The sequence below is a fragment of the Panicum virgatum genome, chromosome 5N (genome assembly GCF_016808335.1).
Source record: "Panicum virgatum strain AP13 chromosome 5N, P.virgatum_v5, whole genome shotgun sequence".
Taxonomy (NCBI): Eukaryota; Viridiplantae; Streptophyta; class Magnoliopsida; order Poales; family Poaceae; genus Panicum; species Panicum virgatum.
Genome location: NC_053149.1, coordinates 34,094,647 through 34,165,785, shown reverse-complemented (window position 1 = coordinate 34,165,785; position 71,139 = coordinate 34,094,647). Strand labels below are relative to the sequence as shown.

At 46.6% G+C, this 71,139-nt stretch overlaps 4 protein-coding genes, 1 long non-coding RNA gene and 1 other non-coding gene across 6 annotated transcripts; 4 read left to right on the top strand and 2 right to left on the bottom strand.

Moving 5' to 3' along the window:
* Window positions 1-2,692: 2,692 nt before the first annotated feature.
* LOC120677058 lies at window positions 2,693-2,801 on the bottom strand. Its single transcript, XR_005676125.1, has one exon. It is a non-coding gene; the product is annotated as a small nucleolar RNA R71 (small nucleolar RNA).
* Window positions 2,802-24,914: 22,113 nt separating this feature from the next.
* LOC120674751 (uncharacterized mitochondrial protein AtMg00810-like) lies at window positions 24,915-25,385 on the top strand. The gene has a single exon (XM_039955883.1). It carries the CDS (start codon window positions 24,915-24,917, stop codon window positions 25,383-25,385), a length of 471 nt encoding a protein of 156 aa, XP_039811817.1.
* Window positions 25,386-27,130: 1,745 nt separating this feature from the next.
* LOC120676794 (probable RNA-dependent RNA polymerase SHL2) lies at window positions 27,131-28,457 on the top strand. The gene is made up of 2 exons (XM_039958121.1): window positions 27,131-27,165; window positions 27,552-28,457. Exons 1-2 carry the CDS (start codon window positions 27,163-27,165, stop codon window positions 28,419-28,421), a joined length of 873 nt encoding a protein of 290 aa, XP_039814055.1. The 5' UTR covers window positions 27,131-27,162; the 3' UTR covers window positions 28,422-28,457.
* Window positions 28,458-38,734: 10,277 nt separating this feature from the next.
* Window positions 38,735-39,885, top strand: LOC120672045. The gene is made up of 3 exons (XM_039952338.1): window positions 38,735-39,087; window positions 39,163-39,386; window positions 39,472-39,885. The coding sequence occupies exons 1-3, from the start codon at window positions 38,846-38,848 to the stop codon at window positions 39,567-39,569; spliced, it is 564 nt and encodes a 187-aa protein (XP_039808272.1). The 5' UTR covers window positions 38,735-38,845; the 3' UTR covers window positions 39,570-39,885.
* Window positions 39,886-41,034: 1,149 nt separating this feature from the next.
* Window positions 41,035-45,906, top strand: LOC120675634. Its single transcript, XR_005675407.1, has 5 exons — window positions 41,035-41,347; window positions 42,533-42,587; window positions 43,137-43,269; window positions 43,808-43,919; window positions 45,673-45,906. It is a non-coding gene; the product is annotated as an uncharacterized LOC120675634 (long non-coding RNA).
* Window positions 45,907-49,555: 3,649 nt separating this feature from the next.
* LOC120672867 lies at window positions 49,556-62,956 on the bottom strand. Its single transcript, XM_039953472.1, has 8 exons — window positions 62,359-62,956; window positions 62,173-62,235; window positions 60,682-61,392; window positions 54,203-54,337; window positions 52,932-53,015; window positions 51,910-51,966; window positions 51,689-51,775; window positions 49,556-50,171 (listed from the first exon to the last, which is right to left on the bottom strand). The coding sequence occupies exons 1-8, from the start codon at window positions 62,839-62,841 to the stop codon at window positions 49,884-49,886; spliced, it is 1,908 nt and encodes a 635-aa protein (XP_039809406.1). The 5' UTR covers window positions 62,842-62,956; the 3' UTR covers window positions 49,556-49,883.
* Between the last annotated feature and the right edge of the window lie 8,183 nt (window positions 62,957-71,139).

The window sequence follows — 71,139 nt, the reverse complement described above, 5'->3', positions numbered from 1 at the left end:
TACCTGGTCGTCCGGCCAAGCCCGTGGGCCCCACCGCCTCAACCAAGGCACGTGGCGCTTCCCTGTTGGCTCACAATGTCGGTTTGGGGTGCTGCGGATGGTGGCTCCCTGCTATAAATAGAAGAGGGGTGGTAGAGAATAGAACACAAACACACACACACACACCTCTTCCTCTCTTGCATTCCTTGCATAGTCTTTAGGCTTAGTGGAGTTTACGAGAAGTCTAGGAGTCATCAAGTCGCCGGAGTTTCTCGAGAGTCTGGTATGGGTTCACCTCTTGCTCTCTCTTGTAATATTCGGTCGTTTGTAATAGAATTAGACTATGGTTACTGATATCTTCTTGAAGTATATTCTGAGTTATCGAGTATATGCTTCTTGTCATGGTTGTGTTATTATTCAATGCCTGCATTGCATGATCGCCCTGTTGTTAATGGTGCTTAAGTGTCATTTTCACCCGTCAACTATACTCAATAATAATGGAAAACTGCATGCCTTACTCGCATATTTGTATCACTAACCTTGCTCCACAGTTGTTTTCGAGTTTTGTACATTTCAGATGAGCAGGAGCGGAATAAGACGAAAACACGCATCAGACGGCATACAACTACGCAGAATATTGCGTCCAGCGGCACCCACTTACAAGGAGGGCCCATCTGGCAGAGCAAACGGGCACGCCACGCATAATGCATATAAGGAAAGATATCATGGCCCAAATGTCAGCCTGCTAGAGAAGGATAAGGACGAGGGGCGGCCAGGTGGGGCCGGCCTCCCGTCCAGGTGCATTTCGAGGAGGAGTCGGCCCCAAGTCTCCTGATTACATTCCATACGTGCATTTGGCGGGAAACGACCTCCACTAGTATAAATAGGGCCCCCTCTCACCCCTCACACACACACACACACACACACACACTTCATTCCATTCTCTCCAAGAAGGCTCTCATCTCTCTTGCTCTCTTAGCTAGGTAGTGGAGCTAGGCTAGTTCTCTTTAGCGAGCAAGTCGTCCTCAGGGTCGTTGAGCAATCCACGGCTCCTGGTATGGCTTTGTATCCGACATGTCAGACTTCTATTCATAATATAGATTTTTGCCATGGTTGCTTTACTATCTTGATAGTTTATCAATCCATGCTTAGTGCGTTCATAAGTTGTGCTACGGTCTTGGTTAGGCCAGATGATCCGGGTACGGATAGTGGTTCGTTGTGCTTTCGGGCTTGCTCTAGTGTTTTACTCGTCCATCCGAAGGGTGGGAGACCTGGGGGCACTAGAGTAGTGACTTCATACACGAGCATGGTGCTTGGGTATGCGGGATCCTTTGGATATGACCGCGCTCCATGGTGTGATTGGGGTAGACGGCAGGTGGTGACAGCCCTATCCGTCCGGTGTAACAGCGTTGTTACGTTTAGCATACTCCCCGACGTTCGGGTTCGGTGTAGGAGTTCATGCAAAGAGGTAACGAGACTGGATGTACTCTGGTGCGGGACCTTCTCCCTGCTATCCCATTTTCCTGGCACTTGCAGTCCTAACCATGATCTAACATGACCCCAGCTTTGGATAGAAGCACTAGGACACCTAACCAAGCCTAACCTCCAGCTGACTTGACGTAGGATAGAGTAGTTCTTTGTTTTATTCTCTCCTTTTTTCCTTCCTCTTGGAGTGTGGATGTGTGCTGTGTCACATTACCCTTGCTTATTCTTTATCTGTACTTACCCCTGTTAGAATATTGCCTATTGCTTGAGGTACAATGTCGTGGTTAATGTTGAGTACAATACCTTTGTTGCTGCCGTCCTTTGGGACACAAATAAATGACGATACCCTTACTCTCCGGGTGAAATGCTACAATGGTATATCCGTGCGCTTGCGGATCCATCTGTAATCGTATTGATTATACCACGATAGTGGCACCCCTTGGGTGCAGTTGCTAGGATGGGTTCGGCGCCCTCATTTCTATTGATTGCACTAAGGACTGCCAACAAGCATTTCTGGCACTGTTGCTAAGGATTAACCATTCCTAGTGATTGCGCTACGAAATGTCAACAAGCATTTCTGGCGCCGTTGCCGTGACGGCATGTGAACAAAGCTATTGTGCTAATATTAACTTAGACCTTGTACTCAGGATATAGTCTTTACTCTTTTAGGCTAATGTCACTTTATGTCTTCTTTTATTTTTGATTTGAAAGAAGACAGGGATAGTGTATGACCAGTTTCTCCCTGCTGGAAAACTACACAGACAATCCAGAGAGGCTCGTGAGAAGGGCACGACCTCGCGTTGTTCCTCCTCTCGCTATCCTCCCAGCACAGAAACTCATTTCGGAAGCACCACTCATTCTTGAGGCTATGGCTGAAAAGACTCTCCGCGAGTTCTCCGTCCCCTCCACAGACAATGTGGCCACTGGTCCCAACATCAATATCGGGGACGTGAACTTCGAGCTCAAATCAAGCCTCATCAACATGGTGCAGGCTAGCCCACTCTGTGGCAAGCCAAATGAGGACGCAAATGCACAATTGCAGAATTTTCTGGAGCTCTGCGACACATTGTCATACGGGGTGTCGCCGTCGACGTTGTCAAGGTTCATCTGCTTCCCTTTTCCCTTCTAGGGAAGGCGAAACAATGGTTTTATAAGGAAAAGGACATCAACACCTTGGCCAAATGCTCCAAGGCGTTCCTCGCAAAATTCTTCCCGCTGGGCAAAACAAATGCCCTGCGCGGGAAAATATCAAGTTTCCAGCAGACGGGGATGGAATCCATCCCAGAAGGCTGGGAAAGGCTGCAGGAATACATCCTGTCCTGTCCTCATCATGGCATGGATGAGTGGCTCATCCTGCAAAGCTTCTACAATGGGCTCACAATGACATCTCGAGCCAACATTGATGCTACTACTGGAGGAGCCTTCCTCGACCTGACTATCGCCAAAGCAAAAGCATTGGTCGAGAAGATGGTCTCCAATCAGGGGTGGAGCGATGAACGACTCCAACCCCGCACCAAGGGCACGCATACCGTCAAGGAGACGGATATGATCGTTGCCAAACTGGACCTCCTACTGAAGCATCTCGGCGAAAGGGTCGAATTCAAGGAGCATAGTGAAAACTATGCTCGTGCCATGGAATCGCACTTCACGTGCGAAGTCTGTGGTAATGATGGACACTCGGGGAATGACTGCCTCGAAACCCGTGAAGACTGCGCCTACCTCAACAACAACAACAACAGGTACCGTCCACAACAAGGAAGCCAGGGGTGGAACCAGCCACGTCCACCTTTTCAAGGAGGTAATAACTACAATCCTTCTTATAATTCGAATTTCAACTCAAACCAATCTCCCTAAAGAGAACTTGTTCTTGGCCAAGTTAAAATCAATGAAAATATAAATAAAAAGCTTTTGGCCAATGACAAATCCCTGGAAAGTTTAAATGTTAAGCTTAAAACTTTGTCTTCTACTCTTAAAACCAGTTAAGTTTTAACAAAATGATCGAAACCTAGCTTGCACAAATTGCTGCTTCGTTACCTGTTGTTGAGAGCGGGAAGATCCTGGGGCAACCCGAGTCTCCCGTTGAAAATGTCAGCATGGTGTCTACCGGACGGGGTAACTCGTCCCTATTATCGCCATAAATTAACAGAAGACTAAAGAAGACTTGTAAATCGGCTCTTGCGTGAGCATTTGGGCCACATGGGCCATGTATCTTTAGATTTAGTTCAAGGTTAGAGATAGAGTCCGATCGGGACAAGATTAGTTTAGATTGTTTCCCAAGTCTCCGGACTATAAATATGTATCCTTTGTTATTCGTAAAGAGAGCATCATCACGACTCGCAAACAACAACTCTCGGTGCATCGCCACCCCTAATCCTAGGGTTTCATCCAAGTAAGTGCCATGCTGCACTGATCGCTTCTTGCGATCAGGGCAGTATTGTTCTTGCTTTTACCTTGGTATTACTCGTACTGAAGCATTTTTTATGGCGAGTAATACTAGTTATCATGATGTTCGTAGCATGGATTTTAGTAGATCTGTTGTGCTTCGTTGCTTATCATCTGCGAATATCATGTTGTCTCTGTGCAATCACGTTTCAATCTCATGCTAGTTCTTGTCGCATAGAACTAGTTGCACAGAGGCAACACCCTGCTTCTCTTATGTCTAGTAGATCCGATCTATTATGGTTTGCTCTTATCTTAAGAGTTGGCGTAATATCTGCTAGGTTAGGCCTTGCAAACGGATTGGATGATCCGGTGGTGTAATAGATGCTTTATCTTAGCCCAGATAGGGATTGTTCCGGGAATCGGCTCTTGCTAGTTCTTAGGCCTCTGTTTTGGGTTGTGGTTTAGTTATCTGTTATGTTCATTAGGCCTAGTCACATGTAGGATGTTCCGATCTAGCAGTGAAGTTGTTACTATCGTGGATTAGATCAATTAGATTTATTTGAAGCAGTTTCATAGTTATTTGCTTTATTTATCATATCTGGATACAATCAGATCCCATCTGACACCGGGACTCGATCGGCTCTTTAAAGCCGATGCAAGAGTCGTCCCAGGGAGCCGACCACGGCTCGAACTTATGTTTACATGTGTCTTTGTATGCAGGAAACTGTTCGAAGGACGACTGCACCCTCCTGATCGGGTATAGGTCAGGTGGCACGCCCGGTTTTCACACATCCTCCGGGCGCGTGACGGAATTGCGGGCCGTCGACGAGGGAGCAGTGCCTGCCAGCGCCCCAGCAACCTCCCGGGCTCTTCGTGTTGCCCGTCGCTGCTCACCGGTGGGTTTCGACTGACAACACATTCTGGCACGCCCAGTGGGACCCTTCTCGGCAACAACATCCATTGAAACAATGACTGGGGCTCAAGATCAAGAGCCTGCTCCCATGCCCGTCACGTATGAAGAGCTTCCTCCTGAACACAAGAAGAAGTATGATGAGATCAAAGCTCTGCTGGAAGCCAATCTCATCGGCTCTTTTGAGAAGACTCGCAACCATGGCATCAGGTGGAAGGGGTTCTCACCAGAAGGCGCTCTTGACAATGTAGATCTGTCTGTACCATCTGAAGAGCGCACCTGAGCCCTGCGTCAGGAGATGAACTACATGGTGGCCCATGCGCTTCATCGGCACTCTCAGAGCCTGATGAACGAACTCGAGCGCATGGCGCATCGCGTCATCCAGGAGATAATCAAGAACCAGTACACTCCATCGGGGCCAATCATGGGGAGTCACACAGAGGAAGCTGCACTGCATTCTAGGCCGCAACTGCCATTCTCATTTGCAGGTCCCAGACCTCAGAGCTCGCCGATCTACATCGTCCACAAGGTCGGCGATGATCCTGGAGAAGGCCAGTTCCTCACCGAGCCACCCAAGGAGATTCCGCACGGCTACACGTGCGCCTACATCCCTGACAGCGTCAGTCCAGCACGCTCGGTGCAGATGGTGAACCCAGGAGCTTCTGGAGCAGACGCAGAAAAACAAGCATGGCTGGCAAAGTACGCTACTGGGCCGAGTGCTGAGCCATCGGCCCCAGGAGTTCTTAGTGTGGAGCAGGTCAGTGCGATACTCAGAGGCCAGTTCGGCATCCTGCCCAAGAGGAAAGCGATCGGCTATTCCAAGCCGTATCCAAGCGACTATGACTTGATCCCACTGCCACCCAAGTATCGGCTCCCTGAGTTCACCAAGTTCAACGGGTCAGAGGGAGCCAGCTCCATCGAGCATGTGAGCCGATACTTAACGCAGCTTGGGATGATCTCAGTGTCAGATCCGTTGAGGGTCCGTTTCTTCGGCCAATCCCTTACAGGCCCAGCTTTTGGATGGTATGCATCACTGGCTCCAGATTCGATTCGGACTTGGAGGCAGCTTGAAGATCAATTCCATACCTAGTACCATTCGGAGGCTGCTGAAGCTGGAATTGCCGACCTCGCCCAAGTCAGGCAGAAGCGGGGAGAGACTGTGTCAGAATACATACAGCGCTTCAGGGAGGTCAAGAACCGATGCTACTCGTCGCGCATCACAGAGAAGGAGGCAGTCGATCTGGCTGTCCTGGGACTCGCTAAGCCGATCAAGGATGCGGCTTTTCAGTTGGAATTCACATCTCTGGCGCACTTGGTGCAGAAGCTTACAGCATATGAGCATTACCATCCTGAGTTGTACTAGGACAAGTTCAAGCGCCATGTAAACATGGCCCAAGTGGATGAATCTGATGACTCTGGTGAAGAGCAAGAAGTGGCCGTGGCAGAGTGGACCCGGGGGGCAAACCCTGTCCCGTGCAAGTGAGTCAAACAGCAGGGACTTGTGAAGGGCTTCGACTTTGCCGTGACCAAGGTAGAGCAGATATTTGATCTGCTTCTCAAAGAAAAACAGCTGAAGCTCCCAGAGAATCACAAGTTGCCGACGGCCCAAGAGCTGCAGGGAAGACTGTACTGCAAATGGCACCACTTGTTCACTCATTCCACGGGTGAGTGCAAGGAGCTACGTCATCAGATACAATCGGCTATCGAGCAAGGCCGATTAATCCTGGCTCAACACACGATGAAGGTTGACACCAAGCCCTTCCCGCAAGCTAATGTGGTGGAGCTGTCAGCTTTCGGATCCGAGGGCCAGGACTTGGCATTCCAGATCAACATGGTGGGACCCATGCGCCGCCATGATAAGCAGAGGAGAGAGGCCGCTTCTGGCAAACGGCCGCAAGATGAACGTGAGCTGGAACACCGGCATGTGACTGAAGAGCAGGTGCGCCACACCCACAATCAGCTTCCAGCTTCTAATCGGCTTCTAGAAAAATACCAGTACCAGTACCAGCTACGCCGCCGATATGAATCGGAAGAAGACGAGTACGAGCACCGCTCAGGAAGGACATTGGGGGGGCGCCAGGCTATACACGACCACTGGCATTGCCCGTTCTTCAGGTACTGTTGGAATTCCGGCATGAGCCGATTACCTACTATAGATGATTGCTTGGAGTGCAGGCCTCGAGGACACCAACAGGACAAGACATCAGTGTTCCGGCGCTTGGGGCCCGGAACACGTCAGGATGACCACGTGAGGCACCCATCCAGGGGTGATTCCGAGGCAGAGGAAGAAGACAGGTACCATCGCCCACGGTGGTGTCCTGACGGGCTTAATCGGTCGCAGAAGCGCAGAGTACAGCGCTTGTGCAATCTGGAAGAGGCAGAAGCAAAGTACCTCGACGTGCTGAGGAAGGCGCGTCCGGATCTCACGGAGCAAGTCAGGCGACCGCAAAGGGAGGAGAGGCGCCCTCCAAGAAAAGAGTGGCGCCCCAAGCAGACAAAAGTCCGATGAAAAGCCATCGGCTGATGTGAACATGGTGTTCGTGCTCCCGTCAGAGTTTCGAGCACCCCAACCGGAAGAATCGGCCATCGCACAGTTGGATCTGGGCCCACAGCCGGTCATCTTCGAGAAGCCCAAGGAGAAAAGCTACAAGCACCTGAAGGGGTTATATCTCAAGGGTTTCATCAACGGCAAGCCTATGAATAGGATGTTGGTCGACACTGGTGCCGCAGTCAACCTGATGCCATACTATGTGCTACGCCGATTGGGTCGTTCTTCTGCCGATCTGATCAAGACCAATGTGATGCTTAATGACTTCAATGGACATCCATCAGAGGCGATGGGGGTCCTAAATGTGGAGCTGAAAGTGGGCCGCAAGACTGTACCAACATCGTTCTTCATCGTCAACAGCAAGAGTACGTACACAGTGCTGCTTGGAAGGGACTGGATTCATGCCAACTGTTGTATCCCCTCCACAATGCATCAGTACCTTGCCCAATGGGATGGTGATGAAGTAGAAGTGGTCCCTGCAGATGATTCCAGTGAGGTCTCGGTCGCAGATATGAACGCCTGGGATGCGGAAGGACAAGAGCCGATCTCAGGGATCGCCCTGGAAGACTGTGACCGGATCGAGGCGACAAAAAACGGACTGAGGCTGGTCTTATCCACTGGCCTCACAGAATAGATGCATCCTGGCTAGCCACGGGGTGTAATAGAAATAGAGAGGCCGGTCCCAGCGATCGGCCCCAAAAAATAGAAAAATTCTGTTTGTGGTCAGAATTGTTACACCATGTACACATGATGGCCTGCTCTGGCAGTTGGCCACTCATTGATTATTGGGTTTCGAATGATACTGAAAGTGTAGAAGCGGCCAGCCCACGCGGTTGACCAAATAATTTTTCTTGTCATCTCCCTGTGTTTGCCGCTGATCTTGTGGAAAATGAAGACTCGCTTGTGTTCGCAGCTGATTTTTCAGACAACGGCAAACTCGGATACGGGTTCACATCAGCTGATGATTTGGAAGAGATTGACATCGGTCTTGGGGATAAGCCACGGCCGACATTTATCAGCAAGAAGTTGGATCCGGCTTTGCGAGAGAGGAGATGATTGCACTGCTAAAAGAATACCGGGATTGCTTCGCATGGGACTACACCGAGATGCCCGGACTGGATAGGAGCATAGTCGAGCATCGGCTCCCGCTCAAGAAAGGGTTTCGGCCATTTCAGCAACGAGCATGTCAGATGAAGGCCGAAGTCCTAGAAGAAGTTAAGAAAGAGGTGGAGAAGATGCTGGATGCCAGGTTCATCAAGCCGTGCTGATATGCAGAATGGATCTCTAGCGTGGTACTGGTACAAAAGAAGGATGGCCGATGGCGTGTTTGCGTCGATTTTAGAGATCTCAACAGAGCAACACCAAAGAACGAATACCCGATGCCTGTTGCAGAAACATTGATCAACGCAGCTGCTGGCGACAAAATGATGAGTTTAATGGATGGCAATGCTGGTTACAACCAGATCTTCATGGCCCCAGAGGACGTGAACAAGACTGCGTTCATAGTACCAGGTGCAGTTGGTTTGTTCGAGTACTTGGTTATGACCTTCGGGCTGAAAAATGCCGGTGCAACGTATCAACATGCTATGAATTACATTTTACATGATCTCATCGGCAAGCTGGTAGAGATTTATATTGATGATGTCATGGTCAAGTCCAAATCAGCTGGGGGGCATTTAGAAGATCTGCGTCAAGTTTTGGAGCAGACTCGGAGGTTTGGGCTCAAAATGAACCCAAAGAAGTGCGCTTTCGGTGTGTCGGCCGGTCAATTTCTGGGATTCCTGGTGCATGAACGGGGAATCAAGATCGGCCTAAAGAGTCAAGAAGCTGTAAAGACGATGAAGCCACCTACTACAAAGGAGTTGCAGAAACTTATCAGTAAAATTAATTTTGTCAGGCGATTTATTTTTAATCTGTCTGGACGCATTGAGCCGTTTATGGGGTTAGTAAAGATCAAATCCGATGATGAGTTTCGCTGGGGGGCAGAACAGCAACATGCTTTCGATGAAATCAAGGAATATTTGTCAAAGCCCCAAGTATTGGTTCCTCCTCAGCAAGATAGGCCGTTCTATGTGTACCTATCCGTGGGTGACACTTCCATTGCTTCGGTGCTAGTACAGAAGCATGACGGCCAAGAGAGGGTGGTTTTCTACCTCAGCAGATGCATGTTAGATGCCGAGACCAGGTATCCTGAAATCGAGAAGCTTTGTCTTTGTTTATACTTTACATGTACGAAGCTTCGCCATATTTTGCTCTCGGCGGAAACAATTGTCATATGCAAATCGGATGTCATAAAACATATGCTGTCGGCCCCTGTCCTTAAAGGCCGACTTGGAAAATGGATGTTTGCATTGTCAGAATTCGATATCCAGTACCAGCCTGCAAAAGCAGTTAAAGGACAAGCACTGGCGGATCTTGTTGCGGACAGGATCAGCACAGATATTGCTGCATTGTTTATTCGTGCTTGGGCTATGTTCTTTGACGGATCGGCTTGTGATGATGGATGCGGTGTGGGAATTCTGTTGGTGTCACCTCGTGGGGCGACTTACTCCTTCTCCATCAGAATGACTGCCCCGTGCACCAATAATTTGGTGGAATATGAAGCCGTTCGCAAAGGGATGGAATTGCTTCTTGAAGCCGGTGCAGAAGCGGTGGAAATTTTTGGAGATTCGAAGCAGCTGATTTCTCAGCTCACGAAAGAATATAGGTGTGAGAGCGAGGCTCTTTTCCCGATATGGATGAAGTGCCGTGAGTTGATGTCACGATTCAGGTACATCAATTTCCACTGGATACGTAGGACTCTGAACAATGAAGCCAATGATTTGGCACAGATGACTTCTGGCTACAAGGAGACAGTCGATGGAGTCGAGGTGGAGGTTCAGTTTCTAGAACCCGGAGACTGGAGAGCCGATATCTTCAATTACTTGAAGGATTCGGCTCGGGGGGCACCCAGAAGGATAAGACTCAAGGCCATGAAGAATGTTTTGATAGGGGATGACATGTTCTACAGGACCTTGGAAGGACTGCTACTTAAATGACTGGGACCTTCAGAGTCAAATCGGCTCTTGCATGAGGTTCATGAAGGAGCCTGCGGTACTCACCAATCGGCTCATAAGATGAAATGGCTGATTAGGCGATCGGGTTATTACTGGCCCAGTATGCTGGAAGATTGTTTTAAATATTACAAGGGATGTCAAGTATGTCAGAGGTTTGGCAAAATTCAGATAGTGCCAGCATCAGTGATGAATCCTATCATCAAACCCTGGCCATTCAGAGGTTGGGGCATGGACATGATTGGACAGATCAACCCGTTGTCTAACAAGGGTCACCAATGGGTCTTAGCTGCCATAGATTATTTCACAAAGTGGGTAGAGGCAATACCCATGAGGTCAGTGGCGTCAAGAGATGTGATCAGCTTTGTCAAAGAGCACATCATTCACAGATTTGGGATCCCTCAGACCATTACGACCGATGGAGGATCGGTCTTTATATCGGAGGAGTTCAGAAAGTTTGCCGATGACATGGGGATTAAGCTGATCAGATCATCTCCATATTATTCTCAAGCTAATGGACAGGCTGAAGCATCCAACCAGAGCCTCATCAAGCTCATAAAAAGAAAGATCGATGAATATCCTAGGCGCTGGCATGAGGTGTTGTCAGAAGCTTTGTGGGCATATCGTATTTCGTGTCATGGGTCCACCAAGACGTCGCCGTACCATCTAGTTTACGGCCAGGATGCTGTGCTACCATGGGAGATCACGGCCGGATCAAGGCGTATGGAGTTTCAGAATGGTCTATCCGCTGAAGAGTATACAGCCTTGATGAATGACAATGTGGAGGACCTAACGGAACTAAGACTTTGGTCGTTGGAAAAGATCAAAGAAAATAAGGCTAAAGTCGCCCGTACATACAACAAGAAGGTCAAGCCTAAGGATTTCCAGGTAGGAGACTTGGTTTAGGAGGCAGAATTGCCGTTGGGAACTAAAGATAAAAAGTTCGGTAAATGGTCTCCAACTTGGCATGGGCCGTACAAGGTAGATCAAGTTTTGCCTGGGAATGCGTACATGCTCGAGGAATTGGACGGCGTCAAGTTTCCTGTTGCTGTCAATGGACAGCATCTGAAGAAGTATTTCCCGAGCATGTGGAAAGGCGAGTAACGAAAAGCCGATGAGATCCATCTGGCTGTAGTGTAATAGGCCAACACGTTGAGTTGGCCGAAAAAAAATCATGATAGGCCAACACGTTGAGTTGGCCAGTAAAAAAAAGAGATAGGCCAACACGTTGAGTTGGCCGGTAAAAAAAAGATATATGAGGAACGAAACAGCCGATGTGTGACCATCGACTTAGGATGTTTTTAAAACAGTTACAAGTTTCAGGTTAACAGGCAGTTCTAATTGTATCTTGAGCCTATTTACAGGTTCAGGAATTCTTCTATGACATGGATGGCTTCTATACGAACGGCGTCTGCTCGTGCTATGATTGCTTCATCATCCTTGTCATCGCCTGTTACTATCTGCCGACTCAAGGTGCTTATCTCTGCAAACTCTGCTTGTATCTACTCGGTTATTTCCTGGGTCTCTTGTTCGGAGTTTGCAATGGAAGTTTCTTCGGCCTGGATGAGCTTCTTGGTGGTACGAACCTTTTTTCGAGTTCTGCTAGTTCTTTCTTCAGGAGGTCGAGTCGCTTCTTGTTGATAGACACATTAGCTTTGGTATCTAGAGTTGCCTTCTTCTGGTTGAGGGCCTTGCACTTTTGGGTAATGTCAGCTTTCAGAGAAGCTTGAGAGCGACGTGCTTCCATCCATTGTTGTGCTTTATTTACTTCCATCCGAAAGAATGAAAGGTTGCTGGCTGGCCAGAGCTTGATTTGCAACGGCTCCGGAAGTTGGATTTCTATTTGCTCGAAGATGTTCTTTATCTTGCTGGAATCATCGACCAGAGTAGTGATCGGAGCAGATAGTAGATCCTTGATGAGTTGAAGCTGATGTGCTAAGCTAGACGATTGCTGTAAAGATGATGTTTCTGCTCCAGGGAGAGTCAGACCCATTGATGCCGGGTCAAAGGAAAGTAAACCTGAAATGTCAAAATCCTATGGACATATCTAAAGTTAGAGCAAGATGCATTTATGGGGCTATCGGCTGATTCAGAATTGGTTTTGTAATGTTACCTGTTCTGGAGAAGTGTTGGGCAATTCAGGAGCAATCGTCCTGTTAGAGCTGGTGTTGACGTCAAGAGCATCTACTGCATTGGCTTGTTCCTCGCTTGCATTCGACAGTGCATCAGGAGTTGCAGCTAGCTCATGTTGATCCAGGTTTTCTGCATTGGGGATTTCTTCAGCTGCATCCTGAACATAGAACTACAGTCAACCAGAGTACACATGTATGAGATAAAGAAGAAGTTTCAGATAAATAAGTTACCTGGTTGGTATTAGACTCTGATGGACTCGAAGAAGCTGGTGCTGGCTTCTTGATCACTCGCCTCGTGATCATCTTCCTTTTCTTGGTCAAGACTCGGGGGGCAATGCTTGCAGAAGTTTGTCTTCGCTTGGAAGCCGACTGAAGTAAGTCTGGCTGAACAGACATTATCACTTTCTTCATTGGTGGTGATCCTTTGCAGAAGAGTACATCAGGAGCAGTTGGAAGAAAGTGGAATGGCTTCCCAGTGCTGGTCGTAGGTTCTGGACCATCTTGTTGCTGCTAACAGGATGAGTAGGATTAGCCAAGAGAAAGAGATAGAGGACTCAGGAGGAATAAAGTACATAAATTCAGTACCTCTTCCTCGGGGATTACATATTCAGGATCGATTTGCTGCAGTCGAGGACCTAGAGCTTTTCTGAAGACATGAGTTTTCCACATGTTCCACCAAGTATCAAAGCCGATTGATGAAGAGGTAAAGGACAGATCGGCTGGTATTGGGATGTGGAGGTCATCAAACATGCTGTAGCATCTTGAACTGGTAAGACCGTCAGGCAGATCGGCTCTGCTCTCCACCAAGTGGTGAATATGGAAGTGGGGAGGGACCTATCCTAGGCCAAATTGCCGAGCTGCTATAGCTGGTTGGTAAGATTCATAACCTGGCTTGATAATTCTGTTAGAAGTGCTAATGCCAACGGGGAGGAAGCCAGGTCGAATCATCAGAGAATATAGATGCCGAGTGCTGTCGTCATCGGCAAAGTTATCTAATCTAAAGGCAGTGGGGTTCTCAAAGGATTCAGATTCAGTAAACGGGAAGTAGGGAGGATTGTCTAGTCCTTTGTAGAAGATTCTAAACCAGTTTGCTGGATCTGTTGAATTCAGTTTACTGCCAGGGAGACTGAACAAAGCTTGGCCGTAACTAGTACATCTGATTGGTTTGCCACTTTCATCGGGGAAAGAGTTCTTGGTCAGGCCTTGGAAGTTTGGGATATGGTGCTGAAAGTACAGTTGTGCCCACAACTGAATGAACCACCAAGGGCCTCCAGTTCTCAGTTTCTTTTTATTGAGCAAGTTAGATGTCATCAAATGGAGATATCTATAAATTTCTCCAAGGAAGAGTTTGCCTAGGCCGGTGTGATTACCATGGGCCAGGTGGTAGGCCAAGGGGAGATAGTTCTTAGTTGGAGCTAAGGAAGGGCCACAGAAGATGAAGTGCTCTAGCCAAAGATTTAAGAAGGTTGTGTGTTCCTTCTCAGTCACTGGACCATTTGTTTTCATGTGCTGAATCATGTAAGTACCCCAATTCGTGCAGTTGACTTTGGAAGAAAGTTTAAAGGGGACTTCTGCCATTTTGTGAGCAGCAGGATTAGGAGAGCTAATGTCTAGTCCAGTGATCATGACAACATCTAGCAGAGTAGGGGTTATGGGTCCATGACCAAAAAGGAAACAATTCAGAGCATCAGACCAGAAATAGTCGATGGTTTTCAGAAGATTTTCATCTTTGTCAAGGGGTGACAGTGATAGGCTAAGTGCATCGGCTATGTTCAAATCTTGCCACAAGGGCATGTGAGCTTTTGCTACTCTGTTGTACCATGTAATCCAACTCTCAGGGGGATTAGGTCAGGCTCTTAAGCAGTCGGCCCAGAGGTTCAGATCGATGTTTTGACTCACAAAAGGGATCCTATTTGCTTCACAAGAGATCAAATCTGTGGGATTTTCATGGGTTTGTGGGCCAAGACAGAAAGATTTTGGGTTGAAGGGATGCGGCAGAAGGATGTCTGACACCTGAAGTTCAGAAGTTCAGAAGTATGCGTATGGTGCCAAGTTTAAAGTTTTAGTTTCAGAAGCTTGTTAAGCTGAAGAAAACTAAAAGATTAGGCCGAATATTACCTTCAGGCCGTGGATTGCCGCATCGTGGATTGCAGAGCTTGTCATTTGAGCTGTAGAATCTGCCATGGTCAGATCTGTTGACTTAGGGTTTGATTGCTGGAGATTCTGATTCGAATTTCGGCTGCTTGGGGAGTTATTGCTCGGATTTGTAGAGCTGGGTTTTCGAATTTTGCTCGGATTCGAGGGTTTGGTTCAGGCTGAAAGTATTACCCTATTCTTCTGCGGGTTGCTTCTAGTTTGAATTCTGTCGGCTCTTGGATATTTATAGAAGCTTGATGCGTTGCCATCGGCTTTTTTGGAAGGTAATTGAACACACAAAATTTAAAGGAACTCGATTTCATTAAAGGGAAGTTCATTACAAGGAAAGCCGATTTTACAAAGGAATCAATCCTTCGGCTTTGAGGTCATATTCCTACGATGCTACCTACTACTACTGCTCGTAGGTACCTAGTACCTACGGCGCTTGGGGCTTTGGGCCGGCACATCCCAGCTGCTGCCCTCATTGCTGCCATTGTCGCTATCGTCGTCGCTGCTGAAGGTGCTGCTGCCGCCTTCGGACCCGAAGTCGCTCCAGCCCTCGTCGTCGCCGCCACTTTTCTCTTCCTCGCTGTCCTCCTCGGAGGACCCGAGGAACCGGAAGGGCTTTCCGCCCATCGGCTCGTCGTCATCGGAGGGGGAGTCAATCTCCTCTTCCGAAGAGGAGTCGACTCCGTCCGAAGAAGGAGGGTCTTCTTCCTCGCCGTTCTCCGACTCCTCTTGGAACAAGAGCCGGAGGTCTTCTCCTTCAGTCATGGGCTCGTCCTCCTCGGAGGCGACCCCGAAGTCGAACTCCTCTGCATCCCAGTGCAGAGGAGCCAGCGCCTCATAGGCTGCTGTCGGGTCCCACTCGGGGGTCGGCTCTCGGCTCTCTGGGATAGAGTCGATGGAGGAGGCCGAGAGGGAGGAAGAAGAAGGAGGAGAGGAGGAGGTAGAAGAGGAATCTTCAAAAGAGTTGGAGCCGGAAGAAGAGGAGATGGCCATGGCTGGTGGAGAGATGGGGTTTCTGCGCTACTGGCTCTAGGAGGAAGAAGGAGTTTGCTGTGGAAAAGAGCCGATTCGGGTGAGATTAAATAGTGAAAAGATGGAAGACGGATCGGCAGTTTCGCATTCTACGAGGAGCCAGTTGCAGGGACATTGCGTCTTCCTTGGTGGTTACAGTGTGTTTAATGAGCATTAACGAGAAGATGAAGCGACGGATTGGTTTTGGAACTATCATTGCCAAAACCAGGGGGGCATGTGTTATCGCCATAAATTAACAGGGTTAATTTATGGACCGAAATCAAGATGGGCTCAAAGCAGAAGACTAAAGAAGACTTGTAAATCGGCTCCTGCGTGAGCATTTGGGCCACATGGGTCATGTATCTTTAGATTTAGTTGACTATAAATATGTATCCTTTGTTATTCGTAAAGAGAGCGTCATCACGACTCGCAAACAACAACTCTCGGCGCATCGCCACCCCTAATCCTAGGGTTTCATCCAAGTAAGTGCCATGCTGCCCTGATCGCTTCTTGCGATCAGGGCAGTATTGTTCTTGCTTTTACATTGGTATTACTCGTACTGAAGCATTTTTTATTGCGAGTAATACTAGTTATCATGATGTTCGTAGCATGGCTTTTAGTAGATATATTGTGCTTCGTTGCTTATCATCTGCGAATATCATGTTGTCTCTGTGCAATCACGTTTCAATCTCATGCTAGTTCTTGTCGCATAGAACTAATTGCACAGAGGCAACACCCTGCTTCTCTTATGTCTAGTAGATCTGATCTATTATGGTTTGCTCTTATCTTAAGAGTTGGCGTAATATCTGCTAGGTTAGGCCTTGCAAACGGATTGGATGATCCGGTGGTGTAATAGATGCTTTATCTTAGCCCAGATAGGGATTGTTCCGGGAATCGGCTCTTGCTAGTTCTTAGGCCTCTGTTTTGGGTTGTGGTTTAGTTATCTGTTATGTTCATTAGGCCTAGTCACGTGTAGGATGTTCCGATCTAGCAGTGAAGCTGTTACTATCGTGGATTAGATCAATTAGATTTATTTGAAGCAGTTTCACAGTTATTTGCTTTATTTATCATATCTGGATACAATCAGATCCCATCTGACACCGGGACTCGATCGGCTCTTTAAAGCCGATGCAAGAGTCGTCCCGGGGAGCCGACTATGGCTCGGACTTTTGTTTACACGTGTCTTTGTATGCAGGAAACTGTTCGAAGGACGACTGCACCCTCCTGATCGGGTATAGGTCAGGTGGCACGCCCGGTTTTCACACATCCTCCGGGCGCGTGATGGAATTGCGGGCCGTCGACGAGGGAGCAGTGCCTGCCAGCGCCCCAGCAACCTCCCAGCTCTTCGTGTTGCCCGTCGCTGCTCGCCGGTGGGTTTCGACTGACAACAGTCCCGGAGGCCACCACGCAATAACCATGCAGGCAGGTACACTCCCCCAAGGAACGACGTCTGGGATGGCATGGTGGAAGCGGTGCAAGAGGATCCAGGGGTCCCCATGATCAACTGCTCGATCTACATCAAACACTTCGAGTGATGCCTATGCGATCTGGGGGCAAGCGTGAATATAATGCCCAAGGTAATATATGAAGCACTTGAATACCCTACTCTTTCCCCTACAACTATGCTCGTACAGCTTGCAGATTCAACCATTCGATATCCCGAAGGGATAGCCGAACACGTTTTCGTACGAGTACGAGACCCCTTCGTCCTTGCTGACTTTGTGGTAATGGATATGGAGGGGGACCTCGGAGTCGACCTCATACTTGGGCGACCTTTTCTAAGGTCTGCCAAGGCAAGGATCGATGTCGGAAAGGGAGAAATCCATTTCCGTGTCGGAAGGGAGGATATATTTTTTAGGTTCAAGAAGAAGGAAGAGCAGCGCTTCATGATCCAACAAGACAGTGAAGGGCAAGCACTCTGGGGTGCACCAGAACCCCAGCCAGAACAACGACCCTCTGCACCTAAAAGAAAGAAGAAGGAAAAGAAGGTGTGGCGGAAGGTCGAGAGTTTGGCCTCATCCAGTTCTCCAGGACGAGCCGACGAATGGTAAGAATGATGGAGAAAAGTCGTGCACATCGGACTTTAAACGACGCGCCCTTGCCAAAGGTAAATTGGTATTTATCTCATATTTGCTTTCTCCGCTTTTCAATATTTTCTTTGCACCTTATTTGTTTTTCTCCACTGCATGTTTGAAATTTTCAAAAAAAAAATCTGCATGCTGGAATTTTTTCTAGCACTTTTCCCTTTTTACAAAAAAATACCAAAAATATTTTCTGAGTTTTTAATCCTTTGGGAAAAATAAAGTGGACATCTTTTCGTGCAAACTTTTGGACATGCACCATATTTTCAAAGAACTTAACCATTGAGGAAGCACCAGGTCGAAGGGGGGCACCAGGGGGCCCACCCTGGGCCTGGCTGACCCCACAGGTCAGCCGACCCAGGGCCAACGGCTCCTGGGCCCCACCTTCTCCAACGGCTCTATAGCCGTTGTGGCTTGCCTCTCCTCTGGTGCACACGCCATCTTCTCTTTAAATAGGGGCCGAGAGGGGTGTTGAGCTCTCTCATACTCACACACTCACTCACACTCCCTCTCACACATTCTTGCTCAGGTTCCATTGGATTTTGGCTCAAGTTTGGTTTCAAGAAATCTCTCTCTCTCTCTCATTTCTTTGCTGCAAGATTGATCACATATTTGGAGGAATAACTTTAGGGTAAGAGTTTCATTTTCATTTCACTAACGTAACCTGAATCGAGTTGTTCTCGTTTGTTCTTGTTCGTTCTTGTTGCAAGCATGAGAGGTGCAGGGCAGAAAATTTCCGGAGCTCTCAAGAGGATGACGAGGTTGTGCTCATCCCATTCGCAGGGCGAGTCGAGCTCTCATCATTCCCCCGAACCTGCACCAACACTGACTACAATGGATTATGAGCAAGATGAACAAGAAGAACAGTTCGAGGAGCAAGCTGCAGAACCGCAAGCCGAGGACATGGAGATATATGAAGATGATGCACCATACCTCGACTTGCAAGATGACCGCGAGCGTCAAGCCTACGCCATGATCAAGAATTGAAGCTTTGGTCATACCAGAGCCTTCGATCCGGACCTTCTCGAAAAAAACAGGTATGGACGTTGGCTTCGCTCGTGTTTGGCATGCGGTTGGATGGGATGGTTTTGTGCCCGTTGAGGAGAATGGTTCTCGTCTCCTCACCATCCAGTTTCTTTGCACTCTTCAGAAGGTGGACGATGGTGTTTCTTTCTGACTTTTTGGAGTTGAACGCTATTTTAATTGGAGAAATTTCAGTCACCTCCTTAGTTTTAGCGCGCTCTTGCCGATTTCCCTTGCAAAAGCTTGCCGCGGTTTTGATCGACATGAGTTTTGGGGTTTGATTTCGGGTCAAGTTGTTCATGGCAAGTTTCACCTCAGTGCAATGACATTCAAAATCCGACTCTTCGTTTGATGCACAAGTGGGTGGCTATCACTTTCCAAGAGATGATCCACGACCAATGCGGAATGATGAGTTGATGATATTATACGCCATGGTCACCAAAATCTGAATCTCTCCCGCACAAGCAATGGTTAAGCAATGGCTCACAATTTTTCGGATGACTGGTCCTATTGAATGCACTTCTTTGGTTACCTGCATCGCATCAAACATGGGAACCTTAGACGGGAACCCCGTTCCCTTCATTGAGGAGCCCCGTGTTATGATCGATGAGGCGTACTTGGTTCAAGGCCACACGATCAAGAAAGGCCCGAATGACTCCTTGATTTTCTTTTCGCTTGGTTATGCAAATGAAATCCCGTTGCCAAACGCGGGGTATCATTTGTATAACTGCCGTTCGCTAACCATCCCTCTTGTTCCACAAGAGGGGAGCTTCCGGCATAGTGTTTCTGGTCTTCCTGGCAGGGTTACATGAAGCAGGGCCAGAAGGGAGGAATTCATGCAGCAGCAACCTCAGCCTCAACCACAGCAATATGAGGCTGGAGGTTCGTCATGGCAGAGTGTCAGCTCCACTGAGTGGGCACGGCAGTCCTCAGAGCACCGGTCCACCAGTTCCAGCTCTAGCGGACCCCCGCGACATACAGCTTCATCCAGAAGTTTTGCCACTCTGACTCGGCAGATGGGCGAACTGAACATGCGCACCACCAACATCGATGAGTCGCTGGGCCAGCACATCGAGTCAACTCAAAACTAGCAGCGATACACAGGCGAGAGGATCCGCAACCTGGAGCAGCAACAGCAGCAATCCCAGGAGGAGTGGAGGGCCTACTACTGTTGGGCTGGATTTAATCCCAACCAACAGTAGTGAGCCTGAAGCTTGGGGGAGGACCCCCATGAAAGGTACCTTGTATCAAACTCTACCTTTACTGCTTTTCAAAACCTTGCATGAAACTAAATAAAAATTTGCAAAATTTCGAAAATCCATAAAAATTTGCATAACTAAAATCAAATAAAAATTAGCAAAACCCATAAAAACCCAAAAATATTTACTTGCTTTCCAGTATGTGTAGTAAGCATGTGTAGTTTTTCCTTGTTGAGATGATGAATAGTTGCTCTGTTAGTTCCTTTCATATGCCTAGTTACAACCTTGTGCTCTCCCTAAGTTCTGAGTTTGGTGGCTAGATACTCAAACCTTAACCTTGAAACTTGTGGGTAGCAAAAAGCAGAATTCGAATCTAGATTGTTGTGGGTTATGATATGGCTGAAAAGAGTTGCTACGATCTTCTCCTACGTGATGCTTGATATCCGGAGTATTCCTTTTCAAAAATACAAAAATAAAATAAAGTTCCTCGGTGATATGCAATTCCTATCCAGAGTCATATGAGTTACAAGTTTGAAAAGCCTTTTCTACATATGCAACTTGTCTTCTCATTGAGCTTTGTCAAATTATTGTGACCCTTTGAGAGAATCACTTCATACGCCCATGATCTAGATCACGTACATGTCCACTCACATGCTATACTTCTACACCTGGAAGATAGCAAGTACATCCCACAAATAAAACTCCAAGATGTGCCATGTTTATCTCTCTCCAAAGTTATCATCATAATGTATGGGCTATACAAAAAGAAATAAAAGATGCATGCCCAAAAAAGGTATGCCACATGCCCACAAGGCATGTCAAAAATAAAAAGAGAAAAGATGCATACCCAAAGAAGGTATGCCACACACCCACAAGGTGTGTCAAAAAAAAGAGAGAGAGAAAAAGAAAATATAGCCCATACCAAAAACATTACAAGGGAAAGAGAATTCATATAAAGAAGTTCTCATCCATCGTCCACCAAAAATATTCACACACTTGTATATCTTGATCAAGGCTTATGACTTGTTTCTCCTTTGGATCCGGTCTATGACTTAGCGAAATATGAGAAGCAAGGTTGCCATCATATCCTCCATACCTACAGATCCACCAAAAAGAAGCCATTAGAAGTAGGGTGGAAAAAGAAAGGCACATAAAAAAAGGCCTTGGTAAGGAATGAATCACATTTGAGCGATCCGACAGATCACCCGAGGAAATTACAAATTTCTTTTCAAAAACTTTATAAAAACCTCCGGATTGACGGTTGAACAAAGGAGTGATAAGTGGTACTCTATAAGCCCCACAGGAGTAAGGTAAAAGGTGCGAACAAGGACAACTTATTCAGAATAAAGGTAAGAACACTCGGTTGTGCCTTGGGCATAAGTCAGGAATGCGACATTGTAGCAACTCCTGATCAACAACCTAAGTCTAAAACTTTGCTCAGGACGAGCAAAGCTTGGGGGAGTTGTTGACGGTGCTTAAGTGCCATTTTCACCTGTCAACTATACTCAATAATAAAGGAAAACAGCATGCCTTACTCGCATATTTGTATCACTAACCTTGCTCCACAGTTTTTTCGATTTTTGTACATTTCAGATGAGCAGGAGCAGAATAAGATGAAAACACGCAACAGACGCCATACAACTACGCAAAATATCGCGTCCGGCATCACCCACTTACAAGGAGGGCCCATCTGGCAGAGCAAACGGGCGCGCCACGCATAATACATATAAGGAAAGATATCAGGGCCCACATGTCAGCCTGCCAGAGAAGGATAAGGACGAGAGGCGGCCAGGTGGGGCCGGCCTCCCATCCAGGTGCATTTCGAGGAGGAGTCGGCCCCAAGTCTCCTGATTACCTTCCATACGTGCATTTGGTGGGAACCGACCTCCACTAGTATAAATAGGGCCCCCTCTCACCCCTCACACACACACACACACTTCATTCCATTCTCTCCAAGAAGGCCCTCCTCTCTCTTGCTCTCTTAGCTAGGTAGTGGAGCTAGGCTAGTTCTCTTTAGCGAGCAAGTCGTCCTCGGGGTCGTTGAACAATCCTCGGCTCCTGGTATGGCTTTGTATCCAGCTTGTCAGACTTCTATTCATAATATAGATTTTTGCCATGGTTGCTTTACTATCTTGATAGTTTATCAATCCATGCTTAGTTCGTTCATAAGTTATGCTACGGTCTTGGTTAGGCTAGATGATCCGGGTAAGTATAGAGGTTCGTTGTAATTTCGGGCTTGCTCTAGTGTTTTACTCGTCCATCCGAAGGGTGGGAGACCTGGGGGCACTAGAGTAGTGACTTCATACACAAGCGTGGTGCTCGGGTATGCAGGATCCTTCGGATATGACCATGCTCCGCGGTGTGACTGGGGTAGACGGCAGGTGGTGACAGCCCTGTCCGTCCGACGTAATAGTGGTGTTGTGTTTAGCGTACTCCCCGACGTTTGGGTTCGGTGTAGGAGTTGATGCAAAGAGATAACGGGACTGGATGTACTCCAGTGCGGGACCTTCTCCCCGCTATACCATTTTTCTGGCACCTGCAGTCCTAACCTTGATCTAACCTGACCCCAGCTTTGGATAGAAGCACTAGGACACCTAACCTAGCCTAAGCTCCAGCTGACTTGACATAGGATAGAGTAGTTCTTTGTTTTATAGTCTCTCCTTTTTCCCTTCCTCTTGGAGTGTGGATGTGTGCTGTGTCACATTACCCTTGCTTATTCTTTATCTGTACTTACCCCTGTTAGAGTATTGCCTATTGCTTGAGGTACAATGTCGTGGTTAATGTTGAGTACAATATCTTTGTTGCTGCCATCCTTTGGGACACAAATAAATGACGATACCCTTACTCTCCGGGTGAAATGCTACAACGGTATATCCGTGTGCTTGCGGATCCATCTGTAATCATACTGATTATACCACGAGAGTGGCACCCCTTGGGTGCAGTTGCTAGAATGGGTTCGGCGCCCTCATTTCTAGTGATTGCACTAAGGATTGCCAATAGGCATTTCTGGCACTGTTGCTAAGGATTAACCATTCCTAGTGATTGCGCTAAGAAATGTCAACACCTGTACTGGAGATGGTTAGTCTTTTGTTCTTAGAACTCTATCAACTGCTCCAGTATTCATATGATTGCTCTAGTGTGATGTCTGTCCATCCGGAGGGTGGGGGCTCCGCGCGGGACACTAGAGTATCCCTTACTAGTGTAGACATGGTGTCTATATTAGCTAAGAGTTGTTGGATGTCAACTATACCCAAGGTTTGTAGAGGTAGCCGGTAGGTGGTGATAGCCCTGTCCGTGCCTTTTAGTAATCCTCCACATTCGGTATGGGGGGTAGGAGGTACATAAAGTCGCCGGGGTGTACGGGCTCCTCCTGTTACTTTGATAGCGATCTCCATGTTGTATAGTTTAATATCTGACGAGCTAACTAATGAGAAAGTGTAGATATTGCTAGCCAAGCACAGCTGACTCGAGCTCTGACTTTTACCTTGCTCACGGCCTAAAGTAACCTTTATTCTTTTATCCAAGAGAGTAGTTTGTGTGTGTGTCACACTACCTCCTACCATGTTATTATCTTACCCTTGTTTATGCATGAGAATATCCAATCTAAATAGAGCTCACCAACTAATCTATATATTCTCTCGTTCATCGCCTTCCCTGCGGAAATATAAATGACACCCCGATATACTCCCGGATAAAATGCTACAGCGGTACTCCGTGCGCTTGCGGATTTATTCGTGACCCATGATTTACCTGCCACCCAAATAAACTGACTACACAGGGGTAAGTGATAAATAATGGATAATCAGGGGTAATGTGACACACACAGAACAACCAACTCTCATGAATAAAGAATAAACAAGCACACCTAAGGTTAGTGGGAGCATAGGCACAGATTCCTAGTATACTATTCATGTTAGCAGATAAGTTATGTTAGTCACATGCTTAGAGGTGCAGGTGCCGGGAAATTAGGGACATCGGGGAGAATGACCCGCATTAGAGAACATTCAGTCTCGTTTCATTTTTACATGAACTCCTACACAATACCCGAATGTCGGGGAGTACGCTAACCAAGAAGCAGCTTCCCGGTGGACCGACAGGGTTGTCACCACATGCGGTCTACCCCAGTCACACGTGGAGCACCGTCATATCCGAAGGATCCCGCATACCCGGGCACCATGCCCGCATATGAGGTCACTACCCTAGCACCCCCGGGTCCCCCACCCTTCGGATGGACAGGTAAGATGCTAAGGTAAGCTCAAAAGCACAATGAACCAATATCCTTACCCAGATTATCTGGTCTAAGCAAGCAACTGGTATAACTTGATAAAGCACATATCAAGGCTAAAGCATGCTAAGAACATAGCAAGATAACCAAGAATGAACTCAATATGAATAGCATAACGAAAGTCGGAATACAAAGCCATACTAGAGGTCGAGGATTGCTCGCCGAACCCGAGGATGTCTGGATTCGCTAAAGAAGATGAAGTACTAGCCTAGCTCCACTACCCTAAGGAGTACAAGTCACAAGAGAGTGTGAGAGAGAGGCCTTCAAGTGGTGTGTGTGGTGTGAGAGAGGAGAGGCCCCTTTTATAGCTTGAGAGGTCGGTTCCCGCCATCTCCTTGTATGGAAACATGCGGACTGAAGCAAGCCCCACGCACATGGTACAGCCGGTTTGCTTCATTTCTTCTGAAGCTTGGTTTTATTGAGGCAAAGACAGACTCCTCGCTATTCATCTATCACTCCGGTGCCGATACAGTTTACCTCTTGCTGTATGTTGACGATATTGTCCTCACGACATCTTCTTCGAGCCTGCTTCAGAGGATCATTAGTGCACTCCAACATGAATTCTCTTTGAAAGATCTTGGTCAGCTGCATCACTTTCTTGGAATGCATGTTCAGCACACGCCCTCTGGTTTGTTCCTTTCCCAACGTCAGTATATGCTAGAAATACTTGACCGTGCTGGGATGACAGATTGCAAGTCTTGCACTACCCCTGTTGATCTGAATCCAAAGCTCCCTGCCGACGGTGATCCGGTTGCTGACCCGACAGACTTTCGCAGTCTTGCCGGTGCTCTACAGTACCTCACATTCACTCGGCCGGACCTCTCCTATGCAGTTCAGCAGATTTGCCTCCATATGCATGACCCAAGGGAACCTCACCTGGCAGCTTTAAAGCGCATCCTGCGCTATGTTCGTGGCACACTACATATGGGCCTGCTTATTCGACCATCTTCTCAGCAAGAACTGGTCGTCTATTCTGATGCAGATTGGGCTGGCTGCCCTGACACACGCAAATCAACATCTGGGTATGCTGTCTTTCTTGGTGATAGTCTCATCTCATGGTCTTCCAAGCGCCAGAACATAGTCTCTCATTCCAGCGCTGAAGCCGAATATAGGGCGGTCGCCAATGCCGTTGCTGAAGCCACTTGGTTATGACAGTTGTTGACTGAGCTCCACACTCCCTTGCGCAAAACAACTCTCGGCTATTGCGACAATATCAGCGCCATCTACATGTCCAAGAACCCTGTCCAGCATCAACGCACTAAACACGTGGAAATTGATCTCCACTTTGTTCGGGAGCGAGTCGCTCTTGGTGATGTTCGTGTTCTTCACATTCCGACGACCTCTCAGTTCGCCGACATCTTCACCAAAGGACTGCCCACTTCAGTCTTCTCGGAGTTTCGTTCCAGTCTGAATGTCTGGGCACCAGACGATTCGACTGCGGGGGCATGTTAGACTGTATTCATGTTCCCCTAGTATGAATGCACCGGCCTAGTGCCCTGTGCAGTACTAATGATAATTATTAGGCTTGAACCTCTTCAGTTTTGCGTTCACATTGTGGACCCTTGGCTCCTCAGCCTATTTATATGTAGGGTAAATTGGCTGGGGGACATCGCTCAAAGTTGGCCTTTGCTATAAACCATCAAAAAAACATGTCTTTGCCACAACACACCGCTCAACCATGCCAATTTGCTGTAGAACACTGAAACCTATATTCTATTCAAATTAAATGGAAAGCAAGGAGAAATAACAAAATTACCCCCCACTGCATACAAACTAGGCTCCACGCGGCATCCAGCGGAGGCGGCGGCACTCCCAGCGAGCGCGCCTGGATCCCGCCGGCGGCCCTCCCGGCGAACACACCCGGATCCCGCCGGCGGCCCTCTCGGTGTCCACGCCCTCCCGACCCTGCTCCTCACGGCGACGGGGCTCGCACCCGGTCGCGGCGGCCCCTGCTTCTGCGGCAACGGGGCCCGCACCCAGCCACGCGGGTCGGCGGATGTGAGGGAGGAAGTGGAGGGCGGCTGGCGAAGCCGTAGGCCGGCGGGTCTGCTCTCCCTCGTGAGCCGCGCGGAGAGCGACAGCGAAGCCGCAGTCCTGCCCGCCTACTCCCTCGCATGCCGCCAGGCGCGCGGTGAGCGCTGGCGAAGCCGCAGGCCGGCCGACCCACTCTTCCCTCGCGAGCCGCGCGGGTAGTGCCGGTGAAGCTGCAGGCGGACCAGCTCGCTCCTCCCTCGCGTGCCGCGTGGTGAGCGCCGACGAAGCCGCATGCCGGCCCGCCCACTCCTCCGTCGCGCCGTCGCGCGGAGAAGCATCAGCCATGGCGGCGGCGCTGCGGGAGGGGCGTGAGGTTGAGATTGGGGCGATCCGTTCGGTAACGTTGGAGTCAGGCGAGGATAAGAACGTAAATTTATGTAACTTTCTATTAAAATCGAGTATTATAATAGACTTAGTGTCCTATAGCAAATTGCCACCATTGAACGGTGTCTCTCAGCCAAGACATCATTTTTCAGTGGCTCCCAGCAAAAGACAGCTTTGAGCGATGTCCATCAGCCAATTTTCCCTTATATGTAATCTCCTCTGTACTTCATGAATCAATCAATATACAGAAGCTTTCACTTTCTAATATAGCACAGGATACATGTGTAATCTGTAGGAACTTCATACATGTCATTTGCAAAAGTGACATATGTTTATACATTTTCGTTTGACAATCTACATTCACAACAATATAGTTGGTCCAAGTTAAAATAGTTTGGTTGCAAAAAGTCACTTGTTTTTGACTGGCGGGAGTGTTTACTGTTTTCTATGTTTTAGGTAGTTGCTAAAGGCTAGATAAATTCTGAAGATCCAGATCATGGAGCCTACTAGTCTATTATGTTCAGCTGGATTTCGATATCATTTTATTTGATTCTTGGATGAGTATAGCTATATGGTACAATCAAACATTTAACTTACCAAATTGCTGGTATAGCAGTTTTAGATGGATACCATACCACATTTGCATAATTTGGTGCAAGCCCTGTTGCCAGCAACTAAGTCAAGAGCTCCTAACCAATAGTTTGTGGCTATGTTCACTTACAGAACACCCTACCTGGCACAATTTTTTTTCATCTCATCTGTTAGATCTTTCTCTTCTCTTTTGAAAATTAACATTGGTGAATGCTTATTATCCATTTGATCTGATAAATATAGCTAATATACAAAAATTATAAAGTGCATCTTTGTTTCACCTGTTTTTTACAAATTGCTTCAACCTTGGTTGTTGATAAATATTTCTTATTAACACATTTTATTAATAAGCTCTTGTACTTTTAACAGGATATCGTTGATTTCTTCTTGAAGAACATGGTAAATGAGAAACTTGGTCCAATAAGCAATGCTCATGTTGTTCATGCTGACACAAGTGAGTATGGAGCAATGGATGAGAAGTGCATTCAATTGGCGGAACTAGCAGCAACTGCTGTGGACTTCCCCAAGACGGGCAAAATTGTGTCAATGCCACCATCCCTTCGACCAAAATTATATCCTGACTTCATGCAGAAGGATGAAGCAATCACCTATAAATCAGATAAGATCCTTGGAAGGCTTTATCGGTCAATCCAAGAAGACTCCAATGGCGATCTGGTTCCAGAAGAAACTTGCACTTTAAATGATCTGCCTTATGACACAGATATGGAAGTTCCTGGTGCGACAGATTTTCTCTCAAGTGCCTGGCAGTGCAAGTGCTCTTATGAAGCACAGCTAAACGCACTGCTCAGTCAATATGGTGTGCGTACTGAAGCAGAGCTTGTGACGAAGCACATATGGTCACTTCCCAAATACAGTAGCAGGAAGCAGGGGGATATAAAGGAGAGGTTAAAGAATGCATACTCCGCTCTCCGCAAGGAGCTCCGGAGTACTTTTGAAAGCATTGAGACCGACCAAACTGAGATATCTGATGATGAGAAAAATAGGGTGTATGAGATGAAGGCCTCTGCATGGTACCAGGTTACCTACCACCCGAAATGGGTCCAGAAGTCAAGGGAAATGCTTGGGCCAGACTGCGAGGAAATGCCTGCGAGACTTAGCTTTGCATGGATCGCGGTGCATTACTTGGCGCGCATAAAGATAAGGTGCCGAGGAGAAGTGAAAGCTAACAGCCAAAGACCTGTCGAGAGACTTGCCGCCTACATTTGTGAGAGCATGTAGATGGCAAAGCCGCTCGCGTGAAGCTCCCTGCAGTCCTAAAGCAAGACCACTCTGCCTTTTTAGCATGCCTCCATCATAGTCAGTTTGTTACCTGGATTTCGTAATTTATCTGCCGATTTTTTCAAACTCTATTACTAGGAATGTTTCTGTATATACCCTGTTAAATTCCTCCTTGCTCCTGCTTAGACTTGTAGTGGAGTGGTATCCTTCGTGATTCAGAAGACTACCCCCCCCCCCCCCCCCCCCCCCGGGTCTAGCATGGTTTTCTGTTAGTTGCCCAAACGCCAGTATACTGTGAAGTTGCGAGCTACGTATGTGACAGTATTACCGTCTGAATTCAGGACTAACGCAGGTGTATATTTCCAGTTTGCAGCCAAATCTTTATATGTAGCCATATCAAGGATTGAGGAACTGATATTCATTACTACTACCTGAGGTAGAAAATCCCGTGTTACCTCCGAAGTTAATTTGATGTTTGTCTATTTTGGAGAAACATGTCCTTTTTTACCCATGTTTCTGTCCCAAATAATGGGTTCACACTCACATCTCATTAAATATATTGCCCTACAGTGAAAGCTTGGGTTGCGATGTGTATCGTAACCCCTACAGTGAAAGCATGGGTATGGGTTGCGATGTGTATCGTAACCCCTACAGTGAAAGCATGGGTTGCGATGTGATGCAAATGTGTAATGGTGTGTTGATCAAAGTGCTAAACTTTAGCACTAGCTCATCTAAATGGAAGTGCTAATAGGTGAGTTAACTTAAGCCAAAATTTGAAAACTTTAGCAATGTAATCTCTACTATTTCTAAATCAAGCAATGTTTTCTTAGTCCGTCAATTAGAATCCAAATCGGGGTCTAGACAAATCAATCCAAATTATAATCGGAACCCGGACACATCAATTGAATTCTTAATCAGATTACCTGTAGCAATGCACAAGAACAATGCTAATAAGTGCTAATAGGTGTGAAGGTTTAGCACTCTACTTTAGCCCATCAAAACACACCTTAACCAAGCCTAGTTTAGTTGGTTTTGTTATAATACAGCGTTCTTATCTTCATGGTCAGGAGAAAATTTGTGAAAGCAACGGATTCAGCGAAGGCCGGCTACTTGGCATTGTCGGTGCACATTTGTCACAACGAAGCACAACTACTGCACCAAGCGGCGACGGCCATTAAGGTCCCCCGCACTATAAAACACTTGCCACGCTCAGCTCGCCACTGCTTAGCAGCACAAACTTAGGTGATTAGAATTGCATCAACCGGCGCCATGGGATCTTCTGTGCACCTCAACCGCCTGATCGATGCCCCTGGCCGGCTTGCAATCGGCGGCAGCCTGCTTGCCGCCGTCGGTGTCACGTTCCTCCCACCGCCGTCCTCCTCGAGGCCGGAGCCAGCTCCATCATGCTCCTGTTCTTGCTGTTCCTGGCCGCCGCCGCGACTCGCCTGTACTTCGTGCGCCGCCCCCGGCCGGTGTACCTCGTCGAGTACGCCTGCTTCTGCGCTGCGCCCGCCTACCGCGCCCCATCGGCCACGTTCCTCGAGCACACGCGCCTCATGATGCATGGTGCCTTTGACGAAGATGGCGCTGCCGCCGCTGTCGTCTCCTTCACCGAGGGCACGCTGGAGCGGTCGGGCTTCGGGGAGGAGACCTGCGTGCCCCCCTCCCTCAGCTACATCCCGCCCGACAAGATGTTAGAAATCTAGGCAATTTTCGGTATATTTTAATTCCAAAATTAAATGTATAAACTAGCAATATTTCTATGACTTTAAGGAGTAAAATAAAACATGTGAACATGTTTATACTTATCACACATATAAGCATAAACAATATAAATAACCAAAGTTTCAGGGAGTACCCTAAAGCGGGGCCGTTGCCGGAGGCATTGGCTGCGCTGTTACCAACTGGAGTAGACATTTACTCGGTTGGCCTCAGTCGAAGTAGTCGAACTAAATCGGTGCAGGAAGAAGTTCGCAGTGCAGTCCCACGAACGGTCACCAAGATGTAGTCGACGTAGTCGTTCGGCCACCAGAATGTAGTCGACGTAGTCGTTCGGCTCGTCCACCAGGAAGTAGTCGTACAATCGGGCAAAGCCTTAGTATTTTTGAGCAGTCACGCTAAAGCGTTACTCAAAAACCTGATTGCCCGCCTATCCCGTGCAGAATTCTGTGCGCGCAGAAATTAGCGTTGGGGAACTCAGTTGTTGCAACTGGAGAGGGAGAAGAGAGGAGCCGAGCTGCCTCAGTGCTCTGGTGCAGGATGGATGAGGGGAATGGCACTCCTTATATAGTGACTCAGGTGCACCGCGCCGCGCCGCGCCGCGCCGCCCGGCCTCGCCACGGCCACGGCCACGGCCCGGCGAGGCGAGCGAGCGCGCGCGTGTGGTTCACCGTCCTCCTCTTACCGGCTTCACAAGTGGTGTACAAGAAGTCCACCTTTTAAGTCGGTTGAGATCCTCCTCAATTCCCGGTACGGAATTAAACATTGATTCCCTAGCATTAATAGTGGGCTTTAAATTCTTTTAATGCTTTAGAATAAATGGGCCAAGCCCATTACTCCAACACAAGAGCCTTCGCGCGGCGCGCGAGGAGGCCGAGCTCGTCATCTTCTCGGCCGTGGACACCTGTTCGCCAAGGCAGCATCACGCCGCGCGGCAGGGCAGGGCCGGTACGACGACGTCGACGTGGTGATCGTCTGCTGCAGCGTGTGCGCACCGGATCCGGCGCTCTCAGACATGATCGTCAACAGGTACGGCATGCGCAGCGACGTGCGGAGCGTCAATCTGTCAGGGATGGGGTGCGGCGCGGGGCTGATCGCGGTGGACCTCGCGGCGAGCCTCTGCGTGCCATGCCGCGGGGCGCGCACGCGCTGGTCGTGTCGACGGAGATTCTCTCCTCGAGCTACTACGTGGGCATCGATCTCTCTATGATGGCCGCCAACTGCTTGTTCCGCATGAGCGGCGCCGCGATGCTCATGTCCACCTCTGCTGTTGGAGTAATGGGCTTGGCCCATTACTTCTAAAGCATTAAAAGAATTTAAAGCCCACTATTAATGCTAAGGAATCAATGCTTAATTCCGTACCGGGAATTGAGGAGGATCTCAACCGACTTAAAAGGTGGACTTCGTGTACACCACTTGTGAAGCCGGTAAGAGGAGGATGGTGAACCACACATGCGCGCGCTCTCGCCTCGGCCTCGGCCTCGGCCACGGCCACGGCCCGGCGCGGCGCGGCGCCAGGCGGTGCGGTGCGCGTGCGCGGCCGGACGTGACGTGCCGGTGCGGTGCGATGTGATGTGCTGAGATGAGAAGGATGTTTTGCAGTAATGAGTATTAAAACAGAGGGTTAATGTCGTCACTAATGACCGGACATTGAAGGCTCTTTACGACGTCCAGGTTCGTAAAACCTGAAGCACATTAACTGCCGCTCATCAAAGCCATTCATGATGTCCAGGTTCGTTGAATCTGAGGCATATCGTGCCTATATAAACCAGCATCCTCTCCTCTCATCCTCACTCATCTCAAGCACTCATCCAGAACCAGCATCCTCTCCTCTCATCCTCACTCATCTCAAGCACTCATCCAGGTACTCCTCTTCAGGAGACCTCTCCCTTCTCCCTCAGCTGCTTTCTGCCTTCCCCACCGCTAGCACTGTGCGCACAGGTCTAACGAGAGCAGGGCCTCTGGAACCTCTGATCGCTAAAGGTCCTGCACGGGACGCGGGCAATTAGGTTTTTGGGAAGCGTCTTGACGCGACTGCTCGCTCCCTGAACGACTCCTTCGTCTACTTCCCGGCGTAACCGCTCGTGCGAACGACTACTTCGTCTACTTCCCGGCGTAACCGCTCGTGCGAACGACTACTTCGTCTACTTCCCGGCGTAACCGTTCGTGGGACTGCACTGCGAACATCTTCCTGCATCGACATAGTTCGGCTACTTCGAGCAAGACCAGTCGAATAGCATGTCTATTCCAGCTGGTAACGGCGCAACCGGTGCCTCCGGCACTGGTCCCGCCTTGGGGTACTTACTAAACCTACTCTGGTTTAATTCTTTGTTCATGCTTATTAGTGAGAATAACATGAACACATGCACATATCTTGTACACACATTATCACTCATCTATATCATGAAATTGATATTAATATTTGGAATTAAAATATACCGAAAATTGCCTAAATATGTAACATATCTTTCTTCAAAATTTTATGTGGCGCCACGGTAATTACAGCGCTACCCGGTGCATGTATATTATTAGTGGCAGTCGGTGAGACAGTGACGAATGGCGCGCCACGGTAATTACAGCGCACATGCAAATATAAAGCATGTATTTTATGTCGGGGATGTGAGGGCATGTTGGCCGACATTATGTTAGCGCACTGTATACCTATATCGATACAACGGCAATTGCTATATATACAGTACGGTGGTCTATTCTTATAAAATAAAGGCCCTTGTCGAGAGCCAGTGATCTATTCTTATATACGTTTCCTTAAACAATTTAGGGTTTCCTACATGCACTACTAAAATAACCAGTAGATCCCCGATGTATACGGGTGAACACTGGCGGAGCTTAGTGTATTTGAAAGGGGGCCATGGCCCCCCGTGATTTATTGATTTTCAAGACAAATTAAAGTACCATAGCTCGCTACCGGAAACTCGATGTTTGCAGTATGTTTTATTGTTTGCCGTGTGTTTTCTATCAGGCACACGGCAAAGAGCCACTTTGCCGTGTGCCACGACAAAAACACCCGGCTTAAAAAACACACACGGCAAATTCATGCTTTGTCGTGTGCCTTTTTTTTTGGCACACGGCAAACACGGCAAAGCATGAATTTGCTGTGTGTTTTTTCGGCACACGGCAAAAGAATAATTTTTTTTCTCCTTCCAACTTGAAAATTTTTCTACTCCCTACATATAACTTGTGGTACTTCATATTAAAATTTGGTACATTTTTGTATTAGTTTGCTATATTTAACTAAATAATTTCATTTCAAGCAATTTTTTGAATTAAGTCAAATTTAAACCGTAAGTGATTCAAAGTATAGAGTAAAATGAGTGAAAGAATAATATTCATGTTATTTAGCCCAGTTTGAAGTCTTACACGTGAAATGAAAAGAAATTTTCAACATCTTGTCCTGGAAACACACCCACGAACGTGTGCCCGAATGATTTTAAAATACTAAAAAATGCAAATGAAATCTGAAAATCATGAGATTTGTCAATACCTCGTTATATCATTTGTGGAGGAAGTGGTAAAAAATTGAGTAGGTTTCGTAATTTTATCACGTACAATGCTTACAAACGGAAACATCTCCGGAGAAGACTCAGAGAGTTGAGAAGGATGCGGTTAGGTTTGGAGTGAAAGTGAAGTTCGAATTTGAGTTCGACTTCGAAAATTTTTCTACTCTTCACATACAACATGTGGTACTCCATGTTAAAATTTGATACATTTTAATATTTATTTGCTATATTTAACTAATTAAATACATTTTAAATAATTTTTGGAAAATAAAACTTTGTCGTGGGCCGGATTTGGGCACACGGCAAAGCCAGCCCAAATCCGGCCCATTAAACCCGTCGCCTCCCCCTTACCCAGCCGCCTCCCCCTTCCCCTGCCGCCTCCCTCCCCCAGCCTCCCTCCCCTGCCGCCTCCCTCCCCTGCAGCAGAGCGGCGGCGCAGCGGCGGCGGCGGCGGCACGGCAGAGCGACGGCGCGGCTGAGCGGCGGGCGACGGCGGAGCGGCGGGAGACGGCATGAGGCTCAGCGGCGGGCGGCGTTGTGGCGCCGCGAGGCGGGGCAAGGCCGCGACGGCGTCGCGGCGCCACGACGCCGGCGGGTGGCGGGCTGATGGCGGGGCGGCGTCCCGGCGAGGCGGATCCGCCCCCGGGGGGTGGCGGCGCGGCCGGATCCGGCGGCGGCGCGTGCGGATCCACCCCGGCGGGTGGCGGCGCGGCCGGATTCGGCGGCGGCGCGTGTGGAGCCGCCCCCGGCGGGTGGCGGCGCGGCCGGATCCGCCCCGGCGGCGGCGGCGCGGGCTCCTCATGCGGTGGCGGCGCGGGCTCCACCTGCGGTGGCGGCGCGGGCTCCACCGGCGGCGGCGCACGGCGGGCCGACGGCGGGGCGGCGGACGGCGAGGTTGCGCCGGGGGTAGCGGAGCAGCGGTGGCGACGACCACTGGACGGCGGCGGCGACCAGGACAGTGGCGGCAACATTTTTTTTAATCCTTTCGAAAATCTTTGCTGAGTGTCGATGAAAGCACACGGCAAACTCTTGCCGTGTGTATTTCGTCTTTTGCCGTGTGCATCAGGCACACAACAAACAATTCGAATCCCATAGTGGCTGGCCACCCTGATTACTCGCTCAAGCTCCGCCACTGCCGGTGAATATTGGACACATAGTACTAAAGCTTTACTAGTATATCTGTGGTGGATGGATGGTTCTAAAAATGATTAGTACAGATTCGTAACACCAGATGATATAAAACTTATACTCCTTCCGTCTCAAAAAGAATGCAACTCTCGCTTCTTGAGAAGTCAAGCAATTTTAAGTTTGACCAAATTTATACAAAAAATTACCAACATTTGTGTCTTCAAATAGATAGAGTATGAAAATATATTATAATATTAGTATAATGATATTTATTTCATAACACAAATATTAACACTATTTTGTATAAATTTAGTCAAAGTTGAAATTGTTTGACTCCTCGGCAAGCGAGACTTGCATTCTTTTTGGGAGGGATGTAGTACATTAGTATCGATTGGTGTTATCATCAATTACTAATATCTATATCTACATTAGTACCAATTTGTAACACCATCCAGTCACTACAATGAAATTAGGGGTGGGTAAAAACATATTTTTAAGGGCGGGTGCGATACCTGACCTTAATTTTCATAGCTAAAAATGCTATTCTCAGGGCCGGGTAACGTGCTTGCCCATGAAAACACACTTCCAGATGCGGATAAGGGGTGTGACCCATCCTTGTAAAAGCATTTCCAGGAATGGGTGAGGGGTGATCCGTCTCTAGAAATATGTTCCCAGCCCCCACAAAATTCACTAATTTGAATTTAAAATTTTCGATTATGTTTTCCGCTATTTAAAATTTTTTAATTTCTATCGATTTTGATATATCAAGCTAGTTCGCGACCCAATATTTTTTCATGCACCAGCAACCCAATGTTTTTTCAGAAATGCTGGCGTTCAGGCGTCCGACGCGTAAGCCAGCCATCGGATGCTCAAAGAGGCAAAGACCACGTCACGATTCCTTGTCCACGCGCCATCGCCGGCGCGTATGCTGCTCCATGCTCTTGCATTTGAGTCTTTTACGCACGTACCATTAAAAAAGTTCGTGGTTACACACATACTACTAAAAAATTCGGAGTTACCTGTGTACCATCGCGCGAACTTTCGTTTACTTGTACACCATTCGGTCCACCTTCCGTTAGAACTTAACGGTTTGTTAGTCCTGACATGTGGGACCCATATATAAAAATGACCATGTTGCCCTTAATCTCTACCATCAGCTAGCATGCAACGTTTCATCTCTCTCCCGAGTGCTTCCTCTCTCTCCCCTGCAACCCTAATCGCGACGTCTCCGCTCCCAGGCTGCCGCGCGAGCACCCCGCCGGCCGAGGCAGTGCGCAGGGCCCCGGCGCGTGACCCCGCCGGCCGAGGCAGTGCGCAGGGCTCCGGCGCGCGCGTGGCCCCGCGACCGCTGGGCAGGTGGGCGCGTGAGCGCGTCGCCCCGCGGGCGCACCGCCGCGTGGCCAGGCCGGCCCCTGCGGGCGCAGGCCGGCGCTGCGTGGGTGCCAGCAGGCGTAGGCTGCCCCACGGGCCCAGCAAGCGCAGGCTCCTACCGTCCCTATCTAATCCATCCACTGTGTGTGTCTCGGTCAGAGGAAGAGAGCAGCAGGTATACTGAAATTTTTGACATTTACTCATTTTGCTCATAATAATGAACAATTAGATTGCTACTAAAAGTAAAAGGAAATTTATATGTATTTGCTCATGAGGCTACATTGTTGCTCATCCGTAGGATGGACGACAATAGTCGCTTCAATCTAGAAATTCGAATTGTTGCCCTCAACTGTCGTGGTAGCTGGTGCAGTTTGGACAAAGTCGTGGATTTAAAGATTTGATTGATGAAGTTGTTGACAAGTATCCTCCCAGTTTCGGTCACATAGTGAAACTATTTTACTCATGCATGGATACAAAGGCAAACATCCAAATTTGCTCAGACCAAGATTTACTTGAAATGTTTGCAAAGCATAAGGCTACAAAGTTGTGCTATTTGACTTTCTGTTATCATAGTCCTGCTAGTGAGCCTCCTGAGATTCCTGCATGGGATGTTGCTAGTACTGGCCAGTCAATTGGTGCCCTATTTACTCCTTCAGTGCCATGTCCTAGCTTAGCGCAACCAAACCTTGAAGCTGAAACCCATGCAACTGAACATATACCTAACCCAAACCCATGCAATGAGTATCTAGGTCTTGATGATGAAGGATTGTATATTGACCTTGGTCCTCAAAATTCAAAAGCTATCAATCCTCACAACCAACAAAGAGAGCCTGAAACATCCCAATCAGATTATGATTCAGATAGTGATGATGAATCTGCCTCTGATGAGGAAGATGAAATAGAGGACATAGATGAGATTATCACAGATAGAGAACCAGCCCAGAAACCTGAAGCTAATTATGGCAAGTTTGATCCTCCAATGATTGTAGGCACTTTATATTCAGACATGGAGGCTTTTAAGTTGGCTTTAGCTTCACATGCTACCAAATATGAGTTCCTTTATAATATTGAGGCGAGTGATAAATCTCGGTACATGGTGTATTGTAGTGGCAAGAATATGGGATGTAGGTGGAGACTTCATGCCTCTACTCTGAGTGATGGTGTCACAATTAAGGTATTTTTTTGTGTTCACTTTGTTGTGCTTGATATATTTTTTCCTAGTAATTAACCATCGAATTGCTTTAATGGCACATAAAGAGGAATCCATACCCTCATGAGGAGTGTTACAACACTAGAAGGGCTGGAACATGTGTAGGGGTGACACAGTATTGGGTTTGTGACCAAGTGATTGATTGGCTCAAGTAAGATGGAAATTTGGGACCCAAAGCTCTAAAAAAGAAGCTGAAAGAAAGTCACAAAGTTGATGTGACTTACAGGAAAGTTTATTTAGGTAAACAACTTGCTATGGATAAAATTTATGACCCTTGGGGCAAAAGTTTTGACAACCTTTATAGATTTAAGGCTCAGATAGAGGAAAGCAGTCCTAAATCCTTTGTTGTGATTGATCACCACATCGTCGACAACAAGATAAGGTTTAATAGGCTCTTTTTTTGCTATGAAACCTTGTGTTGATGGCTTCCTAAGAGGATGTAGGACATATCTCGCTGTAGATAGTACATTTTTGAATGGAAGATTCAAGGGCCAATTGTGTGTAGCTTGTGCAGTTGATGAGCATAACTGGATGTACCCAGTAGCTGTTGGAGTGATTGAATCCGAAACAAATGAGAATTGGGTGTGGTTTATGCAAAAATTAAAGGAAGCTATAGGCAACCCACATTGTCTTACATTCAGCACTGATTGTGGACACGCAGTGATGAATGGGGTTAGTGAGGTTTTTCCAGAAGCTGAACATAGAGAGTGTATGTACCATCTAGTTCAAAATTTCAAGAAGAGATATAGTGGACATGTTTTTGATGACCATCTGTGGCAGTCTGCATATTCTTGGAACCCTTACATATTTGAGAAACATTATCAAGCAATGGCCGAATTCAAACCAGAGGCTATGAAATATCTTCAGGAAAATCACAAGAAATTGTGGACCAGGAGCCAGTTCTCTACATTGTCAAAGGTGGATTATATTGCCAATAGCTTGGCTGAGGCTTTTAATAAATGGGTAAGCAATTATTTTTTGTTACTTTATTTGCATTGGTATCTTTTTTCTCCTAGTACATGACCACTGGTTTGCTATATTGGCAGGTAAAGGATGAGAAGGGCAAGCACCTGGATGACCTGATGGATAGCATTAGACAGATTATCTTGATTAAATGGAATCATAGGAAAAGGGTTGCTCAGAAATTTGAAGGCAAGATTTTGCCTCATATAGTCCACAAGTTGAGGGAAGATAGCTACAACCTTGATATTGAGGTGATCACAAACTCGCCTGATGGTATTGCAGAAATTTGTGCAAAGGAGCGTTGTGCTACTACCTATAGATTTGTAGTCAACTTAATTCAGAGGACATGCACATGCAGAGCTTGGCAAGGGTCAGGAATACCTTGCAAACATGCAATTGCCTAAATCACATCAATTCCAGGTGCTGCGCTAGAAGACTATGTGGATGAGTACTACTCAGTTGAGAAATTCAAAGTTGCATATGAAGATTCTATCCCTAGTATTCCTGACAAGTCCATGTGGCCCAAAGCCACACATGGCTTCTTCATGCATCCTCCATTGCTTAAGGTAACTGCAGGAAGGAGAAAGAACATGATGAAATCAGCTTTGGAGGGTGGTAGTAGCAGGAAGAAATCTGCTACTGAGGGAGGTAATGGCAGGAAGAAACATGAGTGCCCTATATGCCATCAGTTAGAGTACCATTGGTACACCTGTAAGAATGGAAATCCAGAAAATATAGCTATAATGGAGGCTGCGAGGTAAACTTCATACACATTAGTTCATTTCTATAACTAGGTGTACTCAATTATATTGCCTTCATATTTACCTTTCAGGGGTCTACCAAAGAAAAGGTTCAAGAAAGCAACTCCTTGTAGCACAGAGACTAGCGTTTTTTGTGGCCACTCCAGCACTAGGGATGGTCTTCCCACACAACAAGACAGTGGCCAATGCTACACACCAGAAATGCAAGAGAAAATCATCTACAAAAACTGGTGTCAGCAAAAAAAGGGCCACAAAACAGTACTTCAACAAGTACTGCAAATACTTGGACTAGCAGGTGTGCTCTTAAGTTGTTCTCACTTTTCAATACTTTGTCATTCACAATAACCTCACTGATAGATATTTCTTACTTTTCACACAAGATCTGGAACTGGATCCAATGACCCTCTTCTTCTCCAAGCATTGCACCCTGCCCCTGTTCATCAAGACATTGGATCCTACGAAGCCTCAGCGGATGTAACACAGATACCAAGGAAGAAACGTGCCATTAAGAAGCTCACACCAAAGAGGGCTCCAGCCGGTCCAGCTAGCCCAGCTGCAAATACCAGAAGGAAGAAGAAACTGCAGCTTGAATAAAGTGTGATTCCTGAGTGTTGTTTTGAGAGTACTTTTCCTATGTGATGAGGCATTATATTCTTTTGGCATGCCCAGTACTTTTGGTCTGCAGAAACTACTTTTTCTTTTGCTTTGATGCTGCTTTTATGCAATATTTATGTAACTTAAGACACTTGTGGTTTGGATATCCAGTATTTATGTGATGAAAACCACTCAACCTAGTTGCTTAACTGTTGCTCTAATTTCTGAATGAAAGAAATGATGTGTGCCTATCTGTTGATGTGGCTGCAAATTTTATATATTTTATATATTATTATGATATATTTTTATCATATTTTAAGCACTGATTCTATTTATTTATTTATGAGTTTTTTACGCACATACCATCAAGAAAGTTTGTGGTTACGCACATACCACTAAAAAGTTCGGAGTTATCTGTGTACCATCACGCGAACTTTCGTTTACCTGTATACTATTTTGGATGGAATAGTGCCCAACGGTGACTAACGGAGATGTACAAAGACCATTATACCCTCCTGTTAGATTGTGGGTTGAACGTGCTGGCGCTGCGCATGCGGGCCCAGAGACAGGCCCGTGATGCTGGCGCGTGCTATTGCTGGCGCATGAGGCAAATAAAATAAACAACTGTGACCAGCAATCTCGTCTGCCACCTATGTGCACCTGGTCCATACACCAAGTCACCAGATGACCCTGCTGCAGTGCTGCGTGCCGCCGATACCTCCCATTCATGGACCGGGTGCACGAACCCTCCCGTTCCTTTCCTCTCGGCGCCCCCTATCTGGTGGTTGGCGCATGAAGGGAAAAAAATAGAAACGTGACTATTCTAGTGCCAGGCGCATGAGGCAAATACAAAAAGGTAATGACATCATATCGGCCGGCTGTGATTTGGTTGAACGAAACAGCCGGCTTGATCCGTGCGTTTCTGCACCATTTAGAACCAACCAGTGCGCCCCTTTTATTTTCCAGCGCTCCTCCACTCATCTTCTCCTCCTCCCGTGTTTCATTTCCCCTCTCAGATTCCACCCGAGATCCGGCGGCGGCACGCAGGAGGGCTAGGCGGCGGGCCGCAGCTGTTTCCAGGGAAGAAACGAGCTGCTCGGGCGCTTGCCCTGCCCGCAGGAGGAGCTCGCCGCTGCCCTCCCCCTCCCTGGATTCGCGTGCAGGAGAGGTCACCGTCCTTCCTAAGTATGCACGCTGCAGGAGAAGGAGGCTGTGCGGGAGCTGCGCCGAGCCGCGCTGGCTTCGGATCCACGCACCGCCTAGAGAAAAATGGAGCCGCCGCTCGCCGGGATGAAGGAGCCCGCGCCGAACTCGATCCGCCCGGAGCTTTGTGCGCCGCCGTGGAGGATACGCCGCCGCCGCCTTGGACTCGCGCGTGCCGCGACCTCATTGGAGCAGATCCACCGATGCGCTTGCTATCAGGTCCAATCTGCTTGGGTCCGCGCCGCACGGGAGGTCTGCGCGTGCCTAGGTTCTGCGTCGTCGGAGAGGAGCCGCTCTAGCCGACGGGGGAGATGCGCCCCTCCACAGTAGGGGCCGCGATCCTCGCAATCCTAATTCCCGGGAGGGACATTTGTGTGTGAGGCCGCGGTGGAGATGGCCTCGTCGTCAGCGTCCTCAATGCACCAAGTCACCATCACCCTCGCAGCCCACAGCGGTCAGGTGAGCCGCCCCTCTACCCCTGTCACCATTCTCTGCTAGGGATTTGTTGTCGTTGGTGGGCCGCGGAGTAACGGTGACCGGTGACCGTCCTTAGGAGGCGAGACCCCAAACCAGAGCTTCTGCTCAGGGACATACACGACAAGGCTGTTGAATGGCAACACCCAGTTACCATCCTGATCATTCCATTATGCGCTCAGCAAGGTAGAGTGTCATTAGAACTTGTAGAAACTAGAAACCAATTTCACGGTATATGACACTAAAATTGAATCGTCAGCCCTTGTTAATTTGGTGCTTACTTTGCTTCTCCATTATTGTTCTTTTAAACTTGATTTTGCTCGATTCAGCAGTCATTTGGGTAAGCAGTCAATTATCTCATCTCTAAGAAAGACACACCATAGATTTTAGTTTATAGACAATATGAACAAGACTATGTTAATTATCTAATTATTAAACGTTAGAGAGAAAAAATGTAGCTACGGTTTCTACTTGTACTGTCTTCAGTGCCTTTTTGGCATTATTTCTCTACTATGAAGGAATTTGTACTATCTTCATTTTTCTAGGCAACAATAGTTAGTTCACCAGGCAATAATGTGTTAAGAACAAAGGCAACTCAACGCATTTATCTTGGCAATTCTTCTGATTTAATATACGCAACTCAATCCATTGAAAATTCCCTAGGTTCGCACAACTTTAATTCATATGGCATTATTTCTGTTATGGTATATGAAAATTCAATGCTTTCACTTAGTATTTGCTGGAATTAATCATTCATACTTTTTATGAGCGTCCCAATGTTTAGGGTTGCTTCTTTTTTGCTTGAATTGATGCCATTTCTTTAGTTGTAATTTTGATCAATTATCTACCCAGTGAAGATAAAGTTTCGGTTCAAAGGTGATTGAAGATTTGGTTTAGCTTCAAGCCATCGACATGTATTTTTGATTAATTAATGAGTGGCTTTGTGATTAAAACTAGGACATGTTCTATGAGTTTTCCTTGTTTATTTTTATCATTATTAGGCAACATTCAAGCTCTTAGGCAATCAAGTCTAAGCAAATTGAGTCTTAAGCAAATCATTATTATGAGTTGGCCAAAATAATATATTTGGTTAGGCAAATTTTCACTACAGGGTAAGCAAAACAATGCATTTGCCTAAAGGCAATTTCTGATGAGCTTTTTTAATTATAGGGTTCGCAAGGGCCATGCCGCCTGCATCGTGCTGCACTAGGGGACACGCACTCTGGTTCTCTCTCTCTCTCTCTCTCTCTCTCTCTCTCTCTCTCTCTCGAGTGGTTGGTATACTATCACTTTTGGGAGTTTTACAGTAGTATTACTGGTTAGGCAATAATGTGGTTCCAATTAGGCAATAATATAGTTCTAAAATAGGCAAAACAATATACTTCATTAGGCAATAAAAATTCTTATATACAATAAATTAGTAGTGGTACCATATGACCACAATTTGTTTGAATTTTCTCTCTAGTTTACTGAAACATGATTTCTATGTTGGTACATGTTTTCCTTTCGTATGTTATGGGACATCCTTTCGAATTGGGTCAATTTCTTTTTCGAATCATATAGAATAAGAGAAATATTAGACTCAAGATATATAGGCATTAAATTGGGTGTCAGTGCAATTCTTATTTAATCATAGATGAACTTTATGTTGGTGCACTAGAAAGGACATATTTGAATACATGTATGCATTTTCAAGCATGGTGAGTCAACTTATGCTATGATGGCTACATCTCTTCTCGACTGATCACTGGATGCACGGCTGTGCTGCAAGCAGGTGCGGCGTGTGGCGTCTGCTGGCTGGCAAGCAAAAGCATCACACGACAAATGCAAGATGGTAGAGCAACACTACAGAGGCTAAAATGGGTTCAATGGAAAAGAAAAGTGCAAGACTAAGGCCAAATTGAGAGGTAAAGGATTGAAAATTGTAGTTTTCTGCATCTCCAATTTAGCATCAAATCTCATTTGGCTTTGTTTTCTTATTGGTTTTGCTTAAACTTAGTGTTGGTTTGTAGATTTGATTAACTTTTGGTCTAGTGGCATAAATAAAGCATCATTCGCACCGAGTATCCTAAATGTTAGATCGTCTCTTAACATACAACTTCAAATTTGTAGCGATCCTCTATGACTTCGCATGCTACAGTGAACTGAACTTGAAAATTCTCAACTGAACTTGAGTGTTTCCATGCTGACACATAGCTTGTTATCCCTGGGAGGGGCAGGATCTTAGGTACAATCTTTTTCATATTGTCATAAGCATTTCAATACTTTGCAATAGGCATTTTCGTCAAATAGTAGAAGCATTTTCAGTACTTTTCTATAGGCAACTATATCAATTATAGAAGCATTTATCTTAGCTTGACTAGGCGTCTATTTGTGTTTTAGCTTGACTGGGCATCTATTTCAGTTTTATGCATCATTTATCAACACAATCACATCTCTTTTCAGGTTTGGTTCCTCCTTGTTCCTTGTTCCTTGGGCCTCAACAAGATCACTCTCGGATTCGACGTCAATGTACAGTGGCGATACATCCTCCACGCCACATAGGCAGCACCTATAGGTCACCCTCCTCACCTGATTCATTTCTGGAACCTTCCGAAATGCTAGATCTGCCGAGCTAGGATTGTTCTCTTAATTCCCGAGGTGATCTAGGATGCGGTTGGAGTCTTTTTTATCTCTTATGAAGGCACATTCCAACATGAAAGACTGCCCATGCCTGTTTATACCAATAAAGGGAGTAAAAGGCATGTCATACATATTTGTCATATATGTTGCATCAAAAGACACTATATCACCGTACGACTCAATGTAAGCATGCCTAGCTGCACCATCAATCCAAAATAGGCACTCAATTCTGTGGTCAGTGTCTAGCTTAAGTTTGTAGAAAAGTTCTGGATCTTGATTTTCCAGGGCCTTAAAGTGGTCCCCATGGTTTTCTTGCATATCCTTGTACTTTTCCATTCTTCGAATGGTAGAGTGGAAGTTGACAACATATTTGGCTTATGAAACTAGTTGTGCTGAACCATAAAACTCATTCATAAGCTGCATTATTCGACCTATGCTCAAGTTGCATCCATGCAACAATGCAATAAAATCTTTTTCCTGTTTAGGTATCCCTTTGTGAGATCTTAGAAACTTTTTTAGGGATGGCTTGATCACATGCCATTTATCAGCAATCAACTTCACAACCATCTTTGCCTTGCAGCCTGTATGTTTTATCTTTTTCCTCTTCCTTTTTTTGCCACCATCCAGCTTTTTTCTCTTTTCTGCATCTCCATTGTTATTGTCAGGTTCAGACTATGCTTCTTGCGCCTCATAATTGCTATCATCAGATTCTACAATTGCTGGTTCCTCGCTTACTTTCCTCCCACGGCCTTCTTTTTGTTAAAAAACAAACTAAACTTTCTGCTTCTCACATGTCAATCATGATAAGCGTGTAGTGCTTGTACGGATAGAAAACCCAACCCTTGTGCATAGGAATTGTAGAACCCCCGGGCCACTTTTATGGTGCCAAAAATCTGCCCTATATACAATACTGGAGGTGTTAACCATATCTCATCTTGCACTGCATCTTTTACAATATCTACTAGCCCCTCTTGCACAACATCACCAGCAACAACACTAGATGCTTGATTGTTAACAGAAAGTATTTGCATTTTGAGTGCTCTTACCAGCAAGTATTGTGGCAACAACATCATTCTGGCTTTGATGGCTCAGGCCCTGCTCATTGCATTGTGACCTCACAACACGGAAGGCTGGCTGAGTGCAATAGGAAGGATTTGTACCACCTTCATCTAGGAAATCATAATCAAATTCATAGGGTAGCTCATTCAAATCAATGCTTCCTGCAAGCAACATAATCTTTTTTTCATAATCAAAACATGCATGGTAGCAATTTTGTGCTTCCTTTTCATAATCTAAAGTCAGGCAGGTCAGAGTGATAATGTTTTCAGTTTAAGGAACATTCTGAAGCAAATTTTTTGGTGTTTAGCAGTATTTTGTGTGGTGAGGCTATAATGTGTTTATATAAAGGCATACAGAGAATTTTTTCCAAAGCATTTTCTAAACATGACTACAAGAATAAAACTAACTTGCTGCATTTTAAAATATGCAATATTGTGTTCACTCAAAGGCATAAAAGAGTACTTTGTCTAAGCAATTTCTAAACATTACTACTAGAATTTTGGGCAATGGCAATAATGTGTTCACAAGAAAGCATAACTGAGCACTTTGTCTAAACAATTTTCTCAACATTACTGGCCCCATATAAAAACTAACTTCGCTGCATCTGATCTACACTTTTTTCCTTGCAGTGCCTGACAAAAGTGGAGACAAAAGTGGAGACAATGCAGAGGATATTTCTTGGGTTTTTGGTATAGAGTTAAGCAGATCAATCTTGAATGTGTATATATTAGAAGTAGGCAACAATATATTTTCAATCTCTTGTGAGATACATCGATGTGTTCTAGATTAATCTCTGTATTTTCTTTTCTGTATATGTTCTAGATACATCATATGTTCTACATCAACAACATAATTCTTTTCTCTATTTTCTTTTGCCTGCGACAATCCCTGTTGATGCACAGTTTTTTTACTGTTTTTGTCCCTTCTTTCTGGGTCTATGGCGGTGCCGTGGCCGCGGGGTGGAGGGAGGCCACCCGGACAATTTTCAGCAGGGGGAGGAAGGGGAATTGGGGGGGGGGGCATTTTTAGGTGGTCCTAGATGTGGGTGGGAAAGCTGGTTTGTACTTTTTATTAAATATAGTAAGACCGTACGGATGGTTGTTTTTATGGCCGGCCATATTTTAGCCGTCTCCATAAAAAAAGGGACCGTGATCATTGTGGTGCTAGGTGCACGAGCAAAAAAAAAAACTGTGACCATGCTGCTCACATGGGGCAAAAAAAAGGACATGATAAATAGTCTTTTATGCAGGTACCACTAAGAAAGTTCGTGGTTTGGAGTTACCTGTGTACCATCGTGTGAACTTTCGTTTACTTGCAACTCTGATCCTTTCATCTTTCAAAAAAAACACGAACTTTCGTTTACTTGTAACTCTGATCCTTTCATCTTTCAAAAAAAAAAAACCTCTGATCCCTTCATTCGTATTGCTCCTTATCGTGCTCAAGCGGATCAGCCCCATCAGCAGAGGCGCCACGCCCGCTTACACCTTCCCCGCCTGCCGCATGCCATGGCTGGCGACGCAGAGCACGCCGTGGACACGTCGCCGACAGCTTCCTCCGCTTCCTCATCCCGGCGTTCAAGCCGCGCCCGGCCGGCCGCACGGCTTGTGCTGCCGAACCGCATCGCCCAGCCCACGCGGCCCGACTGGCTTCCGCCACCGCCGGCATGATAGCGTCCTGCCGGCGGAGCTCGAGCTCACCTTGTCGGCGGCGTGATAGAGCTCGAGCTCGCCCGGCCAGCGGCGCGGCGGAGGTCGAGCTCGCCCTGCCCGGGGCACGGCCGTGAGGTGCAGCTCTGGGGCGGGGGCGCGCGAGGGTGTCCGCAGGTTCGAGCCGGGGCCGCACGAGGCCGCGCGAGCTCCCCCGGCGGCGCGAGCTCCACAGCAGCGAGCCGATGGCGCGAACTCCCTAGCAGCGAGCTCCTCCGGCTCGACATCCTGCTCCTTCTTTAGGGCGTTGCATGTTGCAAGCGCAAGTTTCATGTGTTTCAATTTTTTTTAAAAAAATCTATATTACCCCCTCATTTATGGAGAGTGGACTACATAACCCCAACCTATAAAACGGTATATATTACTTCCTGAACTTTTCAAAACCGGTCAAATTACCCCCTAAAGCAGTTTTGAAAAATCATAAAATGGAAAATTCAATTATGTTAGACTCCAAATGAGTAGATCTACACAGTGAGCATATAATATGGTATGCTTTAGTATATATTTTTATTATAGTTTTAAATCTATGCTTTTCTTCGTAGCTATAAAAAATGTACGAAAGTATACCATATTATATGTTCACTGTGTAAATCTATTTATTTGGAGTTTAACACAATTGGATTTTTCATTTTATGATTTTTCTCTGATTTACTATGATTTTTTGAAACTGCTTTAGGGGGTAATTTGACAGCTTTTGAAAAGTTAAGGGGGTGATATAAACCATTTCATAGATTGAGGGATTATGTAGTTCACCCCAATAGGTGAGTGGGTGATATAAACTTTTTTTCAAAATTTTATAGAAAAAAGTCTATATAACCCCCTTACGTATCGGCAGTTGACTACTTAACACCCCAACCTATAAAACTAGATATTCTACACCCCAAACTTTCCAAAACCAGATAAATAACCCCTCAAGCGGTTTTGGATGGTGGTTTTGTCTTTTTTCTTTATTTTGAATGAATCATCGAAAAATTATAGTAAATCATAAAAAAATTATAAAATGGAAAATCAAATTTTGTTGGACTCCACATACTACGCAGTGAACATATAATATGATATTTTTAATACAATTTTTTGTTTTAGATTTTTTTCTATTCTTTTCTATAATTAATTGGAATAATTCATAACTGCAGTTTCTATAGTTCGATTGTGGTGAAATTTTTATGGTGACCTAATTTTTATATGTTTGAACTGTAGTAAAAATTTCATATTCATTGGATCATGTATTACATAGTTAAAGATTTATTTAGGGTTTATGCTTGTTAAATTTATAACTATGTAATACATGAATATGTAATACATGATCCAATGAGTATAAAATTTTTATTACAGTTCAAGCATACAATAATTAAGTCTCCATAAAAATTTCACCACAATCGAACAATAGAAACTGTAGTTATGAATTATTCCAATTAATTATAGAAAAGAACAGATAAAAAATCTAAAACAAAAAAAATCATATTAAAAAATACCATATTATATGTTCACTGTGTACTTCTGCTAATGTGGAGTCCAACAAAATTAGATTTTCTATTTTATAATTTTTCTATGATTTATAATATTTTTTTGATGATTCATAAGAAATAAATAAAAAAGACAAAAAGACAAAACCACCATCCAAAACCGCTTGAGGGGGTTATTTGTCCGGTTTTGGAAAAGTTGGGGTGTAGAATATCTGGTTTTATAGGTTGGGGTGTTAAGTAGTCAACTGCCGATATGTGAGGGGGTTATTTAGACTTTTTCCAAATTTTATAACAATGTTGCAAGTGTTTTATTTAAATGTTGCAAAGGTAAATCTGGATATTATGATGTTGCACGCGTTTCACACGCATGTTGCAAGTATTTTATCCGGACATTACATTTGCATCGAAAGATTTAGAATGTTCCATGCACCATGAAATAGATGTTGCGGCAAGTTTTTTTCTCATCGTTGATAGACGGATAATAAACTTTTTCAACATAATTTGATATTGCAACTATTAATTTTTATGTTGCATATATTGAGTTTTTATGTTGCAGACGTTGTTTTTAAATGTTGCATGGACCGTCCGATGGGAGACTATCTGATGGGAGATGTTTCTATTAGACGTTCGAGTGCTAGTGGTCCGACATATTTTTTGAGATTACACGGTATAACTCGGACATTAACAATGCACGCACACTCACCACTCTAAATACACGTGCGCAAATCATATCTTTATGAGCATCTTCGGAGACTGAGCCGGAAAATTCTCGAGATTGACCAAATCATCACATGCGTCTCGCTGTCGACAGGAACGTCACCTACCAACGCTATTAAATTCTAAAATATTCACTCCCACAAAGAGTCGAACCTAGGACTTGATGTGCTAATAAAACTTCTGTAACCACTAGACTACATGCCCTTTCCAGAACCCGACACGTGACCCAAGAACACTCGGTTGGATCAAGTTCGGGTAAAAATGTGGTTTTTGAAGTTGGATCCGGTTTTTCGGTTTCAGATTAAAAAAAATTAGCCTGTGTCTAGCTTGGTTTTTGTGGCAGGTTGCAAATTTCAACCTCGCCCGGCCCAAATATTAGTTGGCCGTATTTTTTTTGCCCCGGTTGCAAATAATCAAGTCTATGTTGGCATTGGGAATTGGAGAGACGTTGTTTAGAGAGGGGTCAGGTTGAGACTCTGGTTGGATTTCGTTTGTCTATCGGACGGTGGAGGCCAGCAGGTCAGATCGTGAACGCTTTTCCTGCGCGGCCCAAAACTAACGTTTCCCAAAAAACAAACATAATCTTTCAACCTCTCCAAGACTCCAATAAATGTTATGGCTAGGCATTACAGCAGACAGTATCAGTGGCAACATGAACGTAAGTACCGGAGCGGCTGGGCACAACCACCAGTAAAGCGAGTTAGTGTCCTATTAAGAAACGGGAACAATGCAATCCTACATCGCTTAGAGCAAGGTTACAGCCGACTGCTTGGCTGCAAAGATCTTTCACAGTTTGGTTTCTTGGTTCCTGTGTCGAACCGCTTCTCTCCCCCTACTCTCCACCTCACTATTTAGCTTGCTTATAGCCTATTATAATACTTGCTCTTATATGTACAAAGTCTCTACACGTTCCTGTCCTAAAGCCGGAGACCAATCCGCAACATGGCCACACTTCTATTCCTGATTTACTGCAGGGGAGGGTTCCCCCGGCTTGGGCTTAACGAACGACTTCTGCTTCTCCAGCGTTGGCATGTAGGCCGCGGTGCTCTTCTGGAGGGAGTCAGCAGCAAGCTTGTCAGGCTGGCCCCGTGGGCTCGTCAGCTGCTTCTCGAGGACGTCAAACTTCGCAGTTGCCCAAGGGTTTGTTCCCACATTCCCAGCACTGCTTGGGGTGTCTTCAGTCAGCGTTGTGATGGCATCTCTTGATGAAAACCATGTGAGGCCGCAGGAAGTACACTCAAGCTGAAAACCAAAGGAAAATAGTTAGCTCAGTTCCCTATATGAAATTCATCCTTCTAAATCAATCAAGTAAAAGAATCCAAGTTGACATGACATTATGTAAACAGTACATTTGTTGAGCAGTACCAGTACTATTGTTGAAAACCCTTTACAGACTGAACATCCTCCTAAATCTATTCCGAGCAATAGAATCCAAGTTCAACAGCACACCATGTAAACAGTACATCTGTTAAGCAGTATCAGTAGAACTGTTGAAATCTCTTTACACTGAATGTCCACTAAAGAAGTTTGCAGAAGGACTTATAGTTCACAAAGTTTTATACCCTTGGGAGTGGTGCAGTAGCATGGATTCAGAAATAAACAATCTGTTATCTCCTCAACATTGGTTACAGAATCAACCTAAGGCCCATTTTATTAAGAACGCCAGCAGCATTTCAATGTTTCAAGGAAAAAGTCTAAATTACTTCCCTGAGCTATAGCTAAAGTTCGGAAAACCCCCTAAACTATCGTTTGGTTCATTTTACACCCCAAACTATGACATTTGGTTCAAATTAACCCCTAATACAATTTGTATATTTCATTTCTCCATGCATAGGTGGAGTTTTAAGCTGAAATTTTACAACCCCTAATACAATTTGTCTATTTCATTTCTCCATGCATAGGTGGAGTTTTAAGCTGAAATTTTACAAGATGTTAGTACACATCGTAATACATCTTAGAAAAATACATCATAATTTTTAATCATTATTTGGTAGATTAGGATATTTAATAATAAACTAATCATTGGAGTACAAAATTATATGAAAAATAACGAAGAAAAATTATAACAATTTTTTTGATATGCATTGTGATGTCCACTACTGCCTTGCAAAATTTGAAATTAAAATTCAACTTGTGTATGGAGAAACAAAAAAGACAAATCGTATATGGGGGTAAAATGGACTAAATTGCCTAGTTTAGGGGGTAAATTGAACCAAGTTATAGTTTAGGGGGTTATTCAGACTTTGGCTATATTTTGTCTATACCAAGAATTACCAATCCAGTTCTAACCTAAGGTTTAAGTCTTACCTGAAAGCATCTATGTTCCTTATTTTTCACTGAATCTGCTTGTTCTAACAACAACTGATACTGAATGCAACAAGTGCAATTTACTCTGAAGAACCTTGAAAACATATACTAAACTCCCAAGACTACAGAATAGGATATCTAACATCATAATCTTATAAAATCAAGCTAATTTACACCCTATGGGGTCTACAACCGAGTTAAAACATTTTGCAGTACATGCTAAAGAAAAAAGAAACTGAAACTTTTAGATGTTCCCTCAAACTGCAACATAAACACTACCATTTAAGAAATATTTCTTTACAGTAGGTTAATAAGCAGATAGTACGAGTGGTATGTAACTGCTTAGGAAAAGTCAATGATACAGCTAGCAACAAAGTAAAGCAAACAAGTTCCATCTTGTGTGAGAACTGGTATGAAAAAAAGAGAGAATACAACATGAAAGATTTTCAGACCTGATAGCGATCTCCATGACCTGCATGGATAATATCAGATATGCCAACTTTTTTTTCGTTGCATCTTCCACATCTTGTCTCAGTCATCTACGTAAGACAATTGACAAACTTAGAGAATCATAGCGTAAAAGAGTTACATGTGAAAATTCAGTTATATTAATGAACATTCCTCTTTGTTCTCTTCACTGGTTACTTAGTTTACAAAAATATATGTATCATACCTGCAATTGTCTTGACTCTTCTGGTTCAGATGATTTTTCTGCTGAAGTCAAACCAACCTGAAATGTTGTAAATACTATATATAAGCACTTCATGGCAAGGGTTTTGTGATACAGTGTGATATACAATTGGAAAACGTTAACAGATACAAGAAACTATAAAAACATTTCCTCAGAAAATAAGAATAACTTCAGTAAAACATGGGTCCAGCAGTAAATCTACGCTACTAGTACTTTAGTATACTCAATACAGTGGTACTGAATACCATGTTCTTGCATGTCCAACATGACAACACACAAACACCAAAATAGTCCTGAGACTAAGAGTAACAATTCATAGACAACCAAACACAGATGGTCACCAAGTAATTTACGCAACCATTGTGTAGAAGATGAGTATTCTCAACTATGTAATATCATCCAGGGTGGAGGAAGGAGGATGTCTAGGATTAGAAGAGGGAACTGTGCCCCTTATACATAAGTCCACTGTTATTTGGTCTTAGAAGGCTCAGGTAAACACTCCCCCAGAGAGTCGACTTAAACAGAAACTGAAGGATATAGAAAACATAACATTTATGGGCTTATGGAATATCAACAGTAAAAACATAATCCAAAAGTCTACAGTAACTCAACATCAACAATCTCCATAAGAGTGGCAAGGTTTTTACATTGGCTCGCCAAGCCTTAACACAACCCTCCTCCTTTACCCGGGCTTGGGACCGGCCATGGCGGAGTTCTACAGTAACTACAGAAATTTAAACATTGGCCACTTTTTACACAATAATATATTACAACGCTGCCATATCGCACTGTTTCATGCTGCAACAGCAGTCACCCATGTTGCCACAAGTAAACTGTCCTATCAATTAGTCAATGTAAATGAAGTTATCCTATCAACTTAAGATAACTAGAGTGTGAGCTATTGGCACAAGGATGAAATTGATTTTAGTCAACAAAGTAATGAAGATAGGATATCTGGCTCCTATAGTAACCAAAATGTAAAATATTTAAAATGATAATTAGACCTTTAATTCATCAGGGGCCATAGTTAAAAGAACTGGAGGATCAAGCTCCTTGTCCATCAGTCGGCTGCGTAGTTTAGAGCTGTTCTGTATGATAACCAAAATCACCATGGTAAGTCCATTGAAAGAATAACAATAGAAATAAGTCCATTGAAATAATAACAATAGAAACAGATTCAGAGAACAACTATGGAAACAAAAACAGAAATAGAAACAAAGAGAAGTATTATAATGCAGCATGAGTTATAAATTTTTGATATGGAAAGGGACCTCACATGAAATAGTTAGGGTGCATATAATTGCTATCATCCTGATAATCAGACACAAGTATGAACACTATCGCAATAGCAATACAAATATTCCTTCAGAAATATAATATATAATTTCAGATTAATAAATGTTCTTGGTTTTTATGTTTTAACATGAAATAATTTTTAACATGAAATAATAACTAGCCTAATCCATACAGAAATGGATTATAGAAAAGGTCTAGTATTCAGAACATTAATATGCAAATAATGATCTGTGAATCTTTTTTTATATTGTACTTTGGTGAATGTACGGAGCTGATACATCTTATGGAGAAGGTCAGTGGGTGACAATGACATACAGATTGTTTTCACTTTATCAAGTTCATCAAGTGGTAGTACTGTAATAACGCAGAAGATGCCATCAGGCTATTTTGTTTACAATTGCATTCAAGTGTATCACAGTTCAGATGTGCAAGTTCTATTTAGTTGTACAGGACGCAAAAACTGTTTATGGAGACAGTAAATGGTGATTGGATCACTGGAATGGCCAAGGTTTTGGTAACCATAGCATCAACTTTAAACTTATCTGTTGTAGTATGAATTTCACTAACAGATTATTGCTAGAATAGTAGAATCACTACATGTTATGGACTCCAAAAATGTGCCACGGAACAGATTTGAAGCAAGCTAACATAACTATAAAATTGAGGTTGCATGTCAGTAACTTTGCAGTATACACAAGCACTGCATGCAGAGAACTAAAGGTTCTCAAATAGGACAGTTTTAATTTTTAAAACTAACAATTTTGGTTGGCCAAAACACAATAAGCAATCTGAACTGAAATATTCTATGTTTTCAAGATATAAAACCATGTTGGAAAATAAGAATATACGTTGGCACATAATGAATGCATGCTTGAGTACAAACATACATTCGCTGCAGTAATACACCATCAAGATTGATGGTATGATAACAGGTAAGCATCTAAAGTTATCAAGTGTCCCATGATAAAAACATGCATACCTTGATGTTGAACATTAGCTGTCTCAGTTTCTGGTTATACTTCAAAAAATCATTGCCTAGAGCTTCATATGCAGATCTTTCTAATGCAACCATGATTGGAACAACAACATCAGGTGCATATGATTTTTCATTGTCCTGATTGAAAACATAGAAAATCATTGTTATAACAGGGAAAAGAAGGATCAACAGATGTACAGAAACATGGAATGAGGGATGCAAAGAGTCAAAAAGAAGGCTGAAGGCATTAGCAAGCATACTTTTCATAAATATAACAGTAAAAAGAGTAAAGTTACAAATATAAACAGAAAAATGAGACCTGAGACATGTTCTTTACTTAAAGAAACTGAATGGATTCTAGAAGTATGCACATAAATGCAGACAAAGAGGACAGAGATGGAGTTAACCCTATCAAGAAACATTATGCTGGGCGGTAAGGCGAGGTGTAGCGAGTCACCACCGCCTAGCCGCCTAGGCGGGCTAAGGCGATGCCTTAGCCCAAAACAAGGGAAGCACCTTGTCGCCTAGGTGACGCCATGAGAACCATAGTTGAGTGTGAAGGGAATAAGTCTCTGTACTTGTGGTCTTTGTGGGGCTGTACTTGTAGTCCTGTGTGGGGCTGCAGCATCTCATTTTTTTGCAGCACGCACTAGCACCATTGCTGCCCTAGAGGACAGCATCTTGGACTGCTTTAGCATCTAGATAGGACAGCAGTTAGTCCTTTCATTTGGCATCTTAGACTAGGAGTAGAATATGCCTCAGTGTTGGCTGCCCTGCAGCTGTGTATAAATGTGTTGCCTCTCCTCCCGTTGGATGATATGGCATTGTGAGTGTGAATGAAGAAAAATCAGAAAACTTCCCCAGCTCGAGTGTCATCCTCTCAGCTCAATGAGAGTTAGAATTGAGCTTCTAACAACTGGTATCAGAGCCGTACTTTCCTGTAGGTTGGATATCTCTTGCTCCTCCCCTTCCCAAGAGCTTGTAGCAGCCCAGCCACCACCAGCAGCTGCACCACCGGCTGCTTCCCCCTTGCCTTCCTCCTCCCCACGCAACAGCCCCTTGGAGGCGCGCCATGTCCGACGCATCGTCTCAGCGCTCGGTCGCCTCGAGCGCACGGCGTCAGCGAGATGCCGAGCTCGACGCGGCAGAGGAACGCAGGCGAGCGACGGCTCAAGCCGCAGCAGCAGCGGCGAGGGCGGTAGGCTGGCTGCAGCGGAGTTGGCAGCGGCCAGGGCGGAGGTGGAAGCAGAGGAGGCGGAAGATGCAGCACGTGCGGCGGAGGTTGAAGTTGAGACCTTGCGCGGCAGCCTCAGGGGCTCCATCGCCGGCGACACCACCGCCAACATGGACCTTGAGGAGTTGGCGAGGGAGAGGGCGCGGGAGCGGACCGCGCGGCGGGCAGCAGCCCACCCCCACGGCTGCGGCCTGGACGCCGGCGCGCCTGGCGGCGGCAACCTGGTGGCCCGCGCGCCCCGCGGCGGTGACCTGGTGGCTCACGCGCCCGGCGGCGGCGGCGGCGGCAGCCCGCAGGCTGACGGCCGCGCTCCTGGCGGCGGCGCACAGGCTGGCGGCCGCGCCCCTGGCGGTGGCGCGCAGGCCGGCGGCGGCGGCCCAGGAGCCGCGTGCCCGAGTCCTCCTCGGCAACGGCTCCGACGACGACAGGGTCAATGGCTGGTACCTCGACTCTGGCGCCACGCACCACATGACCGGGCGGCGGGAGTTCTTCTCCGACCTGGACGTCGACGTAGGTGGCTCCGTCAGGTTCGGGGACTCCTCCGCCGTGGAGATCAAGGGCGTGGGTTCCGTGATCTTCACCGCCAAGTTCAGAGAGCACCGGATGCTCACCGGAGTCTACTACATCCCGGCGCTGCGAAACTCCATCATCAGCCTTGGGCAGCTCGATGAGAGCGGCTCCTGCGTGGTGATCGACAGCGGGGTCCTCCGCATCTGGGACCACCGTCGCCAGCTTCTCGCCAGGGTGGTTCGAGGGAAGAACCGCCTCTACATCCTCCACGTCGGGGTGGCCCGGCCTCTTTGTCTTGCAGCTCGCAGGGACGACGAGGCATGGCAGTGGCACGAGCGCTTTGGGCACCTTCACTTTGAGGCCCTGAAGCGGCTCAGCGCCAAGGAGATGGTGCGAGGCCTCCCGAGCCTCGACCACGTGGAGCAGCTCTGCGACGTCTGTGTACTGACGAAGCAGAGGCGACACTCCTTCCCCCAGCAGGTGAGCTTCCGAGCCAGGGAGCGGCTCGAGCTCGTACACGGGGACTTGTGTGGCCCGGTGACACCGGTCACACCAGGAGGACGGCGCTACTTCCTGCTGCTCGTCGACGACCTCTCCCGCTTCATGTGGGTGATGATCCTCGGCAGCAAGGGAGAGGCTGCGGACGCCATCAGGCGTACTCAGGCTGCTGCGGAGGCGGAGAGCGGCCGCAAGTTGCGCGTGCTGCGCACCGACAACGGCGGCGAGTTCACGGCGTACTGCGCGGATGAGGGCATCCAGCGCCACTACTCCGCGCCGTACAGCCCGCAGCAGAACGGCGTCGTCGAGCGGTGCTACCAGACGGTTGTGGGGATAGCCCGGGCCCTCCTTAAGCAGAGGGGGATGCCGGCTGTCTTCTGGGGAGAGGCGGTGGTGACGGCCGTCTACATCCTCAACCGCTCGCCCACCAAGGCACTCGACGGCATGACGTCGTATGAGGCTTGGCATGGGCGTAAGCCGGCGGTCTCCCACCTGCGGGTCTTCGGCTGCCTCGCGTTCGCCAAGGAGCTTGGCCACATCGGCAAGCTCGACGACAGGAGCACTCCGGGAGTGTTCATCGGCTACGCGGAGGGTTCGAAGGCCCTACCGCATTCTCGACTCGGAGACACAACGTGAGCGCACGGCGCGCGACGTTGTGTTCGACGAAGGGCGAGGATGGGCGTGGGACAAGGCGGTGGGCGACGGCTCGGCTCCGAGTACGACGACTTCACCGTCGAGTACGTCCACTTCGAGGGAGCTGGGGGAGTAGGCAGCTCTTCTTCGCCGAGCGTGCCTACCCCGGTCCCCGAGCCTCCACCGACTCCGGCGCCCGCCACACCGGCGGCACCATGCCCTTCAGCTACGACTCCGGCTGCGCCGAGTTCCTCGGCTGCACCACCACAGCCGGCGACGCCGCGCACTCCAGTACCGATAGCCACTCCTCCGGGCACGTCTACTTCGACACCTGCTCGTGCTGAGCACAGTCCGGTGGAGTTCGCTACTCCGCTCTCTCACGACGAGGAGCGCGTCAACGCGTACCACGACGGCGAGCCGTTGCGGTACCATACGATGGAGGACCTTCTCGGTGATCAGCCGGTGCCGGGACTGGTGCCTCACGACCTGGAGGCGCAGTTGCACCTCGCGTGCGACGACGGCGAGCCTCGGTCCTTCGCAGAGGCCGAGGGACACGCGGCATGGCGTGCCGCGATGCAGTCGGAGATGGACGCGGTTGAGAAGAACCACACTTGGTAGCTTGCTGACCTCCCTCGTGGTCACCGCGCGATCACCCTTAAGTGGGTGTTCAAGCTGAAGAGGGATGAAGCCGGCACCGTCGTCAAGCACAAGGCTCGCCTGGTGGCACGAGGTTTCGTGCAGCAGGAGGGGGTCGACTTCGACGATGCCTTCGCTCCCGTGGCACGGATGGAGTCCGTGCGACTTCTCCTTGCGCTGGCTGCCCAGGAGGGCTGGCGCGTCCATCACATGGACGTCAAGTCGACGTTTCTCAACGGCGACTTGAGGGAGGAGGTCTACGTGCACCAGCCGCCGGGGTTTGTGATCCCCGGCAAGGAGGGCAAGGTGCTACGCCTGCGCAAGGCCCTCTATGGCTTGCGGCAGGCCCCGAGGGCGTGGAACGCCAAGCTGGACTCCACGCTCAAAGGGATGGGCTTCGAGCAAAGCCCGCACGAGGCGGCCATCTACCGGCGGGGCAATGGCGGAAATGCCCTGCTGGTGGGTGTCTACGTCGACGACTTGGTGATCACCGGCACCAAGGATGCGGAGGTGGTGGCGTTCAAGGAGGAGATGAAGGCCACCTTCCAAATGAGCGACCTGAGGCCTCTCTCCTTCTACCTGGGGATCGAGGTGCACCAAGACGACTCCGGGATCACACTTCGACAGACCGCCTACGCCAAGCGCATCGTCGAGCTCGCTGGGCTCACCGACTGCAACCCAGCTCTCACTCCGATGGAGGAGAGGCTGAAGCTGAGCCGCGACAGCACGGCAGAGGAGGTGGACGCTACTCAGTGCCGGCGCCTTGTGGGGAGCCTCCGCTACCTCGCCCACACACGGCCGGACTTGGCGTTCTCTGTCGGCTGTGTTAGTCGGTTCATGCAGCGACCGACGACGGAGCACCAGCAGGCCGTGAAGAGGATCATCCGCTATGTTGCGGGGACTCTCGACCACGGTCTCCACTACCCGAGGTGTCCTGGAGCGGCACACTTCGTCGGGTACAGCGACAGCGACCACGCCGGCGACATCGACACCAGCAAGAGCACGAGCGGGATCCTCTTCTTCCTCGGCAAGTGCCTCGTTAGCTGGCAGTCGGTCAAGCAGCAGGTGGTGGCCTTGTCCAGCTGCGAGGCCGAGTACATAGCGGCCTCCACCGCGTCGACTCAGGCGCTCTGGCTCGCTCGACTGCTTGGTGATCTACTCGGCAGAGACACTGGAGCAGTGGAGCTCAGGGTGGACAGCAAGTCCGCTCTGGCCTTGGCGAAGAACCCCGTTTTCCACGAACGGAGCAAGCACATCCGGGTCAGATATCACTTCATCCGAGACTGCTTGGAGGAAGGAACCATCAAGGCGAGCTACATCAACACCAAGGATCAGCTTGCGGATCTGCTCACCAAGCCCCTTGGGAGGATCAAGTTCCTTGAGCTCTGCTCCAAGACCGGGATGGTCCAATCTTCCCACAAGACGACGCACAAGACTTAGGGGGAGAATGAAGGGAATAAGTCTCTGTACTTGTGGTCTTTGTGGGGTTGTACTTGTAGTCCTGTGTGGGGCTGCAGCATCTCATTTTTCTGCAGCACGCACTAGCACCATTGCTGCCCTAGAGGACAGCATCTTGGACTGCTTTAGCATCTAGATAGGACAGCAGTTAGTCCTTTCATTTGGCATCTTAGACGAGGAGTAGAATATGCCTCAGTGTTGGCTGCCCTGCAGCTGTGTATAAATGTGTTGCCTCCCCTCCCGTTGGATGGCATGGCATTGTGAGTGTGAATGAAGAAAAACCAGAAAACTTCCCCAGCTCGAGTGTCATCCTCTCAGCTCAATGAGAATTAGAATTGAGCTTCTAACAGAGTGTGGACAAATTTATCCAAGTTGTGCCCAAACCATGAGATTTCTTAATTCATTGAATAAAAAAAATTAATCTGTGCTCTCAATCCAGGCATATTTCAAAGAATACATAATTTGTAAACGCCAAGCTCAAAGGGACCACAATCAAGCAATGTCCATATTTTCAATTATCATCCTTCCAGTTATCCAAAATTAACCAAAAGTTTATATTGTAAGTACTAACAAGATGGCCATCACCAATGAAAAAGATATTATGATTAATTGCATTGCTAACATATGCTTGGTGCTTAAAAGCCATAATTAGTTCTTGCTGAAGAAATCATACTGACCAGTGGCAGATATAACAGAGGTACTTTGGCAGACTAACAGTAAACACCCCCATGCCACAAATTCAACATTATTCAAGCATCTAAGTACATCTCTTTTCCCTTCAGTCTATAGGTTTTGAAGATGGAACAAATAGACTACTCCCTCCGTGCCAAAAAATAAGTCATTCTAGGATTCAAATCTGTCCCAAAAAACAAGTCATCTTACCCTATTTCAAAAGTGCATGTGCATGCAAGAATCAGTTAGTGCCAAATATGGGTAATAAGTAGGGGCAAACATGGTCATTTTATCTTCTTGTTAATTTGTCCTAGAATTCCTAGGCTGACTTGTTTTTTGGGACGGAGGGAGTATTTCACAACAAAAAGAGCGCAATTTTTGTCATATTAGCAAGCCACAGCATCAACACAACCATCTACTTAACTGTGAGACAGGCTTTAAAACCTCACATCTTAGATAACTTATTTTAGCAATGCATGTTAATAAATAAATGTAGCCTCAGAGATCCATTGAAAATGACATGGCATTCATAACATAAATGGTTCTGGATCATTTCAAAATTCTATTTCACAAAGAAATGTAGGACCAGTTTAGCAGCCATCAGAGTTGGTTATGTTTGCTAATTAGTAGTGTCCCTAGGTGACAGATGCTTCATTTGGTAAGTTGTACAATGACCTAGGAATCCTTTGACATTACTTGCAATAACTTGCGATTAGTTAGAGGACCTAACCACATAATGGCATCAACATTTTTACTGACGAACTAGAAATATGATTCATGGAAGATAGATATAATATGCAAGAGTTTAGAACATTTAGATGAAAACGAACAAGTGACTTACAGCAGAACCAACATCCTTTGCAGATGAACCGTCAGTTGAACTTTTAGTGGCAGCATCAGGATCAGCATGAGATGCTCCAGCACTCTCCTTTGATGATAGTGGAATACAATCTACCAATATGTCGAGCCACTTGTCACGAATTTTCTCACCATTAAGTGCTTTATATCTGACAAGGATGTCATAATTCCTTAGCTTATCACTTCCAGGTGTCTCTGCTTTTGGAAACTGCTCAGATTTGCCAACTAGAGGTTCTCTAGTTACATCTATAGGGTTAAGAGGTCTTTTACGTAGGCCTCGTTTATTTGATAAATGATCGCTGTTGTCCATAGGTGTTTCTTCATGTTCAAGGTCAGGAAGCTGCCCAATACGGTCTATTGTTTTCTTAACAAGGAGATCAATCTCTTGTTGCTTGTTATCCTCATAGTCCTTGTCTGTTAGGTTCCAAAGTTTCTTCTCAACTGCATCATAGACCTTCTGGACAATAAATCCAGGGTGTTGCTTTCGACTGGGAATCTGCTTGTGCTGAGGAATGAAATGGACCACACATTTGTGCATTACTGACTCTGCAGGCACATCATCGATATGAAAACTGTAAAATAGCTCTCTCGTGTCACGTGCTACCCAGTTTCCACCACCTTTTTTATCAGCTTCTTCTGGTCTATAAAACCATTGACCAGTCACATTTAAGCTACCATCAGTTTCTGTTATATCCTATTCCAAGATAAGTAGCATGCAAATGTGTTACAAAAAATCAAATATCATAGAGAACCATAGCAAGTAGGTATCGGTATCAAAAACTAAGGATCACTATTAAAACATATCTTCTGGTTATAAAATGATAAGGGACTTTGACCTCAGCGTACTAGCAAGAATAGGTAATCATTCCAGTCATAGAATATAATTTAAGGTTGATATTAAACTGCTCCACACAAAGGTTGGCCTCAGCTTAAGGTCCATTTGCATCCATGGCAACATAAGAAAAAAAAATATAACCAAAAATGATGCCTAGCACAAGCTTAGTTAATATTCACGAAAATGTCAACTATGATATTCCATTATCCAACAATTCAAAGCAACAGTTTGAAGTTAGTAGTAGCAACCAGATGCAGGGAACAAAATAAGCAATCCAAAAAAACTAGGGATTATTACATTTAAAGGAAGCATTTATGTGAGGACTGTGAGGTCACATGAACAAAAACCTTGATACAAATCTATGCGAGTTACAGTCTAGGCACAATGCCAATTTGAAACTAGCACAAACCAGAACGTAGCCTAATCCCATGTGCCTAGGTAATTAGCATTCATAGTAAAATGAACATGTCTATCTTACCGGTAAAAAGACTCTGGGCACTCAAATTATCACAGAACAGAAGCATCAATAGTTACAAACTCATCAAGCTTAGTGAACTATGCTATGGAACCCTACAAACAAATTGAGTAAAAATAATGAAATAACATTTAAATTGCTGAGTCCCTGATCTGATCGCAGACCTTGATGATGGCGACATAGGGCTTCTGAGTGCGGTCTTCAGGCGTAAGCAGCACGGGGTCCTCCTGCACGATAAAGCCCACATCAATCATCCACCGGAAAGGAAATAATCCGTGCCTCCCGAAACCCTAAAACCACACAACAGGGCGGAAATCGGGAAGCAGGAGAGGAAGGAGACGGCGGCTTACCAGCTCGAAGGTGTTTCCCTCGTACTCAAAGGAGTTGTAGTGCTTCTTCTGCTTCTTCCCCTTGCCTGTGACCTTGACAGGGTCCCCGACGGGCACCGCCTCCGTGTTATCCTCCTCACGGGGCTCCTCCTCCTGCGGCTCCTCCTCCTCGGGCTCCTCTTCCTCACTCTCCGGTTCGCGGCGGCGCTTGGGCCGTCCACGGCGCCGGCGGGTCTGCGTCTCCGCCTCCTGCTCCCGGCGCTCCTCCTCCTCTGCTCGCCTCATCGCCTCCAGGTCCTTCTCGTCGTCCTCCTCCTCCTCGAGCTCCACGTCCTCCTCCTCCTCCTCCTCGTCGTCCGCGGCGACGCGGCGGTGCTGCTGCTGCGGCTTCCTGGGATTGGGGGCCGAGGAGGCGCCGCCGCCGCCGGAGGGCTTGGTCTTGACGGGCACCTCGTCGTCGTCGTCGCCGTCGTCCAGCTGCGTGAATCGTCGCCGCCGCCCCATTTCCCCGCGGCGGCCGATTCGGGGTTAGTGTCGGAGGGGGAAGGTGGCACGGGGTGGAACTACTTGTGGAAGAAAGAAATGGGGATCGGAGGTTTGGGCTTGTGCTGGGACGTCTTGTTTGGGCTCTGCGGGTTCTTTCGATCCAGGGAGTAAATTTAAGATCATGTTATATTAAAAAAATTAATATTTAAAAATATTAAATAAAATCTAATTACAAAATCAATTTCAGAATACTGAGGTTAAACTGCGATATAAATTTAATGAGATATATTAATCTATAATTAGCGGTGGTTACTGTAGCATTATTGTACCAAATCATAGATTAATTAGCTTTATGAGATTCGTCTCGCAAATTAGCATCCATCTGTCAAAAAGATTTTATAAATAAATTTTATTTATTACTTCTAAATGATAAGATTCTTTTTAATGTGACGGGCTAAAAGAACAACAAACAGGGTCCGTTTAGCCTGGAGGGAAGAAATGAAAGGACAAATCAGAAGTGGGCAGGTCGTGCTGTGAAAACGGTCTGCATCTAACCACTTATATTTTTATTTGGAAAATGAAACAGAATCAGAAAAGCGAATTCAAATATACGGAATTACGTAGTTAGTTCGAATGAAAATAAATTAATAATGGTTAGAGACTGGTAAGAAAAATTGGAACATCAACTTAAATAACCACTTCAAACGTTCATCGTAAAGCAATAGATGTAACTATACATCTATTTATACTATAATCTATACTAGAAATATACTATAAAATTAAAAATAATTGAAAATATTTCTCATCTAAATCGGATTCATCTTATCCCTTATATTGGACCCATTTCTATCTTTTTTTCAGTAAGCGATCTTCTACCCGCCCATCATATCCTGGGCGCCGCGCTCGGCTCCCCTTCTGCTGTTCTGCAGCCATGGCTGCGCCGCTGGTCGTGGCAGGGAAAGCCGGCACCAAAGACGATGTTCGAGATGTAAGGGTAGGCACGAGCGCCCTGGGCATACTACACTACGCGCACGTCTGGCCGAAGGTTCGCCACATCCGGCTGCCTCCCGCATCACGGGTCCTTTCTGGAGTGCCCCATGTTAGGTTCATGTATTCTTAGGTTCTGTACAGGACATCTTTAGATGTACAAATCGAGTAGGGGTACATGGTTCTGAGTACATTCACAAGAAGCTCATGCCTAATCTAATACTGGAGAGAGACAGAGAGGGAGAGAGATGGGTGAGGGGAGGCGCAGACTATCGGCGGCAGGTGCCGCGGACGAGGAAGGCTCTGGTGCGCCATTGCTCCAATGGCGGCGAGGAGGTCGGGGTCGGCGAGGCGCGGGTCCGGCGGCAGGCCCGTTCTATATAGCACGGGTGACGGGGGCCCACCAGCCATATAAGTTGGGCGCCCCCGATCAGGGCGCAATCAAGGGGGTCGGGCCCGATCTTTGGATCGGGCCTTAGAGATCAAATCCAACACCCCTATTACAGCAGGGATGCCAATATGCCCCAGCTATCAGACCCGGGGCAGCGGGATTGCTTATAGGCATAGAATGTTTTAGAGTAAGGAATAGCTCATGGATGTATCTTACCTCTCTTGTAACTATCCGAATAGGCGTAGAACTAGCTGCAGTACAAAAGAAACTACCCGATCGTGCTATAGTAGGACTCCAACTGTACTCGGCTAGGACTTTCCATGTAACCATGTCCCCCCAGATATATAAGGGCGGGCAGGGACCCCCTCTAAACAATCATCAACACCTAAGGCAATACAAACAACCGCACAGGACGTAGTGTATTACGCAACTCGTGGCCCGAACCTGTCTAAATCTTTGTGTTCCTTGCACCATCGAGTTCCAGAGCAGTCGATCCCTACCTACAAATCTTACTGCTAAGGGTATCCCTAAGCAGGCTTAGCGGTAAACACTGACAGCTGGCGCACCAGGTAGGGGATTCGGCGAGTCCATCAGCGAATTCGATGGCTGGATCAAGCGACGCCAACAACATGCCTAAGGGTACAACTCTCGTTTTCGGTTCCTGGGCGTGCATGGCTGACGGATCGGGCGGCTTCTCTAGCCACCTTGTTACGCCTGACTCGCCTAAACCAAAAACAACCCCCCAATTTGCCGACATCCACGAGTCCACGGATCTCGACGAAAAAAGAGTTCTACCCGAACTCGATCCAGACAACCCAGAAAATGTGCCAACTCCAACCCGAACTCTTGGTTCAGTCGAGTTCGACACAAACTCTGATTCCGAAAAACTCCACTTTTCCGAAACCCTCAGAAAATACTTGACTCATCTCAAAACGATCAAACGCCCCAAGATCAAAAACTCAGAACTACTCGACGGAGTAAATCGAGTTTCACGATCAATAGAGGGCTGCATCAAACTCGCAGAAACTGCTCTTGGCTCACCTACATCACAGCAGAACCCAGAAGTGTTGAACCCGCCACAGAAAAGGTCGGGCGATATACTCTCTGGGATCGATCGAGTGAACTCCAAGCTCGCCGACTGCATCACGATAGCTGAAAGCACCCTGCAAAACAAGGAGCAGAAATCGGGAGGAGGAATCTACGGGGGATCTGGTGAGACAAACCCCCGGCTTGTTCAGATGAGACCGTCTATCTCCAGGATACCTCAGAGCCCTTCACCGAAACCTGCTCACATTCGGACTCCCGAACCAGTCAAGTCCTCGTTCGATCAGGACTTTGATCAATTCATGAACAACCTCGACAACTTTGAACCATTCGACGATCTCGAAGACTGGTCTGACAATGTCGACTTGTTCATGGACGCCTTGGCTAACCCACCACAGCATGCTAATGCCCTCTGGGAACTGACCAAACTTAAGAAGGGAAAAGCCAAAGCTTCACAACAATCCAGTGAGTCAATTTTCGACAAACCCTAGATTAAGGAGCCTGAAGGGCTGACTCCCACCCAATCATGGCTACATTGGATGAACGAGAATGCCCTCCGTGTAGAGATGGGCATCCCGCTTCTTGCTCACCCAAAGCACACATACTCTAAAATCGGCGGACTAACCGATTCTGAATCCGAGTACTCTTCCAACTCGGAGGGCGAGCTAGATGACCTAATCCAGTATAGCAGGCAAGTCGAGTCCAACTCGGCTAAGAACTCCAAGTCCGATCAGGACTCCCTCCCTAACTTGGTCATATATACAACGCCGCAAGGATGGACAGTGCATCTAAGGAAGACACAAGATCCCAACACCTCCGGCTCGCAGCCAACGGATCCGCCCTTCCAGCAGAGCACTCCTCTAGATCTGTCCTTAAGCAAACAAGACCAAGAGATTCAAGATCTTTGCCGTGAAATCCTCATGGTTCACATCTCCGAAGTTCAGAAACCTGAGGACGATGCCGCGAAGCGTCTTAACCTCGACGACTACAACTCTGACGATTTCGACGAGTACCTTTCCGACAACATGGAAACTACTCCGCCCACAATCACAGAAGCCCAAGCTACTATCAAGCAAGATCCGCCTGCACCTCCTCCAGCAGGGATAGTCACTGTGCAACTCGAGGAGCAGCAACCAGCAGAAGATCTCTGTGTGCGCCATCGCCTGCTCAACCAGAAGAGGGCGTTCAGGTGCCAGCGCCTCGCCAACAACCAGCAGAAACAGTAAGGTGACAACTACGACTATTCCAACTACAACCTCCGCAATGTGATCAATGTTGGTCGCGACGCGCGCAATGTCATCATCTCAAGGAGAAAGGAGTGCGAGGAAGTCGAGGCTTACAGCCCCTCTTCCAACTACAGCATCCCACCAAAGGCTTTCGTATCCTTCAAGAAGCACAAGCCGACAACCATCAGTACCCGTCCTCAGGGTAAACCGCGCACCCCGCACCAAGGAGAATCCTCTCAGGGTGGAAACAAGATCAATAAAGCACTACTACGCAAGTGCTTTATCCACCCAAAGAGCTCCCACACGATCTTTCAGTGCCACTCACTCCGCAAGGCCCTTGGGACACCACTCCTGAATGAGACTTTACAAAAAATCTAGTCGCCCCCTGTATCGACTAGTTTTACCGTTGAATAGATTTATTCAGTATGTAAACCATTTCTCACGTCCAACAGGCAATGGGTAGGTCTTAAGAGTCAGAGTCTGTCACTTTACAAATATTGTAATTTCGACAAATCCAAATAAAAGTTGATTTCTTCCATAAATCAACTACTTGGCTTTCGCTCATATGACCAATACTCCACCTGGAAAGTCATGGTCAGCACTAGAGCAGCTATCGAGTAGTTTTTATGGTCTACTCTTGAGTGCTCTTCCGACATTTTCGTCTTGGGCAACCCAACGGGGTTCGTACCTAATAGACTTGTCCGAAGATGTACTCTAGTCCTTGGGTAGGACACCTTACTCGCCTCGCTCGAGTAAGTTTTGGATATATTTTCGACATTTACGTCTTGGGCAACCCGACGGGGTTCATACCTAACAGTTCTGTCTTAAGGATTACTCCAGTCCTTGGTTAAAGGACACTTCACTCGCCTCGCTCGAGTAAGTTTTGGATATCTTTTCGATATTACGTCTTGGGCAACCCGACGGGGTTCGTACCTAATAGTTCTGTCTTAAGGATTACTACAGTCCTTGGTTAAAGGACACCTCACTCGTCTCGCTCGAGGAAGTTTTGGATATCTTTTCGACATTTACGTCTTGGGCAACCCGACGGGGTTCATACCTAACAGTTCTGTCTTAAGGATTACTCCAGTCCTTGATTAAAAGACATAATACTCGCTGGCTCGTGTAGGTTTTGGATACTCCTTCGGCATTGTCGTCTTGGGCAACCCGAGGGGGTTCGTACCTAACAGACTTGCCCTAAGAGTTACTCCAGTCCTCAGGTAGGACACCTTACTCTCCCTGCTCGAGTAAGTTTGGGATATTTCTAGAATATTTATGTCTTGGTTAACTCGACGGAGTTCAATCCTAACAGTCCTATTTTAGAAATCAATCCAGTCCATGTATAGGACATACTACTCGATAAGATCGAGTAGTCTGGGATATTTTCACAACAGTTGTATGCTATCTGGGTGACCAAGCAAGGTCTATCCTAACAGGTCAATTACGAAAATCCCTCAAGGAGTATGAATAAAATTCTTGATACTCTAAAATAGGTTGACAAGATCCTCTTGTTCACCTATCTATCAAGGAACACCTACCACTCCAAATACTCAATAAGAGTTTTCCCCCGGTGGATATCTAAGTCCATATGAGCTTTGCTTAGACAAAACTTTTCCTTAGAAAAGGAAAGCTACACTAAGCTACGGCTTTTTACACTCTTTTAGTGCTTTTCCCACTTGGTTAATCCTACGGGATTCAATCCTAATCGGTCAACACTAGAGTTCTGATTCAGAATCATATGAACTCGACCCCATTCGAGAATACTTTGCCTTCTAAAGGCATTCACGGATACAATTCCTTGTATCTACTTTTATAACTGAGTGGGCGCGATGCTACCTACACTCAGGATCTTCGAGTACAACTACTCGATACATCAAAGGATTTCACAATCCTACCATAAAACGAGTACTCAAACATTACACAAATATTCAATATTTGTCCAAATAGTATTCCCGGCCCACATGCCAACTCAAAGTCACTCGAAAATCAAGGAGAATCAGGCTTATTCAGGGACTCCACAATCTGGTTGGCCACTGCGGAAGTTTCCTCCACATATTGACGGAATTGTTCCAGCTCTAGCTCCCTTCCCAAGTGCGTCCAGACGAGTAGATGGCCAGTAAGACTTCACCAGCCGAGTACGTGACTCACGTACTGGCGGGTGATTGTGGAGACATACCTCTCGAAGGCCTTGGGTACTTTACGAAGTCTCCCCGCTAACGAAAGCGGTTCATCTCCGTCCCTTTCGGGGATATTCATAGCTTCGGCTATTTCCTGAGTAGCATCCCTACCTTCCCGCAGCAAGACAAGGTCACGCTGCATCGAGTCTCGCGACTCGGATAGCTCTTTCAGCTGCTTTAGGGCCCCTTCCATCTCCTGGTCTAAGTCTGCCTTGATCTTCTTGAGCTTTTCAATCTCATCTACGTTTCGGTACATAAGAATCTTTAGATCTAGTACCAAGCTTTCCTGAATCTTTAAAGATTTGGCACAAGCTGTGTACTCGACTAAAAGAAAATCTTATAAACACCAAGCAGATAAACTAGTCGACTGCATCATGTATGCTAAAGACTAACCTTTCTTAGATTGGGAGAAGCTTCCCCTCGAGAGCTGCCTTTTCAGACGAGAGCGTCTTAACCCTCTCTTTCAGAGCATTCAGCTCTGTTTCGTCCTAGGACCGGCCACCCTCCCGTCCCAGTGCTTCCTGCAAAAATAAAAAGATCAGTATACTACTCGATCTATACTAAAGTATTCGAAGTGTTCGACTACTTACCTCCAGCAGCTTGAAAGCAAGTTCGACTTTGTATTGCGGCAAGTCACCTCCCGAAGTGACTTGGGAAGTACTCGCCTGCACTTCAGTTACAGCCCTCTTGGGCACATCTTCAATTTTCTCTATAGTATTCCGTGTATTTTGGGAATCTAGAGGAACAATATGCTACTTAATCAAATTAAGAGCAAAAAAGGATACCTTTCCTACAAGGTGAAACAAGCTTACCTGTAGGGGTCTCCTCGGGATGCTTTTCATCGCCTCCCTCAGGAAGCTTTTCGCCTTCTCCTTCCTCCGGATGCTTGTCGCTTCCGCCATCTTCTGGGACCTTCTCATTGCCCCTTTCGAAATCCGGCAATGGAGTATCCCGCAGCATGGAGTTGGCCATAGCCTCCGCATCATGAGCACTCATATCGGGAGTGTTTGGGGGTTTCTCCACCCCCGATTTGGAGACTGAGTGAGTGTCCTTAGTCTTCACGCTCGCCTCTAGAATTGTGTCGCTATGAAGATAGAGTAGTTAAAAAAACTACCAGAAATAAAGGCAAAATCCTACAACTACAAGTTTTTGAGGAACTTATGTAGGAGCTCTTTTCAGAGCAAGACCCTTGATGCCAAATTTGCGGGCAGGCTTCACAATTATGGCCTGCTTACCCGCACCTCCGGCTTTATTTACATCGGAACTACTCGCCAAAAGAGTAGTCCCGGTCCCCTTTGATGGGTCCACTATGGTGGAAGGGACGGACTGTCCCACCATAGTATCATCCCCAGATGATGCGGTCAGTGGTAATTTTGTCGCCGGACTTGAAAAATCAAAAACCAAATCAAAACTTGCTAATCGACAACAAAAAGTACTCGTTTGCAGAACAACTAGCTACTTACCTGTCACTAGCAGTTTGGGAGGAGCTGGGACGCTTCCTCGCCACCGATCGAGTACCCTTCGGATGCCCAGTTTGGGTATCAGTACTCAGAGTGGGGCTGAGCTCCCTGTCATTCCTTTCTCCAGCCACTTTCTCATCTGCACAACCAAGCCTAAACATCAATACTGTTTATATGAAATCTCATATAAGCATACTAAGACTTGGTTAATAAGATCGAAAAGTATGGAAGAATAAAAGGGCGAATAAATGTCTGGCCGTGAAGGAATACTCTTAAAGCGTTCCACGTCCTCCTACAGAAAGCACATCCTATCAGAGTTACACTAAGGTAAAGTACTCGATCACTACGTATCGACTGCTTTATCAAGTACCTGCTTTGGAGGATTCGCAGCAGAAAATGTATCAGGAACACTGGGATTTTCTTTACATTCCTAAGTAGTCGCTGTACTCGACTAAATGCTTCTTCACCCGAGATATCTTCCTTCGTGTATCTTGATGGATCAGCTATCCCTTTGATACTGGAAACCAAGTGTTTTCTGAGCCTGTAATGGCTGGATTCTTTTCTTCATCCAGTCGAATACGATTGCTTCTCCAGTCAACATGTTTTGCCTCAGTATGGCAATTCGCTCGAGCAGCTCAGGGATCTGACTCTCGTCGACTGGTTTTTTATTCCACTCAGGCCATTGGATGGGTGGGCCTGGAGTTATCATTGGAAAGCTTTCCCACTGGTTCTCGACATAGAATCACTTGGGCTTCCATTCGATTATTTTATTGCTAAGACTATAAGAAATATACTCTCTATCCTTTCACTGCCTAAGTTGGAGACCCGCACCACCGACTACATCTAAAACAAAGGAGTCTGGTTGCGGTTTCAAGTGGAAAAGGAATCAAAAGAGTTTGAAATGGGGCTCAATGCACGAAGATCGAAATATGAACAAAGGAATTTGGGGTTAAATGGTGGAGCTGGATCCTGTAGTAGCGCAGGAGCCTAGAGAAAAAAGGTGAACAATGAAACCCCAATCCCCGTTCCAAATA

What these genes read in the sequence shown, in the direction of transcription:
- LOC120674751 (XM_039955883.1), top strand. Translation starts at nt 24,915, where the DNA reads ATGACAGATTGCAAGTCTTGCACTACCCCTGTTGATCTGAATCCAAAG.
- LOC120672045 (XM_039952338.1), top strand. Translation starts at nt 38,846, where the DNA reads ATGTGGCCCAAAGCCACACATGGCTTCTTCATGCATCCTCCATTGCTT. An exon ending in GCTATAATGGAGGCTGCGAG is followed by an intron (nt 39,088 to 39,162) that starts GTAAACTTCATA and finishes TTTACCTTTCAG; the next exon opens with GGGTCTACCAAAGAAAAGGT. An exon ending in GCAAATACTTGGACTAGCAG is followed by an intron (nt 39,387 to 39,471) that starts GTGTGCTCTTAA and finishes TTTTCACACAAG; the next exon opens with ATCTGGAACTGGATCCAATG.
- LOC120672867 (XM_039953472.1), bottom strand. Translation starts at nt 62,841, where the DNA reads ATGGGGCGGCGGCGACGATTCACGCAGCTGGACGACGGCGACGACGAC. An exon ending in CAAAGGATGTTGGTTCTGCT is followed by an intron (nt 54,338 to 60,681) that starts GTAAGTCACTTG and finishes GTTTTCAATCAG; the next exon opens with GACAATGAAAAATCATATGC. An exon ending in TGGCCCCTGATGAATTAAAG is followed by an intron (nt 51,967 to 52,931) that starts GTCTAATTATCA and finishes ACAACATTTCAG; the next exon opens with GTTGGTTTGACTTCAGCAGA.